The following is a 72,089-nucleotide window of genomic DNA, read 5'->3' as shown; positions in this document are numbered from 1 at the left end:
GTAGTGTGGGTTAGTTACAATTCAATTCTAATGTCTTTTTGTTGAAAATTACCTTGCCAATAGAGCAAGTAAGTTATTTCTCGCCTGTGCTTCTCCTCTGTGTCATCTCTATCCAATTCTGTGCCCAGATGAACTTGAACAACAGTACTGGTGTAAAGTACTGCTACCTGTAACTGTTCTTGCAATACAATATTACATCATCTTTCTTTAGACTAGTGAATGCTATCTACTGTGTGTATACAGTTGGGCAAACATGGAAATTACTGAACCATTCTCTAAACACAGTGATTTAAAGGGTGAACCCACTGATGTAATCAATTTTATATATCTTGATGCTCATGTCATTATACTTCCAAACACATATTTCACTACATTTTGAACACATGCAATTATGAATTAAAGAATTGATTTATTCCTATCTAAACAAAACAAGCAGTGGGATAAGGAAGGGGATGGGCTTTTAAAATGTCTATGGGCCATTCAGCTCTGAAGAACTATTAGTAACTGTTTCTCCTGAAGTCTACCCTTCCTCCAAAAAGTTCAAAGTGACAAAGCAGAAGGCTATCACATATATGTTTGTTGTTTGAACTGTTTTTAAAATGTTGGGAGACACTTTGGGTCCCATTCAGGAAGAAAAGTGGGATATAAATATTTATTACATTATTATTATTATTATTATTATTATTATTATTATTATTATTATTATTATTATTGACTCTTCTCTTCTTCATTTATTCAGTTCAGAAAATCAAGAGTTACTTCCAACCTCAAGTCAAGAAGCCACCCCCTGAATCTCCAAAGATGGAAACCCAACAAAATCTTTTTCATCTCATGAGGCATTCTCAAGTGTTAACTGACACCTGTAAATCAGTGGCTCGTAAAGCTTGTGTTCTTCAGCTTGGGACCTAGTTTAACAATAACAATAATTCCCTTACTAAAAACATCCAGCCATTTGCAGGCATTCTCTCTCTCTCTCTCTCTCTCTCTCTCTCTCTCTTCCCCTCCCTCCCCTTCTTAATTACCTACCTTAATGAAGAACTGGAAAGCTTTCACAGTACTGCACAACTATAATTGATCCAAATAAAGATATATTTGTTATTTTTTGCCATCAAGTCTGTTTTAATTTAAGATGGCCATATTAGTGAGAGACCTTAATGATACCCTGTACCATGAAGGTCTCTCTTGATCAAGATAGCTGTAGCTGTCTTGATCAAATGTATTCACCCTTAATGTGATCTTCCTCTTTTCCTACTGCTTCCTACTTTGCCCAGCAGTCCCATCTATATAGAAAAGTAGTTACATGATGGGAGTAAGCATATTTTTTCTCTTTCTCTCCCCCCTCCCCTCCCCCCCCCCCCCCAACTGCTGCCAGTCCACTTCTGAGCACAATTCAAAGTGCTGGTCTTGACCTATAAAGCCCTATAGGATTACGGCCCAACTTACCTGTCCGAATGTATCTCCCTCTACGATACGCCTCAGAGTTTGCAATCATCCGGAGAGGCCCTGCTCTTGATCCTTCCCTCCTCGCAAACATGACTGGTGGGGACGAGTGACAGGGCCTTCTCGGTAGTGGCCCCCCATCTATGGAACACACTCCCCAGGGAAATTAGGTTGGCTCCTTTCCTTTAGGAAAAAGCTCAGGTCATGGTTCTGGGGCCAGGCATTCAGGTATCAGGCTTAACAGCAATTTGCAATGTTTCATGAGAACTGATAATGGACAGGCTTTGGACTGAGACTCTGGATGCCGAATTAGACTTGGATATGGCTATATTGTTGTAAATAATGTTTTTAGATGGATAGTTTTAACCTATTGTTTTAAACCCATGTTTATGTGTGTTATACTATGTTGCTTGTATGTGTCGGCATCGAATTGTTGCCGGTTGTAAGCCACCTTGAGTCCTCCTTCAGGGGTGAGAAGGACGGGGTACAAATGTTTGAAATAAATAAATACCAGCCTGTACATTTTGTTCAGATATGAAAGATGATCCTGTCAATTTGTTGCTAAATATCACACAACAGTGGCTTTCTAAATCAACAATTGCATTTTTAATGCAAATCAACACAAAGCTTGCAGTCCATGAGCATCTCTAATGCTATCTCTTTAGTAGTTTCATTTTCCTATTGAAATGTTTCCTCAAAAAATGATGGTTATAGTTTATGTGAATCATTTTAGTATCAACCCTGAAGTTCTATTTTAAAGGTGGAAAAGATACTGTTTTAATCTCCTGAGTGTAAAGGTCACCCTTGTCGGCTAATGCATCTCACATCTCTGAATAATGAGAACAAGCACACTGTTCTGAAGAGGAACTGCACAAGTTACAGATGTCGTAATCATTATTTTCTGCTTTACCTCTCTTTATAGCAGAGGAAATGTAATTTACTTGTCAGATTGAAATGTTTGATATAAATCTTTATCCTTCCTTTCAAACAAGTTTTTCTGAAACATTATATTATAAACAACTGGCATGTTTAATTAAACAACTATTTTATTCCCAGCAGAACAAAAGGGTATGATTATATTAATTTAGCACCAGGACCTGTGACCAAATCTGAAAGAAAACACATTCAGCTTCACAAGGTATGATTAGCTTAATTCTAAAACAAGATATGTGATCAGAATTTCAACCCAATATTGCAAATCTATTCCATATCTTGGTTATCAGTAAATAGTAGGGTGTAGGGAAGTATTAAAATTTATAAAATATAACATCCTCTTGTAATTATCACTTCTAATCTTTAATTGGTTAACAAATAAAACCAGAACTTATTGTGACAAAGAGAACCTATCTAAAAGTAAACTGAGGCAGTTTCAATAAATTCTTCTATTCAGTAGATATGGCCTTCGACTTCAACACTGCTAATGCACTGGAAATCTCAAGGGGGCATGGATGGTAAAATTATACCTAATCATACATGTTTCCATATTGAACTAATATGATTTCAAAATGTTTAATTTTCATAGTAATACCATGCTTTTCATCTGTATGTACAGGGTTAGTCAAAATGCATAGGCCAATAAGCTATTCAATTGAATGGCTTATTGGCCTATGCATTTTGACTAACCCTGTATATTTGTTGGTTTTTCTACAGCAGTGAACAATTATGGGGAAGGCTGGAGCCATTTTTCACCCACATAGTTCTACTTCTAATACAATTGGAAGTGACCTTTCATTTTCAATTGTTTCACAGCTCTTTTTTGCATTTTAAAAGCCTGGGACCATTGGAGCAAACTATATTCTGTGATGATCTTGAACAATTTGGAAAAGGTATGGAGGTGTTGTAAGGGTCTCAAAGGTTGAGGTGGAACCCAGAGGGCTACAAGCAGCCCTTGGCTCATACTTTACCCAGAGTTTTTTTACCATTCGTGCCAACCGTACCATTCTGTTGAGTGACATAACTGTCTCAAGGGTCAGATGTTGTGGAGGAAGCAATGTCAGCTTTCTTTCTGTTCCTCATAAACTCTCTGTTTTTTTAAAATGTGTATGTCACACAAACTGTCTTGTAACCCTTGAACTAGCCTTCTTTCCAACCACCTCAGCATGTTGATGTACACTGTTGTATTGCCAGTGTCTAAGTAAAATTTAAAACCCATCAGTTCCTCAGACAACAACTGAGATAAAAACAGTTTGACAAACATAGGGTTTTGTCTACTCTGGCCTAAAAGCCCACAGTGGCCCAGATGTAACTCTTGCATTCCTACCTGACATCCAGGGACGTCTGGTCCTTAACACGGGGAAACTGGGTTGAATCAGTTTAACACCAGGAGATAATGTGTTATTCCAGCGTAACTGCACACTTGTGACAGAGTGTGGGCAGCATGACCAGCTCTGATGTGAACTGGTCCATTGTCCATATGATCCAATGCCACTATCTCCCTTATCTTGCAGTCATCAGAGCAAGAAAGGGGGAAGTGATCAGGTTACCCTAGTCCCCACTGCCATGTGGCCACAGAGTTCCAAGAGAGCTCCTGACCATTGCAGACACTGTGTGCTGACATCAGCAAAGGTGACCATGCAACCAAGGTTAAGGACAGGGGATTACTAGGAGGTCTCCCTGAACTTTGAGACCATCTGGCATAGAAAATGAAGGGAAGATGACAGAGCAGTGGGCTGAATCACTTTTGGCTAGCTGGACCATATAGACACTGCTGCCCCTGCCAGTCAGGCACAGAGCATGTGGCCACATCCAGGGCTAGTTTGGTGTATTGTTGCTTCAAACTGGTCACAGATTAAGTAGCCTTTTGCAATGTCCATCCAGGCTGCCATTTTGCATAATTTCATTTTCCCAGATCTCCAATAAATCAGTGACTGATCTCATTTCTTATACTTCAGCAACAGAACTGCAGCTGGCCTGGTTGTTTCTTTCCCCCTAGCCATGTTCCCTCAATTTTATCAGTTTTATACTAATTTATTTATGCAATGCTTTTGACACAAAATAAATAAATCCCCCTAGCTAATAAACAATTATTGCAGTACCTCCAGGGCTTGAAAACTGCCTTTCAAGTATAGCAGAAGCATAAACAACTGTCTTTATTTTGTTCCACTTATTTTGAAACCTACTTGCAAAGTTGATTAAAATATATGTTAACCTTTACCCCTTCTTGATAACTACTATAGAATGTAATTATTATGAGCTATAGTAACAAATCTGCAATGAATTTTCTTTTAAAATCATGTTTCTATGTTATTCTGCCCTGGAGGTACTCAAGAACAACATTTTTCATCCTGTTAAATCTATGTATGTATGTATGTGTGTATGTATGTATGTATGTATGTATGTATGTATGTATGTATTTAGGGCATTCTATCCCTCCTTTCTCTGGTTGGACTCAAGGCGGCTCACAACAAACTGCGTAACATAAACCATTCATTAAAGCAAGCCATAAAACCATAAAAAATACAAATGTTCCTAAATATATTCATAACACATAGCTTGTATGGGTTCTAATCTCTTCCTCTAGTTGGTAGCATAAACCAAAGTTTATGCTACCAACTTCATTCTCTGCAATATGTTTCAAGGTGCTGTGAGGCTATTTGCATCTTGAAACCCAAGACCAATACAACTTCTGTTGAAAAGATAAAGCCATGGCTTGTATTTGAAAATCAGAACTCATTAAACCCTACGTTATCTGGTAAACTATCCTCCTACTTATTTGAATCTTCATGTACCTATTTGCTTATTAATGAGAAGCAAGATACTGTTAAGAGAAGCCCACATTGAGTTTTCATTCCAATTAATCATCTTTGTTTACTTTTGTTTGTTTAGGTGAGCAGATTAAATATTTTTGATTCAGATGTGACAATTTTAGAACTGTCATTTACTTTGCAGTTATACAAGATAGTTGTTGTCACTGCTTTTATCACAATCCCCTGAGTATGTTTGTGTTTTCATTATAAAACTCTAGTTGAGGAAGGGAAAAGCAAAGCACTAAATCTGCCTTGTAGCAACATTTGGGAAACATTGCAACAAATATTTTAGGAGAAGGGGGTCTTTAAGTCAAAGTCCTGCTAATCTTAAATGATCTATTACTGAAAAATATTTGACTTTCAAATATCATCAAGACAAAGCCAAATAAAAATAAATTCAGAGTAATCCCTTTAACCATGGATATGCTAGCAGTGGTTTCTTATTTGCACTCCAAAAATATCTCTCCATCCAGAAGTTTTTGTGACCTTCACTAAGTCCTCCAGTGCAATTCTATTGTATACTTCCAACCCAAGTATAGTAAAAATATAGGATTGGTATTATCAGTGTTTTCAAGTAATCTCAGCAGATACAGGGATCATAGGTAAAGGTAAAGGTAACAGTTGTCCCCTGACATTAAGTCCAGTTGGGTCCAACTCTGGGGGCTAGTGCTCATCTCCATTTCTAAGCCAAAGAGCCAGCATTGTCCATAGACACCTCCAAAGTCATGTGGTTGGCATGACCGCATGGAGCGCCGTTACCTTGATTTACTTTAATTTAGTAACAAAGTGAATAACAGAAACAAAGCAATGTCTGCATATATTGGTGTCTATAGTATGTTTAGATGATATTTATATTCTAGTTCTGAATCAATTTATTTGAAAGTGGACACTTCTTATTTTTCATAAGCCACCATCTGTGCTAAAACAGAACTTCAAAGATAATGGTCCCACTGGGCTTTGGCTTTTGATGCCTGCACATGGATGGCAGCCTTTCTTGGGGACAGATATCAGATAGGAAAGATATGTTCTCATAATGGTCCATAAGCCAGGTTACATGGAAAATATCTCACTGCAACATTTCAGCATGAATCACCCTTCATCCCTCCTCAACCCACACATTGCCACCATTATGAAGTAAACCAAATAAAACCAAATAAATAAATTATTTCATTTTATCTTGTCAACATATCAGTTTATAATGATTTCTCATTTTGTAGGCCTTGACAAATTTTCCCTATCATGTTTCTCAGCTTATATTCCTTGGCTATCCAGACACATCCTAATTCCTCACACCCCATTTTTCTCTCAAAGAAGCATGAACGAATCAGTTTATTTGTCAGTATAACAATTGTGAGGGGAAATTATGAACCATTGCATGAGAAGTTTCAGATAAAATATATACTGGTTACAAATTTTAGAACATTGCTCATGATCCTAAAAAATAAGTCAAGTTTCCAATGAATTTCATGAATGTGTGGAGTTTAAATCTAAATATTTTAAATACATAGAATGGAATTTTTTTTTGTATTCTATTTGGTTTCCACAGGGTCTTGATCCCATGCTGATTTTGACAAAAAGGAGTGAATGGAACTGCTCTTAGATGTGTTGTACTCCTAAATGTATCTTGTCTTCCTTCTTTTCAAAAACCAATACAAAATATAACATATCAAATAATGACAAGGAATTAACTACACAAAGAACAGTTAAGTATGTTCCAGTGTAACAAGGAATTAAACAGCAGAATACATCTACCTGTACCTAGAAGAAGGGCATTTTGGAGATCAAGGTAACCTGTTATCATCAAGCTTTCTGAAATGTTCAAGATAGTTTTTTAAAAGGTTTGGTGAAATTATTTGCTTTGGACTCTATTAACTCAATGGGCTGGGAATGTCTGTGCCCGTTTTACCTGAAATGACAAATGTTAATTGTTCTTATGTCTACACACACACACTAAAATTACAAATATACAGGTATACATCATCATAACTAAAAACAGCAATGAGCATTTTCACAATTAAAAGGATACACACACATGAAGATGTAGCACAATATACCTTGTACGTGTGCATTCAACTACAGATCACAATGAGCATCATGTACAGTAATCTCTTTGCAATAAATAAATAAATCACAGCCATCTTTTTTACAAACTTTTCTTCATACATCTTATTTTCTCCTACATTATTACTGCTGTATCTTTTCTTCTTCCTCTCCTCTTCCGGCTTCTAAATAATATTGTGATATCTGTGGCAATCCATTATTTTTCTCTATATTAATTGCAAATAAGACTGAAATTTTGGACATTTCTGAAAAATGTTGTATGCATATAAATGTTACTTAAATGGCAAGTACTTGCTTTATATAGTATGTTGATTATATATGAATTGAAACAGCACTGTGTTTAAAAACTTAAAAAAATAATTATCACATGTTTTCCTGCATTCTGAGACTTCAGGTAATATACTCATCCATCCATCTCTTCAACTGTTGTAGGCCATACTGGAAAATATAATACATACGGCAGTAGGAAGGAAAATTCTGGGCAATTCTAAAGTGTGTGAAAATTAAAATACTTCTTTAGACTGCCTTATTTCAGAGTAACAAACTCCCAAGGAATTCAGTAAACTCTCAGACAAGTAAGTAAAAAATGAAATGTGGTAAATTAATTTTCTAGTCCCAGTAAGAGAAGACTAATTGACTCAATTGCTGAATGATGACTCAATCCCAATGACTCAATTGGTTTATTCCAACTGAGACTAGAAATTGAATTAAGACCAACAGTCAAACAGACCTAATGGTTAAAAACAAATACTGTGTAAAATGCATTTTTAAAGAAAAAAACATGTTTCATAAGATCAGAGTTGAACATCTGAATGTGTATGTGTTCAAATATAATCATTGATATTTGTTGCTTTTTTAGCTTTATTGGATGGAATGCAGTGATGGTCCTACTGTGGTGTTCACATTTTTTAACTATCAAATGTGGTGATCTCACCTGAAACACACACACACGTTGTAAAGGTATGGTGCCACCAGGATCTGTCCTGGATCTAGAATTGGAAGGGAGTCATTGAGTCTAACTCCCCTGCCATGCAGACATATAAAAAACAAGCCATCAACCCTCTCCTTTAAAAAACGTCAGAGAAGAAGCCTACACCCCACTGTGAGGCAGCATATTCCACTGTCGAACAGCTCTTACTATCAGGAAGATCTTCCTAATATTCAAATGAAGTCTCTTTTCCAGTAGTTTGAATCCGTTACTCCATGTTCTTGTTTCTAGAGGAGCAGAAAACAAGCTTGTGTTCTCTGCAATGTGGCATTCTTTTAAATATTTAAACATGACTACTGTGTACTTATTAACCTTCTCTTCAGGCTAAGCATACTCAGTTCACTAAACTATTCTTCATAGGTTTTGGCTTCCAGGCCTTTTACCATTTTGGTTGCCCTCCTCACCTTTCTCTAAGTTCTGTACAAGATTATTAATTCTGTGATGGTTCTTTTTCTATCCTTTAGCCTCTAATCCTGCTAGAATACTATGATAGTGACAAGACTGTGGATATGTTTATGATGGACAAACATAATAGATATTAAATAAATATCTAAATATGTATATGTTTATAGAACTCGTTTGTAGTTTTAGCTTTTCTTAATACACAACCCACCTTCACACAGGCTCACTATTCAACACTCAGAAACCTGTCTCTGACTTAATCCAACCTAAATCCTATCTGACCCTCATACTCATTCTCATCACATCATTCTTCCAACAGCACTCACTTTCTGCACCAGTCACTTTCCATGTCAAATTCACCCAAGATTCTACTCCTGTCACTCAGTCTTCATACACTCCCGGATTCACCCTCACCATCTAACATAATGTAGTACAATACAGAAATGCAAACTGTTTGTACATGTTATGTAATGTCACAGATGCCTGTTAAAGAAGTTGAAGAGTGATGACAAACTTCAGATGGGAAAAATCTCCTTTTGTTTTCATCTTTCATTTGTTTTGCTCTGTCAATATGCTTTCCATTTGATAAACTAAGCACTCATATACACTGACCACTGAGGTTGATGTATCATCAGACTAGCCCCACAGCAACTAAATGCCACACAGGACTGATCCAGCTTAACCCACAGTAAGGTTGCCTTAATGTGGCCTTGCCCTGGATTAAGCCAAGTCAGGAGACAGTTCAAATCCTGACTCAGGATTTAGGCTTTCCCTAAATTAGAGCCAGTAAAGACAATTGGGCCAAGTCCTAACTGGGATCAGATGCAACTATCTTCATTACCATTCCATATTCCATGGGCTCAGGAGTTCTGGAAAAAATGGAATGGCAGTTCCCTGTCATCATCCCTATGTTGATTTATTTTAATTATTTCAAACACTTCTAACCCGCCGTTCTCAACCCCCGAGGGGGGACTCAGGGCGGCTTACACCAGCAACAATTTGATGCCACAAGATAAAACACTATAACAAATAAAACATCAATTTAAAACAGTGAATAAAACATCAAGGTAAAACAAATTAAAATCCCATTGAAACATTGTCAACAAATCATATAGCCAATTCCAGTCCGATCCAAAGTGCTGTCATGCTTGCTGTCCAAAGGCCTGGTTCCAAAACCATGACTTAACCTTCTTCCTAAAAGAAAGGAGGGAAGACGCCGACCTGATCCCCCTGGGGAGCGAGTTCCATGTTGCAACTATGCCCAGCTAGAACACTCTACCTATCTTGTTACTGGGTACTGACTGATATCAGGCAGAGCACCCATGAGCCAAGATTGGTGGGAGGGGAAGAGGGGGATTTCCCCCCTCCCACTCACCTCCTTTAGCATGATGTCAGGCAGAGTGCCAAGAGGAATTAAGTGCCAGGTCAGGACAGGGGAGGAAGGACCCCTAAGATGTCTGCCAAGTAGTTCTGAGCTGTGTTTGGCATAGATGGCCATTAAGCACTCCCTGCCACGTGGCTAATGAAATCCCTGTAAGGACACCATGGAGGCCCAATCAGACATCTAGGATGCTGAATCAGGCTCTCATTATGTGTCAGTGTAGAAGGGCCCTGACTCCAATCTACATTCCTATTAGGATGAGTTTTTGAAATAGCAAATAATGCTTAGCAGGACCAAGAATTTCTACTGTTAGTACCAAGGGACAATCTATATATTCAGTTGATGCAAAACACAAGACATTGTGGTTGGATAAAGAAATGGTGAAGAAAAGTGATATTAGTAGGCTTAGACTGATTATTATATATGTTTGTACAGTAGAAGATTAGGAGTATATTTGAGTTGGTAACTTCATCGGATACATGACAGTAAGCCACTTCAATGGGTCTGAGAACAAATTCCTCCTCAGAACTCAGACTAGATTGGAACTCCCTGAGTGCTACAACATATCCAACTACTGAATTCAAAATTGAGCTACATTCAAGCCTTTTGAATACCCTCCACAAAATAAAGAGCCAAAACACAAAATGTATGTTGCAAAGGGCTTTTTATTGACTTAACTATTTAAAGCAATGGTGAGGCCTTTGGAGATGCATGGTAGAAACTTTGGAGCACCACCTCCAAGCTATATCAACATCAACTTTCATATTAAATATGTTATAATTTGGGGACAACAGCATAACAATTCAGTTTTCTGTTTAGTTTGGAAATGTCATTGGTGTCTCTATGATTACAAATATGTCAGATAAAACTGCACTTAACATGGTTTCTCCAAAACAAAAACAAAGAACTCTGCACCCAACACTGAAACTCAGCTAAACTCTGGCACTACTCAAAGTGCCAGACATGTTCATAAGTGAAGCCAATGCTGATTCCATGCAGGGAGTTGACTTATTTGTGTTTTGAATCAAACTGTAAGGGTTCCTTTCAAAGGAGATTGCAGTGCCAAACACCTTCAGAAGTCCTGGGCTGTATTTAAATGGCATGTTGAGCATTCACAAACTACAACTGTGTGAGATAATTGTGCAAAAGCTGAACAGAAACATTGATGTGTGATGTATGTAATTAGTCAGCATGGCATCTACGTGCAAGTGCCGCTGATGAACTTTGTATGAGAGAGAAAAAATCTGAGATGGGTTTGTATGAGCATTATGTGTCTATTTAGCCATACCCACATGCACACACAAACAGTATGATCAATATTCTTTGTGCAAAACCAAGCATACCATCTTTGTAACGCGCACACCAGGAAATTTTGCAAGCATCTCCTACTGTCTCTGGGAAAGAAAGAAGAGGAAACAGATCAGATATTCATTGTGAATTATTCATTCAACTCTAGTTAATGTTATATTGCAGATATTTCCTGTGAGCTTCTCAGTCCTGTAAGGCACTTAGCATGGGAATAAAAGAGGGCCATTTGCTAGCCAGGTCTCTGTATTTCTCCCCCACTTGCACACATGCAGAGCTTCAATGGATTACCCATGCTGTTTACTAGATGTCACATGTATTGCCAATCAAACATCTGTGAAGCACAATATCTGCTAAATGTTAGACAAGGATCATTTACCTTCAAAGAGCTTGTTGATCCACTATTGAAGCAGCTTATGAAATTAACTTCTTCATAGGGGAAAGAAAGCTACACAGTTTCCTTGTACTATCACTGACAATATCTTGTTCAGGAGATAAAAAAGCAAAGAGCAAGAGAGAAAGAGGAAGCAAATAATCTCCAAACACGCATAATCTTTGCTGTTTTTTAATGCATAAAATATTAGTACTGTTTGTAATTTTGGAACTGCGCATGATGGTGTCCAAAGCTGGCTTTTAAAACTGTTAATGAGCACTGGCAATGTGAAAAAAGATGGATTAGGTAGATGTAATGAGATATGATTAAAGGGTGTAAGCACTGAAGGGTGTTAGAAAATTCTTTTCAGAAAGAATATAATTAGTGTCTTGTAAAAGTACTTAGTAGATAAGATTTTTTTTTCCAAAGAAAGAAAGGTTAAAATAAACACGTACCATATGACAAACCTGCTTAATTATTTCTCCCCTCTGGTGCTTTTTTGTAACTAATAATGTGCAGATTCTCCCCCAGCGTGCTAGATAAATAATGTTTGTTGAATATTTGTTGAAACTTCAACATACAACTCAAGTGATTTTAATTGCAAACCACAAAAAGGCCAAGTGTAGAACTGTCCTATTCCATTGCCAATGTAGATTTCTTTGTTGATTTATGTAATGCAGCTAATAATATATGACTATACTGGATTTCAACAAACAACTGAGCTTCTTTAAAGCAAACCTTCTTTAAGTTGCTTAGCAACTTTTAAAGCAGTTCATTATTAAACAGACAAATATTGCTTTTTGGAGGCAATAATTTCAAAATACAGACTAGCTTACCAGCAAATGGAGAGGGCCTAGTTTCAAACAAAGGAACTAAAAAATTATCACACTGGCATTTCGAAGGATTTATATTTGACTTGACACAAACTTTTAAAAATAAATCTGAATTCTAAATGGTTGGTGATAATGATACAGACAAATCTATTCAAAGTATTTTTTAAAAAAAAGTTCAGCTTTTCAAATGGCAAAGTTCCTGGTTTTACCAGAAATGATGATTTCTAGATGTTAGGGTTCATTTGCAATACCAAGAATAATGAGACCTTCCTTCCAAATCTGGTTCATACAGCTACCTATTTGCATTCCTGGCTTTGTGTGTTAACATTTCATGTGTGTCAGTCCTCAATTCTTTGCTCGTTTTTCTGCAACAGAGTAATTCAATTGATTCTTCAGATATACATTTTGCCCTCTAAAATGTAGGCAGCTGTAATTATTCACACTGGGCTAAGCTTAAATTGGTAACACATCTGAGATGTATAAATGAAATCTACCATAGTTTTCTCTTATTTTAGTTATTAAAAATGTTTCCCCCGTGTGTTTTCACATAAGTGTTAAAAGTGCTTTCATAAGAATAGTTACAGCTACAGTCATAGACATTAATGGAAATAAGTGCAATTTAACGGTGGAGTTGCATCAATTGCACTTTAGCATCACAATCATATCCATATCCGTTTAGAAGCTTAACAGAGGCCTTATCCACACAAGCACTATAATCCAGTTGGAAGCTAGCCTGAGGCCTGGGTGTCTACAAAATGTTCACCCCTAAAACAACCTCCAACCCACATCCAGCTGGAAACTGAGAGTTAGAAAAACTCACCAGAAAGTCTAGATCATACCACAAATTGCACTGAAGCTGATCACTATATAAACAGTACAGTGCTGCAAAATGGAAGAAGCATTTGAAGTGCTTGTCAGGGCAGGATTAAAGCTGCAGGAGTCACAAAGGGAATAGCTTGGAGGGAAGGTAAACAAATGTCTCCCCTGGCAAGGAAAGGAATGTATTCCTATGGGAACATTAAATTGCTCTCTGTTTTCTGGTTCTCCAGCAGACAAGCACTTTTCTTGACCACAGATTTACTGGAGGAGCCAAGAAAAAATATATTCCTGGGTTTAGCCGCATCGAGTCCTTCGGGAGATGCTAGCGGGGTACAAATAAAGTTAATAATAATAATAATAATAATAATTTAGATAGATCTGGATCATTGGGTCTCTGTGGACATCATGGCAACTTGCAGCAGGTTCCCAGAGTATCTGTGTGGGCACTTCAGAGCTAACCGGTGGAGGCACCCTGAGTTAAATGGGATATAAGACTGCAGCCCTAAGAGACTAGTAGAATTTCCCAGAAATTCAAACTTTGCCATACTGGGTCTGTGTGCCAAGTTTGGTCAAGATTCATTTCACAGTGCTCTCCTTTAAATCCTTCCATGGCTTGGATCCAGACTGCACAAATCAGACTTTGATCCCATTAAAAGCAATGTTTTAAATATATACCACTAGCATGTTACACCCTTCCCCCTTGTATCAGTGACTCCAGCAGACAAGCCAGGCAAAATATGTACAAATCACACAGAAGAAAAATTATAGCATTAGAGTCGCAGGCTGTCATCACTGCCTGAAGGAGCCAGTGGAGTACTGAAAGTTTGCCTCAAGTATTTTGTGCGTTTTGATTGACTAAAATGCTACTGTTTTGTGGATTTTAGCATTTGCTTTATTGTACAACAGGCTATGTCATACATGCAAGTGAGACCAGCTTCTGAGTATTCACAGCTCTAAATTCTTTAACTCAGATTTGTTCTATCATTTTCTCATTGGATTGGGTGTGCTTGTGTGGACAATTCCTCAAATGTTTCATAATTGTGTGTGTGTGTGTGTGTGTGTGCACGTGTGTGCGTGTGTGTGTGTGTGCGTGTGCGTGTGCGTGTGTATTACACACACACACACACCAAGAAAAAGTTAAAGGTTAGTGTAAATTTGTAACACCACAAATAGATGGATCCACAGAATTCTCTTTGCTTATATATCAGCAAACCCACAGGCCAGTAGTTTCAATGACTCACTGAGACTGCTTCTGCATTAAATGTGTTGGAAGTTTGGTTTATTGATGATGTTGCTTTTTAGTTATCCTAACATTTCTCTGTTTAATTAATATTTCTTCTCTTTCTCTAAATGTTTTCTTCAAAGAGGTCCAAGTGAAATATTACATTCTCTCAGGCCTTAATGTTAACACTTCTATGACTTTACTGGTGAAGATGGTTTCAGGATTTTAATGTAATTTAAGTATTTCCGGACCAAAAACAGCCTGATATTACTTGAACTGACATAGCTTAACCCTTTGAAACCTTAGGAATTTTTGGCTTTGTACAACTGTTAGGTGTATTTTGTGTATTCTGATTGTCTAATACTAATATCATTTGTATGGAAATATTGGATTTTGTTTTATTTGCTGCATAACCAACACAGGTTTCCTGTTCATTGTACACTAAAATATCAACTATGTCAGTATATTTTGTTTGATTGTATACAACAGTAACAGTATGAGTAGAACTACATATTTTATTGATTTAATGTAGGCATGGGCAAACGACCCTCCAAGTGTTTTGGACTTCAGCTCCCACAATTCCTAACAGCTAGGCTGTTAGGAATTGTGGGAGTTGAAGTCCAAAACACCTGGAGAGCCAAAGTTTGCACATGCCTGATTTAATATATATCCCAATCTTTTCATTGTACAGAATGCAAAGTGGCTTCCAAAACTTATCACACCCAAAGTACAACAACAACAACAACAACATAATTTTAGTGTCTTGGTTTTTAGGCCTATTCCTGAGGTTATTTGGTGTGCTGATTCATAAAATTGCATTGGATAGACCACATCAGCTCTAGTTTCTTCAATATGGTTATCATGATTCTTCATGGGGTAGCAGATAGCCACTGATATATGGCATACCTTCTGTGTATCAAAATGTAGAGCTAATAGAGGAGAACTGGTGCGTTTTTGGAATCAGCAGGTCAAATATTTCCAGAAAGAGTTCTAAAATTTGAGGCACCAAAATCTGTGTTGGCCAGTGTTATTTTTATAAAGCAATTTGGTTATATAGGTTAGCTCAATACACAGTTAAAACACAGTTTTTAAAGATAACAAACAGATTTAAATATTAGAAGTGAATAATAGGGACTTATAGGAACTTATGTCTATGTTTTTCTTGTGCAGAAGGGAAAGGAGGTTCATAGGACAAGGTCAAACCCCTTTTCTCCTCATCCTTGGTTGCCACTTAAGCAAGAGATTTGTGCTAAGTGTGTCACAACACACACAGGCAGTTCTTTCAATGCGTAGTCCATGTATGACTTTAATATACACCTCATCCATCTAAAAACCTGCAAGCATATGTAACTTGAAGACTATCTTGAGTTCCTTACATGAGGGACAGGATTAGGACCTAAATATATTTGAAGGGGGTAGATGGTGCCACATACATTTTGTGATTCCTTCTTTTATTGGGATATGTTTGCTCTTTTTCTCCTCTGTCCTTACATGATGAAGCCTGAATCCTATATGTCAATCCCAACTAAAACATCCCTATTGGATCAACAGCTGATATGTGAGTTAATCTCGCCTGTCTCGGAATTCAGATGGCAATCATAGTACCTGAATTTTCTTTTCTTCTTCCTTGTTTGCTCTTTTCCCTCTCTACAGTGTTTGTTAAATGTTATGTCATAACTCAAAACTGTGATCTGTCTTGAATGTATTGGCAGAAAGGTAGCATATAAACACAGTCATCAACAAGAAAAACTGCACAGCTTAGAAAGAAATGAGATGCAGATCTTCCTAATCTGAGTCCACTATGGAATCTTGACTTTCCGTTGGAGGAAATGCTAAAAGGTTTTAATTCATCCTTGTCTGGGAAACCAGTCTATGAAAAACAAAATCCTGTATCCTGCTGTTTGTTCAAGCTAGAACAATTGAATTAATTTAATTTATTTTTTATGTGAAACCTACTTTGAATCATTAATAAAAACGGCTACAAGGACCATCTATTGCAACCCTATGCCATTCAGCAATACACAGTGAAAGCATTTCTGAAAAATGGCCAACTAACATGTATAGAAAACCCATCAAAGAAAGATGGTCCAGTATCCTCCAAGGCAATCTTGCCCAATGTTGAACAGCTCTAAAGCAGAACAGAGTGGCGTTGTTACTTTCCATCATGTATTTATTTATTTACTTTATTTACTTTATTTATATACCGCTTTTCTCAGCCCTTAAGCAACTCAAAGCGGTGAACAACATCAATACAAAACATCACGAGACAAGGATAGGGTAATTAAAAACAATTGCAACATAAATCATTAAACATCCGTATAACAATCATTAGCGCCTCAACAGTAAAATCAGAATCCAATCTCATCATCCATTATTCCGTATTCCTATGTTCAATTACACTGTTTAATCAAATGCTTGTTCGAACAGCCAGGTCTTCACTTTCCTCTGAAACACCAGCAGGGAGGGGGCCGATCTGATATCTGCAGGCAGGGCATTCCACAGCCAAGGGGCCACCACTGAGAAGGCCCCTCCAAGCGCGCCTGTGATGCAGGCGGGACAGAGAGCAGGGCCTCCCCAGATGATCTTAGTGTCCTAGCCAGTTCATAGGAGGAGATGCGTTCGGAGAGGTAAGTAGGGCCAGAACCGTTTAGGGCTTTATAGGCTAACACCAGCACTTTGAATTGTGCCCGGTAGCAAACTGGCAGCCAGTGGAGTTGGCGCAACAGAGGAGTAGTATGCTCCCTGAGTGCCGCTCCTGTTAGCAACCTGGCTGCTGAACGCTGGACCATTTGAAGCTTCCGAGCAGTCTTCAAAGGCAATCCCATGTAGAGAGCGTTGCAGTAGTCTATACAGGATGTAACCAGAGCATGGACAACCGTGGCCAAGTCAGGTTCCCAAGGTACGGGCGCAGCTGGTGCACAAGTTTTAACTGTGCGAATGCTCCCCTGGTCACTGCTGAAACCTGGGGTTCCAGGCTCAGCGACGAGTCCAAGATCACACCCAAGCTGCGAACCTGCATATTCGGGGGGGGGGGGGGTGTAACCCTGTCCAACACAGGCTGTAACCCTATGCCCTGTTCGGCTTTACGACAGACCAGGAGTACCTCTGTCTTGTCTGGATTCAATTTCAATTTATTCAACCTCATCTAGACCGTTACAGCGGCCAAGCACCAGTTCAGGACCTAAACAGCCTCCTTAGTAGCAGGAGGAAATGAGTGACAGAGTTGGACATCATCCGCGTACAGATGACACCATACCCCGAAACTCCGGATGATCTCCCCCAGCAGCTTCATGTAGATGTTAAACAAGATGTAGTCACTATGCTACCATTGAAACATCCTAATATTGCATTGATTTACATGATTACCACATCACATCAGTTAAGATATGATATGAAGCTGCTTTTTACAAATTAATCTAGCCCAGTGGTTCCCAATCTCTGATCTGTGGACCACCAGTGGTTCTCATAACTAAAGTATGGTCTGCAGCCTCACTCTTACTACACCATTACAATGAGAATGACTGATCTTGCAAAACCCTCTTGTAGTGCTGAGGCTTATTAAATATGATTTTCTGTGGACTAGCAGTTGGTGACTACTGGATGGCATATGCTCAGAAACTAGAGCTGATGTGGTCTATCCAATGCAATTTTCTGAATCAGCACCCTAAATAACCAAACCAAATCTAAAGTTGATAAAAAAGCTCATTTGTAACCCTTTTGGTACTAATGTTGGAGAGTGGTTCCTGGTCAAAATAGTCCCTGGTCAAGTGGCTCCTGGTCAAAAAAACAAGGTTGGGAACCACTGATCTAGCCCAGTATGATGCACACAGACTGGAAATAGCTTTCCAGCATTATCCACAAAAACCTTACCCTACCCATTCATAGAATGATTCTAGAACCATTTGAAATAGAAGGAACTCTGCTACTGAGTGGTAATGGGTCTCTCCTCAATCAGTGGAGAGATTCCCATTTATCTGCTGTATCCAGCCATAAAGAGGCTGAAGTCAATTCTTGGAGGAAAGGGGCCCAAAGATGTTTTACAGCTAGTAGGAAATAAATAAAGGGATTGTGGTGGTGGATGAGGTGGTAGTAGAGATGGTGGTACTGGTACTTTTCTTTTCATGATGCCAAGGCTTGGATAATGTCTGCATCCATGAACACCGATTAAGAGGTCCAATGAAGGATAAGGTTTTTTTTGTATGTACATATGTAATTGAGGCCTATCGGAAGACAAGCTGTAATAACCTTCTGGGAAATCATTGCCTTCTTTCCACTTCCCCACTCCCATTGGGGGGAAAAATCATGAGAGAATAAACGTTTTGGCTTGGAACAGACAGCAAATCAATCTTCCTCTCCTTCTTCGACACCCGCTCCCCAATCCCTTTTCAAGACACCTGCCTGAAGTGTTGGGAAAGAGCTTGCAAGTTTCAAGTCACAGTTTTCTTTTAGAGAATCAATTTTAAAAGAAAACAATGAGCAACCTTTTTTGGAGCTGATGTGAGGAGGTGTCTTGGCACGTCTCTTTTGGTTGGAATTGATGGAGGTACAGAAATGGAAGGTGAGGTGATGGGAAAGTCTATGGGAAAACTGAACTCTAGTGAAAAGAGCAAATAAAGAAACCCACTACTCTGGAAGCAGTTGAGGGATTTTTGCTACAACCCAAACACCCCTGAAAGATGAAGTAAGTGGTCTAAATAATCTGAAGGGTCCACATTCTGTCTGATCTTGAAAATGAGGTAGGATGCAGCCTTGCTTAATATTTGGATGAGAGAGAACCAACAAATAGCTAGTGGTATAGGTTATATTTCAGAAGATGAAACTGGCAAAACTGCTTCTGAGACCACATCTACACTGCCATATAATGCAGTCTGAAACTGCATTGTATGTTCAGTGTAGACTCATACAATGCAGTTGTAGATGGATCCTCGGTGTTCCTTGACTAAGACAATCCTATGAAATTCCAATATCCAGTCAGTTTTCAATGATGAATTTTTTTAAAAAAATCACTAGTTTGGGTACTCGGCAATGCCCAGGCTATTTGTTTGGTTTTGGATGTTAGGTAATATCAATTTGGTAATTAGTAATGTTATTTATTAGAAATAGTCAGTATTTTTTTGTTTTTTATGAATGTTCCCATTAGAAAATGCATAAGGATGTGGGTGAACTGCAATTCCCAGAAATTCAAACTTTGCCATACTGGTCAAGATTCGTTTCACAGTGCTCTCTGGATGTAGGTGAACTACAACTCCTTTAAACCCCTCCAAAGACCTCCAGTATGTTTTGTTGGTCATGGGGGATCTGTGTGCCAAGTTAGTTTCAGGTCCATCTGTGGATTGCAGGTGAACTATAAATCCCAGTATCTACAACCAGGGCCGTAGCCAGAAAAAAATTTTGGGGAGGGTTGAAAATTTCGGGGAGGATTGAAAATTTCAGAAAGGGTTGAAAATTTCAGGGAGGGTTGAAAATTTTCAGGGGGGGGGGAGTTAGGGTCACGCTGAAGCCAAGAGCACAGCAGGGGGCAGAGCAGCCTTCAATAGCCTGCAGCTCTGCCGCTGTCAACCACCTCCACCAAGTCTGGCCTCCTTAATGAGAGAATTCAACCCCCCCCCCAACTTGGTTAATTTGCTACATCAGCTATTGCTGCAAGTAATGACAGTGTAAATAAATTGTCAATATTTGCTTGAGATAGTGCTTGCAGTTCTGGAGGGACTCTTAATTTTTTGCATCTAATAGACTTAGCATGGGGATTTGGTTAACCAGTTAAAATTCATGAGTAAACCAGGTTTTTCTTTAACCTGAAAAATTTCAGGGGGGGGGGGGTTGAACCCCTAACCCCCCCCCCCCCCCCCCACCGGCTACAGGCCTGTCTACAACTTCTATACATCAAGTTCAACTCCCCCTCCCCCCCCCCAAAAAAAAAAACCTTCTACATTATTTTTGGTTGGTTGTGGGAGTTCTGTGTGCCAAATATGGTCCAGGTCCATTGTCTGTGCAACTACAACTTCCGTCACACTGACTCAGTCCCTCAAACCTCTCCAGTATGTTCAGTTGCTGAGCAATTTATCTCTCACAACCTCTGAGGATGCCTGCCATAGATGCAAGTGAACGATCAGGAGACAGTGCTTTTGGAACATAGCTATACAGCCAGAAATAAAATTACAGCAACCCAGTGATTCTGGCCATGACAGCCTTCGACATCACAATTTATCTATGTTTGCTGTGCGCCATAGAAAAGAGTAGTAAAGGGTTATGGGAGCGGTAGTGGTCATGCAAATTCCACAGCAATGGAGAGAGCAAGAAACACTGAGATGTCTATGGTGGAGGAAAAATATAAAATCTAGGAGGAAATTGTCCCTGAATGAAAGCATTCACTTGGTGGTAGGCAGTATTATGGTATTATGTTTGTGGAGAACATTGGCAGGCCTCATGTTTAAGGAGCTTGCTATAACCTGCAATGTCATTGGAGGGAGGCCCATTGATGTCGCCTGAGTGGTGGAAGTTATAGATGTTTGTGGAAGTGTAAGCTTGTCTGTGAAAATGACCACTCCTACCACATACAAACATGCATATTACACAAATATATATATTCACTTTTATTATGTGTATAGATATTAGTATTGGGCTTTCCTCTTTGATATATGTTTTAAACATATGTCTTATGTTTTATCTGACTTATCCTATGCTGTATTTATTTATTTATTTATTTAAAACATTTATATTCCACCCTTCTCACCTTGAAGGGGACTCAGGGTGGAGCACAACATATATACAGCAACCATTCCATGCCAGGACATAAAATAACTATAAATATACACAAACACTAAAATCAGTTATATATTGACTTTAAAATCAGTTTTTTAAAACTCTCTCAAAACACCATGCCGGCTCTTGTCAGCAGAGTGGATTTCCTATTATTGCCTTATTGCACTGTCCCAAAGGCTTGGTCCCACAGCCAGCTTTTTACCACCTTTCTGAAGGACAGAATGAAAGGAACTGATATAATCTCACCAGGAAGGAAGTTCCATAGCGGGTTGGGGGAGGGGGGAACCACTGAGAAGGCCCTCTCTCTTGTCCAAAACCTGTGGGGGTGGTGGGACTGAGAGCAGGGCTTCCCCAGAAGATCTTAGTCTCAGCAGTGGTTCATAAAGGGAGGTGCCTTCAGACAGGTAAACTACACCAGGGCCATTTAGGGCCTTATAGGTCAAAGCCAGCACTTTGAATTGTGTCCTGTAGCAAATAGGCAGCCAGCAGAGCTGAAGTAACATGAGAGTTGTGTGTCCCAGTTATTAACCTGGCTGCCTCTTGTTGGACTATTTGAAGCTTCCAAACAGTCTTTAAAGGCAATCCCACATAGAGCATGTTGCAGTAATCTATCCTGGATGTAACCCCCTAGCCACCACTGCAATCTGAGGTTCCAGGCTCAGCTATGAGTCCAGGAGGACTCCCAAGCTGTGAGCCTTCAAGGAGAATGTAACCCCATGCAACATAGGCTGTAATCCTATACCGTGTTCATCCTTGCAACTTCAATTTGTTCTCCCTAATCCAGACCATCACAGCGGCCAATCACCAGTTCACAACCTGGACAGCCTCCTTGGCATCTGGTGGAAAGCAGTAATAGAGTTGGGCATCATCTTGTAAAGGTAGCATTGAACTCCAAAACTCTGCATGATCTCACCCAACAGTCTCATGTAGATGTTTAACAACATGGGGGACAATACTGAGCCTTCTGGAACCCCACAGGACAATGGCTGTACCTCTCCTGGAGCCATGAGGTGAGATAGGAAGCAAATAAAACACATGAGTGTGATCATCATTAGTCATCAGGTGATCTGAAGGCAAGTATCAGAGGTCTTATTTCCAGGTGAAAGTCTTACAGGGCCCTTCCACACAGTCCTATATCCCAGAATATCAAGGCAGAAAATCCCACAATATATGCTTTGAGCTGGGTTATCTGAGTCCACACTCAGATAATGTGGGATTTTCTGCCTTGATATTCTGGGATATAGGGCTGTGTGGAAGGGCCCTCAGATACCCAGTTCAAAGCAGATGTTGTGGGATTCTGCCTTGATATTCTGTGATATAGGCCTGTGTGGAAGGGCCCTCCGATAATCCCTTCAAAGCAGATATTGTGAGATTTTCTGCCTTGATATTTTGGGATATAGGGCTGTGTGGAAGGGCCCACGTTTAGCTTTGGCCACTCAGACCTTCTCAAAGAGTTCCCCCTGATTTCTTCCTCCTAGTTTTTGAGCTAAAGAAAAGTTGTGGACATCAGGCGATGAAAAATTAAGACAGAGTAGGAAGCTGCCTTTTACATGCCCCAGGGCCCTTCCACGCAGCCCTATATCCCAGAATATCAAGGCAGAAAATCCCACATGATCTGAGTGTGGACTCAGATAACCCAGTTCAAAGCAGATATTGTAGGATTTTCTGCCTTGATATTCTGGAATATAGGGCTGTGTGGAAGGGCCCCCAAGTTAATATTATGTACACAGACTGGAAAGAGTTAGCCAGCATTTCCACGGGAGCCTAAGGGCCCTTCCACACAGCCCTTTTTCCCAGAATATCAAGGAAGAAAATCCGCAATATCTGCTTTGTACTGGGTTATCTGAATCCACACTCAGATCATGTGGGATTTTCTGCCTTGACATTCTGGGATATAGGGCTGTGTGGATGGGCCTTTAGACCACACAGCTGTATAAAATCCACATTGATGTAGATTATATGGCAGTGGGAACTCAGATAACCCAGTTCAAAGCAAAAAATGGGTGATTATCTGCCTTAATATTCTGGTTTATATGGCTGCGTGGAAGGACCCTAGGTCATCTCTTTTGCCAGGGGTGAATCCAAGGCAGCAGCCCACGATGCGGCCGGAAAAGGCAGCCCCTCCTCCCCTCCCGGCCGCAGCGGAGGCGCATCGCTTTCGCTGTTGCTGTTTCCCTTGGCTTCGCAGAAGGTCTCGACGGCCAACAGGAAGGCGTGCGCCTCTGGGGTTGCGCTTCATTTGACTCCCGTTTACACTGGCCGCCTGGGCTCAGTCGGGATTGCCGGTAAACACAGCAATCTCTCCTGGGCTCACGTCTCCGCTTCTCCTCCGTTAAGAGGTTGAGGGCTGTTTATTTAGCCTCCAGCCTAAAACAGTTGCCTCTCAACCGGCACCCACGGGGATTGGGGGGGGGGGGGGGGGGTGCCGGATATAAATGTAGCTTCTGCTTGCTTGAGAGTCACTTACACTGCTATTAAGATGCAGATTGAACTGCATTGTATGATCACAGTATACCCATGTAATCCAAATGTCGTTACACAGTGTTGTAGGAGTCTTATTTTCCCCATGGATGCTCTTGAACTGTTGCTATGATCAGTTGGATAAACTTCAGCTCCTGAGCTTTACAGTTTGAACTGTATTGAAGTGTATTATGTGGATAATACACCTCCGGGTATTTTAGACTTCAGCTCCCACAATTCCTAACAGTGGATGTTAGGAATTGTGGGAGTTGACATCCAAAACACCTGGAGGACCAAAGTTTGCCCATGGCTGGTCTATGCAGTTTGAACTGCATTAGATGGCTAGTGTTGTTGTTTATTCGTCCAGTCGCTTCTGACTCTTCCTGATTGCATGGACCAGCCCACGCCAGAGCTCCCTGTCACCCATGGCCACCCCCAGCTCCTTCAAAGTCAAGACAGTCACTTCAAGGATACCATCCATCCATCTTGCCCTTGGTCGGCCCCTATTCCTTTTTCCTTCCATTTTCCCCAGCATCATTGTCTTCTCTAAGCTTTCCTGTCTTCTCATGCTGCAGTTCAAACTACATTAAATGGTTAGTGTAGATAGGGCCCATTTACATCTATTAATGCAGTTTGACTCCACTTTAATTGTTCTGGCTCAGTGCTAGGGAATCATGGGAATTGTAGTTTTATGAAGCCTTTAGCTTTTCCGGCTAGAGTGGTGGTACCTCATCAAACTACAAATCCCAGGATTCCATAGCATTGAGCCAACTGCATTAAGTCTACAGTATTAAATGCATCTTAAAGAGAGTGAAGTTCTGAAATGGGTTTTCCCAGGACATCTCAGACTTCACTGGGTGTGAGGAAAGGAGACAAATGGGATCAGTGGGAGTAGAAGTCCAAAACACCTGAAGGGCCGAAGTTTTCCCATGCCAGGTGTAGACTCATGTAATCCAATTTAACTGCATTTAATTGGATTGCACTATGTAACAGGATTTTTGTTCCTAGGTTATAAATGTCATTTCCTAATTGGTTCTATTATAAAAACATGAACTATCCTGCAGCACATTTTGCTATAGTTTTTCAATAAATTTCTCGTCCTGTCTCAAGCAGCCACAAAATTGAAGTTTCTGGAGTATAACAGCAACTTTCAAAGTAAGTACAATTAAACAGCAAATAATATTTTCAAGACAGGAACAGATTTTTTAAAAACATTGTTACTGCATTAAGTGTACAGTGTAAATGCATCTTAAGGAGGGTGGAGTTTTGAAATGGGTTTTCCCAGAACATATCAGACCTCACTGGATGTAAATAAATGAGACAAATGGGACCAGTTAAGAAAGCAGAGGACAGCAGAACAGTTGAGGTTGAACTTGCAGCTGTTGGGGAACTTCTAGAAAAAACTTGAACTAGAGTCTCCAGGGAAATGGTTCTTGAGATTCCTGCTGTGTTGGTCATATTTTAGGTCATGTATATTGTGTCACTTGCTTAAAATGGGTGGGCCCAGCCCTGAAGGACTTTCTCCTCATTCTGGCCTTAGGTTCTTTGCCAAATTCTTACTCCTCAGTTATCTCTGAAACATAGAGACACTCCTGAAAACTCTGAAAAATTGAATGGTATAACACTGAATGGTCCACCAGTGGGTCACAGCCCACTGGTGGACCACGAGACCTAAAATAAGGTCTATGGCTGGGGGGTGCTTGCTGCTGTTTGAAGAGACCGAGAGAAAGAAAGGGAGGGAGGGACAGAAGGCAGGCAGGCAGGCAGGAAGGAAAGGCTGTTGCCCTCACCCTCTTGCCATCTCATGGCTTCCCTGGTGCCATTGGAGGAGAGAGAGAGAGAGAGAGAAGGAGAGGGAGAGAAGGGGAAAAAAAGAGGTCAGCGTTGTTCTCCTGATTCCCCAACATTGTTGAAGGAGAGAAGGAGAGTCCCTCAAAGTTGTTGTTGTTTTTGTTGTTGTTGTTGTTGTCGTCGTCATTGTTATTGTTGGTTCCCATTGCCACATCAGTTGTAATGGAAAAGCACCCCTTTGTAAGACCCTGTTTACTCCCCAAAGTAAATGTTATTATTATCTCCCATTGCCAAACACAAGAGTTGTTATGGAAAAGTAGCCCTTTGGTTTGGTTATTTGGGAAGACCCTGTTTAGTCCCGCAAGTTGTTATTGTTGTTGCTGCTGCTGCTGCTGTTGCTGTTGTTGCCATTAGGAACAGTTTATTGGGTCTTTCACTCTGCTTTTTTCCTTTTTTCAACCTCAGACCGCTCCCCTTCTTTCTTTCTTTTTTACATAAGTGTAAATAAAATCCACATATAATAACACAGCCCAACCAAAAACTTTTTTTTCTTGGTGTCTTGATTTTTAGGACTGTTCCTGGGGTTATTTGGGGTGCTGATTCAGAAAATTGCATTGGATAGATTACAGCTTTAGATTATTAAATATGGTTTTCTGTGAATGAGCAGATGGCAACTACTGGATGGCATATGTTCTGTATCAGAAATTAGAGCTGATGTGGTCTATCCAATGCAATTTTCTGAATCAGCATCCCAAATAACCAAACCAAATCTAAAGTCGACCAAAACCTGGTTCTTAACGCTTTTGGTACTAATGTTGGAGAATGGTCCCTAGCTAAAGTGGTCCCTGGTCAAGTGGTCCCTGGTCAAAAAAAAAAAGGTTGGGAATCACTGGTATAACAGAAAGATTGTCAAAACTTGACTGAGAAAACTGGTTTTACATCCCTGCCAGGACCTCAAAAATAAAGGTCATGATGGGCACTCCCATTACCAGATCCTTTCTTACTCCCAGGCTCTTATTTGTGAGAATTTTCAAAATACAACTTAAGCATGCACAAAAGCAGACACTTATACCATGAATTATGATTTGTGGCCATCCAAAATCAGAAAAACTCCTCTATCAGATGGCATTGACACCTGTCCAATCCAAAGGACAATGTGAATCCAGAACAAGAATGCCAATCCAAACCAATAGTGAGTCAAGAAAGAACAATAAGGCACATCTTTGAACTTCCACCCTAAATCTTCCAGCAAACCAAACTTTACTATTATTACAAAGTTTGTAAGTGATTTATGTTTACAGTAGGGTGGGAAAACTTTAAAATAAATAAAAAACAGTGACATGAATGGAACAGTTGATGTGTTTATGAAAAATAGCATTGTTATAATTTGCCAAGTCTGAATTGTATCAATACATTATGTTGCTTATAGAATATGTAGCTATGCTGAATTCAACAGCAGAAATAATAACCACTTTCTGGTCTGTTCAGATACCAAAATGTACATCCTAATGTGGTGCAGTTGTTTGAGTGTTGGGCTCCAAGAAACTAGGGTTCAAATTCTGTTTGGCCAGGGAACCCTACTGGCTGACTATGTTACACTTTCTCAACCTCAGAGGAAGGCAATGACAAACATGCTCTGAGCAAATCTTGCCAAGATTTGGGATTACCATAAATCAGAAACTGGAGACATGCAGCAGCAACAACATGTATTTTGGGCAATCTGGGAGTGTGAAAGAAAGATAATAAATATGGAGCAGAGAGTCTTTCATTCACTTCCTTGTCTTTTTCTGTCCAATTGGCCACCCCAACCAAGGGTGCTTCCAAAAATTAGGAATCAGTCCACTGGCCCCATTACTGTTTTCATTTTGAATGCTTAACAAAGGTAATAGAAAAGAAAAAAGAAGGGCAAAGCCACAGGAAATATGAATATGTTTGGTTCTTTTATTTTCGGCATCTTCAGCCCTAGGCCTTGAAGAAAAAGTCCAGCCATGTTGCTTGAATTTGTAGCACTGGATACAATTTTGATTCCTCTGCAAGACATTTTTCCTCTTCTTTCTTCCTCAGGGATGTTCTTTTTTTCTTCCCAGATCCTTCTCCTGGACAGTTCCTTTCCTTCATTACCAGTCTTTGCTTATCCTCAATCGCCCCTTCCTCCAAGAAACCTGTAAGGAATATATATCCAATTAACTTCACAACATTCTGTAATATTGTTGGACTTTTTCACATCACACAGTCATAGTGCTATAGTTACAAATTGGGCTCATTCACACCATACAATTATAACACTATAATTCCACCATAGCTGCATCCTGTGGGATCCTGGGGTTTGTAGTCTGTTGAGCCACTAGATCAGTGGTTCTGAACCTGTGGGTCCCCAGGAGTTTTGGCCTACAACTCCCAGAAATCCCAACCAGTTCACTAGCTATTAGGATTTCTGGGAGTTGAAGGCCAAAACATCTGGGGACAGAACCACTGCACTAGATCGATCTATCTGAGAATTCTATATGCCCCTCAATACACTGCAAATCCCAAGATTCGATGGGATGTTGCCATAGCAGTTAAGGTGGAATCCAAGTCCTATAACTTTTCAGCATGAGTGGACCTCTGAGCAGCATATGTAGTGTACAAGCTATAGAAAGCAGGATTCCATAGGTCAGTATATTGGCAGTCAAAGTGGAATCATAACATTATATTCCTGTAGTGTAAAAGGAGATCTTTTAACATTCTTTAATATCCTGCTATTGGGAGGAGAACTCATTTCTACATTTTTCTCGTTCTACAAAAATCTGGATGATGAGAATGATGATAGCAGGAAGAATAAGTTACAAAGAAAAGAAGTGCCTATGACCCTACTGGTAAATTTCTCATAGTAACACATAATATGACTTCGTTTTTTCGTATTATGGGTTGGAAACAGACAAAAATATTCTAGACTATTGAGATCTAGTTGTGGTTGGAAACGTACATAATGAACCAGCTTTTTTCCAACCGAGGAAGTGTAGTTTGAAAAGTGGAACTCCAGACATATTTCAGTCACCAGTGAATAGGAAACACTGCCTTCAGTGGAAAGTGAAAGCTAGAAAATCATGGGAGTTATAATTTTACAAATCTATGGAATCACAAGAGTTATAGTTTTACAAGGTTTTTAGCTTTCTCTGCCAAAGAGTTGATGCCTCACCAAAGTATAAACTCCATGATTCCATAGCATTGAACCTGGGCAATTAGAGTAGTGTCAAACTACACTAATTCCACAGTGTAGGTGCACCTTTGGTCACTAAACTTGTAATAATGTAGAACATAACCAAAGACTGTCACTTAAGTCGTTTTAAGCATCAGATAAGATTTTTGAGGGTTGGGTTTTAACTCTGGAGACTATGGTTAGGCCATGAAAAGCTACTGGATGACCTTGAGCAAGTCATACTCTCTCAGCCTCAGGGAGAAGTGATGGCAAAGCCTTAGGGTTGCCATAAATCAGATACTTACTCTAGAAAAATACCCCCAGCTTGTTAATTTTAAACCTATAGCAAGGGGACTCCAGAGCAAAAATCTTTAAAGACATTATATACTACACATGTCATATTGTTCGGTCCTAGGTAATGTGTGTATAGGATTCCAAGCTTAGTCTTGACCCTTGAATGTAAGGTCATAGATAGAACACTTCCCAGAAGATTTGAGATTTGGTACATTCCCAATGACAGGCTCTCTTTCTTTCTTTCTTTCTTTCTTTCTTTTTCTTTCTCTTTTGGTCTTCTTTCCATGACACAACAGAGAAAGGCAATTTGGCTAGTATACACATTCAGTTCCTCTTCCATTCTCTCTCACACACATGACAATATTTCCTGTTTCAGTGTTTTCTGAGCTCCCATGCCTTGTGGAAAAAGAGCCCTGACCTGGTTGAACATTGCTCCTTCTATTCCAGTCTTTGGGTACTATTTTCAGCCTTTCCTCAGTTGCCCTGAATTCCTCAATGGATGAGAAATTGGGAATCTACACTGTAGAAGAGGCATGGGCAAACTTGGGCCCTCCAAGTGTTTTGGACTTCAACTCCCACCATTCCTAAAAGCTTCAGGCCCTTTCCTTTTTCCCCTCAGCCACTTAAATGAAAAGGAAAAGAAAAACCTGGAGATCCAAGTTTGCCCATGTAGTTGCTTGCCTTGCAGAGGGCCTCATAGAAGATAACTGAACCTGCTTCTGGTGGCTGTCAAATATGTACGTGTCTATACATGTATTTATACTTGTACATATGTGCATTTTCAAGCATAAGTATACATACACACATTTGTATAGATATAAGTGTGTGAGAGAGATTATGTGTGGAATGGATGAATGTGTATGTATATCTCACTATACCCCTAACAGACCAACAAGTGACCATCACTCATAAAAACACTGAAAAACACAACATAAGGTACTTAAAAGGCCAAAAAAGCAAAAAGACGCTACAGCGCATGCCGAAAAACAACTCCCCCTGGCAAACAAAACACACAATACCATATCCCCACTCTCTTCTGGACTACAGCTCCCAGCATCCCCTAGGCCAGACCCTTTAGGAGAGGAGGATGATCCAAATGCCCTGCTTCCAAACTGCAAGCTTTCTTCTCCTTGGATTTCTTTGAGAGCATCCCAATACCTGCATATTTCCAATTTCCTATTCCTGGACTGCAACTCCCAGAAATCCTCCAGATAGATAAGATGACTGACAGACAGACAGACAGACAGACAGACAGACAGACAGACAGACAGATAGATATAGACGATAAGATAAGATATGATAAGATAAGATAAGATAGTGGTAGGAAGATAGGTAGGTAGGTAGATTGATCAGGAGGACTGCTGGGAGTTGCAGTACAAGAATAGGTAGAGAAGAAAGAAAGGGGAGAAAGAGGAAAGGAAAGCGAAGGAAGGGGAGAGGAAGAGAAGGAAGGAAGGAAGGAGAGAAAGAAAAGAGGCGAAAAAGAGGGGGGGAGGTTGGCCACAGTAACGAGTGGCTGGCACAGCTAGTAGTAGTAGTAGTAGTAGTAGTAGTAGGAGTAGTAGTAGTAATAATAATAATAATAAGAATAATAGGCGATCTGCAGGCATGGGCAAATTTTCTAACTTGGGGGAAGGAAAGAGAGAAGGAAGGAAGTGAGAGAAGGATGGAAAGAAAAAGGGGAAGGAGGAATGAAGGACGAAAGGGAAGGATGGAAGGAAAAAGAGGGAGAGAGGGAAGGAGGGAGGGAGAGAGGGAAGGAGGGAGGGAAGAAGGAATGAAAAAAAGGCAAAAGGGTGGAAGGGAAGGAGAAAAAGGGAGAGACGGGAAAGGGAAGGAAAGGGAGGAAGGGAAGGATTAAAGGAGAAAGAAGAAGAGAGAGAGAGAAGGAAGGAAAGACAAAAGGGAAGAGCGAAAGTGTGAAAGGGAAAGAAGGAGGGAGAAAGAGAGGAAGGGAAGGGAAGCGAGAAGAAAGGAAGAACGAAAAGGTGGAAGGGAAGGAAGGTGGAGGGGAAAGAGGGAGGGAGGGAGGAAAGGGAGAAGGAAGGGAAAAAGGAAGGATAAGATGGTGAGAGAGAAAAGAGACCAAGGGGTCGCATCAGCCCATGGGTCTGGGTTTGCCTATAGCTGTTCTACACTGTGGAATCAATGTAGTTTGACATCACTATCAATTATATGTGATTATTCTCTGGTATATCATTTACTGTATTTGTTGTTTTGTTGTAAGCCGCCTGAGTTCCTTTGGGGAGAAGAAGCGGGATATAAATTATTATTATTATTATTACTACTACTACTACTACTATTATTATTAATATGGCTGAATTCTATAGAATCATAGGAACTGTAATTTTACAAGAACGTTCGCCTTCTCTGCGAAAGAGTGTTGCTGGTGCCTCACCAAACCAATTCCCAGGATTCCATATAACAAAGAGCCATGGCAGTTACAATGTGGTAACTGCCACACTGGGTAAGTGTGGGGGTCAAACTGCCTTAATTCTGCAATGTACAAGCATCCTCGGATCTCCCATCCATCTGCAGGTACACACACAGAAAACACAGCCCCGCATGACCAAACGCAGTTGTCTTACTGACTGTTGGAGGGAGAGAGGGAAGGAGCCGGATGTTAGACCCATAAAAGAATCTACACTGCCCAAATAATGCAGTATAAACTGCATTTAATTGCATTATATGGGTCTACATAACTATACAATACAGTTCAAAGTGCATTATTGGGCAGTGTAGATCCATCCATTGCTTCAATGCCATCTCCTCACCACCACCACCACCCCATATGAAACCCAAACTCCATATTTTATCGTTTGTTTTTAAACATTTTCGAAATGCCATCAAAACGTAGGAATCGCCCTTTTTAAAATCCAGCTTTCAAAATATCAATGGGACATGTGTCTCCTCCTTGCCTCCCCCTAAAAGGATGTTCACTTGGGATTTTCAGTGCAAACACAACAAAATAATTCCGAGACGAGGAGAAATTCGTGTCCACAGCTTTAATCAGGACCGGGTCAGGAATTGGGAATCTTGTCGAAGGCTTTCATGTCCGGAATCACTGGGTGTTGTGAGTTTTCCGTGCTGTATGGCCAGAGAAGCATTCTCTCCTGACATTTCGCCTGCATCTTTGGCAGGCATCACAACCTCTGAGGATGCTTGCCATAGATACAGGAGAAACGCCAGGAGAGATTGCTTCTGGAATATGGCCACACAGCCCGGAAAATTCACAACAACCCAATTGGGTGTCTATTAATATTATCCTTGTATTTTCAAAGGGTTTCATGGCCGGAATCATTGTGTTGTTGTGAGTTTTTCGGGCTGTATGGTCATGTTTCAGAAGCATTCTCCTCTGACGTTTCGCCTGCATCTATGGCAGGCATCTTTAAGGTTGTGGGGTCAGTTGTAAGTTTTCCGGACCGTATGTCCATGTTCCAGAAGCATTCTCTCCTGTCGTTTCGCCTGCATCTATGACAGGTATCCTCAAAAGTTGTGAGGTCTGTTGAAATTTTTCCGGGCTGTATGGTCATGTTGTAGAAGCATTCTCTGCTGACGTTTCGCCTGCATCTATGGCAGACATCCTCAAAGTTTGTGAGGTCTGCCATAGATGCAGGCGAAACATCAGCAGAGAATGCTTCTGGAGCATGGCCATACAAACCGGAAAACTCACAACAACCCAGCGATTCCGGGCCTCACAACCTCTGAGGATGCCTGCCATAGATGCAGGAGAAACGTCAGGAGAGAATGCTTCTGGAACATGACCATAAAGCCCGGAAAACTCACAACAACCCAATATTATCCTTCTTCAGAAGTTCTGCTGTATTGAGTAGACACTTCAAACACGTGGGTTCTTTCCGACTTGTCTTAGAATTCCCATTTTGAAACGGACAAAAATAAATCAGACTAAACAAAACCCAGTTTTAGTTCTAAGCACTCCATCCAAATTTACTTCCCAATATGTTTGTTTCTGTCGACTCACGCTGTGTAGGATGGCGTTGCAGGTGCACCACAAACTCTCAGCACTCCCCTTTGCTTGGAAATAATAACTCCCGTGGGGGCTGAATGCATGCTTTCTCACATTGAGTCCCATTGTCTTCAATCCTTTAGTCAACCTGCATTCGAGTTTGGCGTTATTTGGAAGGGAGTCCTCTTTAAATTAAGGCTTTCACTCTACAAGATATTTAAAGTCAAGATATTAGTTTGAGGCGGGAGGTGGGGCTGGTATTTATTATTTCAGATCCCTGCTTGGCTTGGATTTGGTCCTTTTGGGGGGGGGGGGTTGCTCCCCGACATCCAAGGCGATTCCCCCTGTCCTTCCCGGACAATATTGTTATTTTTTTGTTAATGGGGCAAATTGGACTCCCGCGAGTTAGATCTGTGCTTTTTCGGCCTGGGATGGAAATTGGACTGACACCACTTTGCACTTTAACAATCAGATGTCGTCAGGGTACAAGTTGTTTGTTTAACCCGACAGCTCCGTGCACCCCGTCGCACGCTTTGCGCGACTCATTACAACGATTATTCACGACCCGTCGAGTGTTTTCTTCGCTCATTCACAGGGAAGGCTTCGCGCGGATCGGATCCCAGCGCCAAAGGGCCGTCCTGGGCGCGCGCGCGCTCGCTCGCTCTCTCGCGCGTGGGGATCGCCCCGCCGCCGCCACTTGCCAAACTTAGCCTTGGTTTGCAAAAGTAAAACCAGATCCCTCACGCGAGGGAGGCAGTGATAGATCTCTAGAGATAAGGCTCCAATGATCGGGGGTGTCTTGATTTCCAAAGAATACGATCTAAAGACGACTTGGCTTGGAGGGGAAAGTGATTTCAAACTTGTCACAAAATGGGATGGATACATTTCGCGAGGACCTCAACACACTAGAGAAAAAACCCACTTTCAATCCGGTTGCTGCCTCCTGCAGAATTCTGGGGGTTTTAGTTTAAGGAGGAGTCTTTAACAGTCTCCCAGTGGTGATCGGCACACTGGGTGCAGTGCCTAAAGACCTTGGCCTGCACTTTAAAAAAAGCAAAATTGCTATCTGTCAGCCTTTTGCATCTACTCGGATCATTCGGGGATACATCACACAGTCTTACTACTTCATCATACTAGAGAATGAATCCACTTTAAATCCAGGGTTGCTGCCTCCTGCAGAATTCTGGGGTTTGTAGTTTAGGATGAGCCTTTAACAGCCTCCCTAAACGACAAACCCCAAAATTCTGCAGGAGGCAGAAACCGGATTTAAAGTGGATTCATTCTCTAGTGTGATGCGTTCATATCGGGCCGAAAACACTTCGGTTTGCCAATCGACCCTGTGAACAGGTTTGGCTAGAAATCCGTCTACGTCCCCGTGGATTTTAAATTACCCGGTCTTAACCTTTCTTTGGACGCTTGTCCCAGCGCCTTCAAGAGCCCTGACCTAAGGCCTGCTCTATCTCTTTGGGAGATAGCTTTTGACAGCTCGGCGGGACACTAAACAAACGCCCCGGAGTGACTCCATTCCTCCAACTTTTCCAGCAAGCTGTGAAGCTTGGGTCGGAGCTGAAGGAAAAGAATGAGGAGGAGTCGGGGGCCGAGGAGGAGGAGGGAGGGAGGGAGGGAAGGAAGGATCCCCAGGCCAAACCAGGCACTCAGCCTGTGCCTCCTCCAGCGTGGCAATTCCACGGGCAACATTCCGCTAATAATAATAGTAATAATAATAATAATAATAATAATAATAATAATAATAATAATATAAAACTTTATTCTAGACCACCCAAATAATAATAATAATAAGAAGAAGAAGAAGAAGAAGAAGAATACAATAATAATAAGAATAATAATGGTAATAATATAAAACTTTATTTCTAGACCACCCAAGTAATAATAATACAATAATAATAATAATAAACTTTATTTCTAGACCACCCAAATAATAATAATAATAATAATAATAATAATAATATAAAACTTTATTTCTAGACCACCCAAATAATAATAATACAATAATAATAATAATATAAAACTTTATTTCTAGACCACCCAAATAATAATAATACAATAATAATATTAATATAAAACTTTATTTCTAGACCACCCAAATAATACAATAATGATGATGATGATATAAAATTGTATTTCTAGACTACCCAAATAATAATAATAATACAATAATGATGATAATAATAATATAAAACTTTATTTCTAGACTACCCAAATAATACAATAATAATAAAATAATAATAATGATAAAATAAAACTTTATTTCTAGACCACCCAAATAATAATAATAATAATAATATTACTAATAATAATAATTCTAGACCGTCCTCTCTCCCCAAAGGGACTCAGGGCAGTTTACACATACAAAAGGCAAGCATTCAGTACCTCAGGCGAGGACAACATATCAAAACAAAATACAATAAAGTAACAGTGAGCTTAGGACAATATAATTAAGCATTTTGATGAAAAATAAATCAAGACAAGCTAATAAGCACAGGGCCCTTCCACACAGCCCTATATCACAGAATATCAAGGAAGAAAATCCCACAGTATCTGCTTTGAACTGGAACATATGACAGTGTGGACTCTGATAACCCTGTTCAAAGCAGATATTGTGGAATTTTCTGCCTTGATATTCTGGGATATAGGGCTGTGTAGAAGGGCCCCATAGTTAACTAAAACATAAGTAAACATTATGTGGGACACTTTGTTCACTTTGGATTACAAAAGTCCTCCGACTGAAGAAAGTCAAATTAATTCCCAAATATTAGCTAAAGATGGTCCCGCGTGGACCTTCCACTGAGGGCGAACTCCGTGGGACTGACTCTTCGCAAGAGATCTGCAGGCACAGACAATCTAGGGCCCGTCCACACAGCCACATAACCCAGAATATCAAGACAGAAAATCCCACAATATCTGCTTTGAACTGGGTTATCTGAGTCCACACTGCCATATATTCCAGTTCAAAGCAGAAAATGTGAGATTTTATTCAGCTGTGGGGAAGGGGCCCTAGAAATTAATAGGAAAAGTTATTTCCCTTTCTTCCTTTTCTTTTATAACTTCAAACAGAAGTCATGGTGGAATTTTGTGAACGTTTTATTATATTATTATGAACAAAATCTGGCTACCAGTACTTTAAAAAAAACCTCTAAAATCAGAACAGTAAACAAAGAACAACAAACTGAAAACGGAAATTCCAGACAGGAAACAACCAGGGCCAGCTAACACCTCCCAACAAAGGATTCCCACAGGCAGAAGCAGCCTGGCCTTGAAGTTGCAAGGCCATTCAATGCTAATCAAGATGATTAATTACAACATTCAACACTTGAATGTTGTACCAACAGACAAGAGTTCTTTCTCCCACCCTGGACCTTCCACGGATATATAAACCTTCTTTGCATAGTTTCCAAAATACATCATAACCTCTGAGGATGCCTGCCACAGATGTGGGTGAAATGTCAGGAGAGAATGCTTCTGGGACATGGCCATACAGCCCAGAAAACCCAAAGCAGCCCAGTGATTCCAGGCCGGCCATGAAAGTTTTTGACAATACAAGGATAATATTAATAGACTCCCAATTGGGTGGTTGTGAGTATTATTATTATTATTATTATTATTACTATTATTATCATCACTAGGCTCAAAGGTTCTACTAGAACCCTTTGTGATGTTTATTTAAGACTTTCCACATTGAAACTTTAGCAATTAATTTTAAAAATATGTGTCTTGTTTTTTAGGCCTGTTCCTGCTTAGACATGATTATCATGGTTTTCTATGAACCATGTCTAGATGAAGAATGGTATATGGCTGGCATATGTTCTCTTCCTCAAAACCTAGAGCTGATAGAGGAAAACTGGTAACATATTTGGAATCAGCAGGTCGAATATACCCAGAAGCGGGTCTGACATTGGAGGCACAAAATGTGAGTTATTATTATTATTATTATTGGCACAAAAAACACAGTATGACACAGCAAACGAGATATATATGGATATATATACTGGATTTTGAATCACAAAACCACAAGTCAAACACTTCTCAAAAATTTAGGACTGTGTGATGTATTATTATTATTATTATTATTATTATTATTTTACTGACACAAAAACACAGTATGACACAGCAAACAAGATATATATGGATATATATGCTGGATTTTGTATCACAAAACCACAAGTCGAACACTTCTCAAAAATTTAGGACTGTGTGATGTATTATTATTATTATTATTTTACTGACACAAAAACACAGTATGTCACAGCAAATGAGATCTATATGCTGGATTTCGTCACTTCCCAAGTGTCTAGGACTGTGTGGTGCATTATTATTATTATTATTATTATCATTATCATTGTCATTATTATTATCATTATTCATCCAGACGGCCTTTTCGAATCCTGAGACACTTTAAATGGAAGTCAATCGATTCAAGATGAACCCAGTGCACTGTGTCTTAGGGCCCTTCTAGACAGCCATATAATCCAGAATATCAAGGCAAAAAAATCCCACAATATCTGCTTGGACCTGGTTTATCTGAGTCCACACTGCCATATATTCCAGTTCAAAGCAGATAATGCGGTATTTTGTTCAGCTGTGTGGACGGGGCCTTAGATATTTTCCAGGCATTTGCAAAAAACGATTGATGAGGAAGGCATTTTAAAAAAAGTTTGTGGGACAGAAAGAAAAGGCGGATTTCCAAGTAATGACATTTGGATTTGCAGGAAGGAACCGATTGGTTGCTGTTAAAGACACAAGGAAATCTTGATAGGAAATTTTCACCTCATTTTCCTAGTTTCCAACAGACCTCACAACTTCTGAGGATGCCTCCCATAGATGCAGGCGAAACGTCAGGAGAGAATGCTTCTGGAACATGGCCATACTGCCCGGAAAACTCACAACAACCCAGTGATTGCGGACATGAAAATCTTCGACAACAATACAATCTTCCCCTCTTTTGGAGAACACGAGTGGGATCAAAGCAATGAGGGAAATCCCAGCTCACTCTCCTCTCCTTGCATTTCTACGTGTGTGTGTGTATATATATATATAATACACGGATTATTACAGGCATAGTTTATACACCTAGGCCTCAATTCCACTGCTAGTCGCAACTAAAATGGGTTTATTATTGAAGCAATAGGGTAACCTACTGCTCCGCAATTGATTCCATGGGTTTGGGTTTGGGTTTGGGATTGAGAAAGAAGGCAGCGGTGGAGTTGTTGTTGTTGTTATTATTATTATTATTATTATTATTATTATTAGGGAGACCTTGAAATTTCAAAATATGGAGGCAGAAAACACGAGGGGATTGGCTCGAAAGACAAGGAGGCCTGTAAGTCGCTAGTGGGGATTTCCACGACTCCTCCAGCTTCAGGTGCGCTGAAAAGAATGGCTCTCCTTCGGCACTTTCCCTGGAAAGGCTTCTCCTTTCACGTCCCCGTCACGTCTCGAGACAAAAGAGGCCCAAATCCGTCGGGGAAAGGCTTCCAAGTGGACGCCAAGAAACAAACCAATCGATACAGAAGGGACCCAGCGCGTGTTCTATTGATGGCGACGCCATCGATTGGATTTTTTTTTTTTACCCCGCCAACTTACCCTCCGTGAACATGTCTCTAGGTCAGAATGGAGCGTGGAAAGTCAGGGTTTGTTTGACACAGGTAAAAAAACAAACCAAAAATAGAATAACAAAGTGCGGCTGTCTTTTGCTCCTGGTTAGAAATGAGGACGAAGAAAGAAGCACAACATATATATTATATGTTGTCGAAGGCTCTCTAAAATCATAACAGTAAATAAAGAAAAACACTCAAAAACAGGGGAACTCCAGACAAGAAACAATCAGGGGCAGCTAATCACCTCCCAACAAAGGATTCCCCCAGGCAGTAACAAGCCACACCTTGAAACTACTAGGCCGTGAAATTCTGATTAAGGTGGCCAATTGAAACATTCACACCATCCTCCAACAGACAAGAGTTTTTTTTCTCCCACCCTGGACATTCCACAGCTACATAAACCCCATTTTCCTAATTTCCAACTGACCTCACAACCTCTGAGGATGCCTGCCATAGATACAATGGGACATGGCCATACCACCCGAAAAACTTACAACAACACAACATAAAGAGTACCCTAACTAAGTGAGATGGGGAGGGGGTTTAGAGTGACTTTCCACGCGGGAGGACAGGATTGCAAAACTTCAGCGCCTTCCGGTAAACTGCGGGAAAGGCAAAAAAAAATATCCTGGGGAGATAGGGCGGCCTATAAATAAATTATCATCATCATCATCATCATCATTAGATACATAACAAGATTAGGACACAGCAAACTAGATCACTATGCTGGCTTTTGTATTTGATCACAAGTTGGACACTCCCCAAGTGTCTAGCTAAATCATCATACTAGAGAATAAATCCACTTTAAGTCAGGTTTCTTCCTCCTGCAGAATTCTGGGGTTTGTAGTTTACTGAGACTGCTAAAGGCTCCTCCCTAAACTACAAGCCCCAGAATTCTACAAGAGGCAGCAACCCCGGATTTAAAGTGGATTCATTCTCTAGCATGGTGAAGATGATGAAGTAGTAAAACTGTGTGATGCATCCCCGAATGATCCGAGTAAGGTGGCCTTTTGCAGCTGACATCAGCGCTGATTGTTTTTAAGTGCAGGCCAAGGTCTTTAGGCACTGCACCCAGTGTGCCGATCACCACTGCGACCACCTTTACTGACTTTGCAGTTCTATCTTTAAATCCTCATATCGTCCCTAAGCTTTTCCAGTTGCTTCTCGCTGATTCTGCTGACGCCTGAGATTGCAACATCTATGACCCATTCTTCTTCTTCTTCTTCTTCTTATTATTATTATTATTATTATTATTATTAGAATCATTTGACTATTCCTTCTTTCTTTCCTTCTTTACCCCCTCTTTTCTGTCGGATAACAAAACTTACAGGGGGAGAAATGATTTGTGGAAATAAAGTTGTTTATGTCACCCTTCTTTCCTTCCTTCCTCCTTCCTTTCTTCCTGAGTATCTAAAATAACAATCACGGATATCTTCTGACTGTGCTGTGCGTTTATACTTTATTTCTTTGTATTATCTTTAGACTTCCGGTTTAATAAAAAAATAAATTAAAACCTTTTATTTTCGTATTTGATTTTCCTTCCTAACAGAATATAAAGGAGCCGCCTGAAAGCAACAACAAGCAAACCAAACCCGATTGTAATCGAGGGAATAAAAACCCTAGAAAAGAACCCGAATCTTTTTTTTTTTCAAAACTAAAATTATAGGAAGACAATCCCACAAATTTAGAACGGCTCGTGAGGGAAGGAGGGTTGTTTTCCACCTTTCCCTGCTCTCTTCGATCTCACATGATCGATCAGGTGAAATGTTTGCTGCTGGAAGGCCCAGGGAAGGGATTAATGAAGAAAGGAAAAACGACGCCCTGGCTGTTCTTCTGCTTTGTGTCTAGGTATTATGAACCATTCCAAGCCTGAAGAGAACCCGAAAACCAAATACAAACAAAGCAAAAATACACCTGTTTCTTCAGAACTCCAGTAAAGCCAAGCTGCTCCCAGAACAAGCCCAAAACTAGAATGGAGCTGAAGCAAACAATATATTTGCCAAATGATTCAGTTTCCTTCTTGCTTTTGGCCGGTCAAATATAATTAATATAATATAATATAATATAATATAATATAATATAATATAATATAATAATATTATATTTGGTTTGACCGGCCAAAAGCAAGAAGGAAACTGACAATATAACATAAAACTATTATATTATATTAATTATACATTTGATATTTTTTCCTTACAATCTACAGATTAAATCAAGACTAAAAAACTCAGGAGGAGAAAACAGCAGAAAACTTTCAAGAAGCCGATATGAGCTTGGAAACATGAATTTTGATTTATGTTCGAGGAACTGGTGCCCATTGCTAAGGAGTAATTTATTTATGTGTTTATTTACTATATTACACCTCACCCCGAAGACGACTCAATAATATTAACCCAAAGTATTTCCAGTGAGAACTTGAAAACAATCATTTTCTAAATCATACCTCAAAGGCATTTAAGGACTGGGGCAGAAAAGTGCTTTCCTTTAATAAATCTAATCATTATTTTATAGATACACACACACACACACATATATATATATATAGTATTTACTCGCGCGCTCTCTCTCTCTCTACACACACACACACACACATACATATACATATATATTCATAGATCTTATTTGCTAAATATGTTTTCATAGATCTTACCGCTGATAGGTTGACTTGGAAATAGTCCAGAGTCACACAATATGTTTGCAAAGTTGCTTTGTTTTAAGGTTAGGTCGCAAAGCAGAGAGAAAAGAAACCACTTTACTTCCACTTGTGAGCCTGGCCTATTTTCAAATGAACCCATGAGCCATATGAAAACATGTACATATAGTCCGTTTATACAATCTACATATTAAGAAAATGATTGCAGATATTTAAATAACATACTTTAATACCTCAGTCCTTAAATGTTTTTTGAGATAAGCTTTGGGACCTGAGATAGATAGACAGATAGATGCATTTAAGAACTGTCTTTAAATGCCTTTGAGGTGTGACTTGGGGCTCTGTTGATTACACACACACACACATTTAAGACTGAGATTGAAAAGTGCCACAGATGTATACACAAACACATATCTATCCTCCTCTTCTCTAGGGATGTTCCCTGCTTCTCCCTCCTGTTTACCTTCTATTATTGTTATCTGTTCAGGCCGACGAAGGACCCGGACTACAGGGCTGCCTGGGTTTGTGTAACCTATCCACACGTTATTGTCGTCATGGAGACACAACGCCAACCTCCCACAAAGCTTCGGGGTTGCCTTTGTTGTGGGAGGGCAGGCAGTCTCCAACCCTCTTCCGGGCTGATCTACACTGAAGCCCAAAGGGGTAGCAATCACACTGCTACGAACAACAACAACAACAACAAATTATGGATTGATTTCCAAGCACTCCCTCCAAATCCTCTTGAATTTAGAGCAAAACGATCGAAAGTGAAATGAAAAGGGCATCCCATCGAAATGCCTCCTCCCGCCTCGATTTGAGAAGATTATAATGCGGAACACTATTCCATGGCCTAACCGAATCCGGATTTAATCATGCCAAGATTAAAACCCATTCATCATGACTAAGGGTGCATCTACACTGCAGAATTACTGCAGTCTGACACAACTTGGACTGCCGTGGCTCAATGGGTTGGAATCCTTGGAGTTTGAGGCTTCTGTTGCCAAAAGAAAACTCCCAGGATTCTACAGAATTGAGGTGGTATCAAACTGCAGTAATCTAAAGAGTAGACGCATCCTAAGGCTTGCCATGAATTTCGATCAGTTTTTTTCTATCCGTGACTAAATATTCTGTGAGATTCTGAAACAGCTTGGCTGAATTACATACATTTCCCTCTCTGAGAGAACAGAGAAATATCCCTATATTTACTCCCCAATAGCAGAAGTGAAGGCCTGAACAATCTCAACCATGCAGTGTGGAAATACCAACGATATACAAAAATGTAAACAAGAATCAAAATCTCTCTCTCTCCCTCTCTCTCTCATTATATATATATAATATCTCTCTCATTATAATGTCTCTCTCTATAATGTCTCTCTCTATATAATATCTCTCTCATTATATATATATATATATATATATATATATATAGTCTGTTAGTCAAATCTTGTAGCATATGAGAATCGCCCATGTGTACATGTAAAGGGGGAAGTGAGTAATTCTTGTTTTTTTCGGCATGGCAACAGCGCCCTCTTCCTGCAGTCTAAGAAACAGCAGAAGCGCACATTCTCCCTGCAAAAACACATGGAGGAAAAAACCCTCGGTTTAAGGTGGGATGCCTTGCTTTCCACGTGCATCCCACAAACCATTTCGGCTTCCCGTTCACCTCCTTACATTGACAAACTGCTTGTATCAGCCAGTAGTTCAGGAGATACCAGGCAGGTCACCAATGAGAGAAACTAAGTGACCCAAACAAGAATCAATATTTCTTTTCTTGCTTTACTTGCCTGCCTCTTGAAGATCTGCATCTTTTAAAAGGAGAACCCGGTGGAACAATGGGTTAAACCCTTGTGCCAGCAGGACTAGTGAAGACCGACAGGGCGGAGGTTCGAATCCTCGGAGAGTGCGGATGAGCTCCCTCTGTCAGCTCCAGCTCCCTATGCGGGGACATGAGAGAAGCCTCCCACAAGGATGGCAAAACATCAAAAACATCCGGGCATCCCCTGAGCAACGTCCTTACAGACGGCCAATTCTCTCACATCAGAAGCAACTTGTAGTTTCTCAAGTTGCTCCTTATACGCAAAAAAATAACCCCCAAAACTTTAAAAGCTAAAAGAACTAATTTGTCCTACAAACAATTCCTTTGAAAGATGCGCCCAATAGGTCCACTGTCACTCCGATGCTAATTTCATTGTGTACTATACATTGCTCAGAGAGAGAGAGGGAGAGAGGCTGGCATTCTCCGCCTTGCCACTTCCTGCGAGGGGAGATAAACCTCTCAGTACTTCATTACCGCTGCCTCTGATTGCGTTCAGCAGGTGTTTTTTTTATCTCCCTGCATTTGGGTAACTCAAATTGGTGTATTAACAATTAATTATTTTCTTGAGATTACAAATTACAGGAACAGGGGAATTAGAGAAAAAAATAATTTACAGAGCCAAGAGCAGTTGATTGTTTGCCGTCCTTTCCTCCCAGCTTGTCCATCATAAAGGTTCGACTTGAACTATTTTAAGAAGAGATATTGCAGCACTTTTAAGACTAACTCAGAGACAGGCATTTGTAAACACAAATTATGATACACCGAGGCCCCTTCCACACAGCTGAATAAAACCCCACGTTATCTGCTTTGAACTGGAATATGTGGCAGTGTGGGCTCAGATAACCCAGGGTCCTTCCACACAGCCCTGTAATCCCTGAATATCAAGGCAGAAAATCCCACAATATCTGCTTTGGTTATTGGAATCCACACTGCCATATATTCCAATTCAGATCAGATAATTGGGATTTTATTCAGCTGTGTGGAAGGGCCCTCAGCTGCATGGAGAGATGAAATAGACCCAGCGTCCTATCAAGGCAGAAAATACCACAGTATCTGCTATGAACTGGGGCCCCTTCCACACAACTGAAAAAAATCCCACATTATCTGCTTTGAACTGGAATATATGGCAGAGTGGACTCAGATAACCCAGTTCAAAGCAGATATTGTGGGATTTTTCTGCCTTGATATTCTGGGTTATGTGGCTGTGTGGAAGAGCCCTGAGTCTATTTCATCTCTCCATGCAGCTGAGGGCCCTTCCACACAGCCCTATATTCCAGAATACAAGGCAGAAAATCTCATAATATCTGCTTTCTAAATCCACACTCAGATAATGTGAGATTTTCTGCCTTGATATTTTGGGATATAGGGCTGTATGGAAGGTCCCTGAGGAGAGTGTGGATGAGCTCTCAGTCTACCAAAGCTTATGCCACAAACATCTTTCTCCCCATTAGAGAAGGTGCTCTAAAATTAACTTTATATATTGATCCCAAATAGCAAGGCTATGGCTTTGCATTTTAAGAAAAGTTTGCAAATCTAAGGAAGTGTTTGAATGTGGATGATATTCATTTTGTGGTACACAACACAAAAAAACCTTGACTTGGCCAAAGTTCAAAGTCTGTCTCCTGCACTGCACTCATAGTAGTATGAAGAATTCAGAGGTTCTGGGCTACTCAGTGGGTCTTGCTCTCAAGAGGCAACTTGTAGACTAAGGCCCCTTCCATACAGCTGGATAAAATCCCATATTTTCTGCTTTGAACTCAAATATATGGTAGTGTGGACTCAATCCAGTTCAAAGCAATTGTTGTGGGATTTTCTGCCTTGATATTCTGTGTTATCTGGTTGTGTGGAAGGGCTCTTAGGCCTAACCTCAAGTGGAGCCTGTTTGCAAGTAATTACAATAAGGAAAGCTTTGCTTTAGGTGCAGTTGTGCTCCTCCCTGTAAAAGTCTACTAAAAAAAACAAACGTACTTGTTTGTACACATCCCCTCAAAGCTAAACCCCACTGTTTCCAATAAAGGCCCATATCTGGAGAATGAACCCAGGCCTGGCATCTGTAGGTGGGGCTTTCAAGTAAATAGAAGTGTTTTGAGCTTCCAGTGGATGCACACTGCAGGACACCAACAGATTTACTCCTAATGAAAACAATAATCACAACCCAGAACTAATTGAGTGCAAGAAACCAATCGCAGACATGTCTCTTCAACAATAAATCCCATTAGGGTTTACTCAGGTTAAAGGTGTAGACCAGGTATGGGCAAACTTGAGCCCTCCAAGTGTTTTGAACTTCAGATCAAACAATTCCTAGCAGCCTAGGAAAGGAAAAGGAAAGGGCCTGAGGCTGCTAGAAATTGTGGGAGTTGAAGTCCAAAACACCTGGAGGGCCCAAGTTTGCACACAGACAATGTAGAAAATTACAGATCAAAACTTAAGTCATTTCTCTTGTGAAGAATTAAGAGGCTCCTGCCCCCCTCTTTCTTTCTCCCTCTTTCTCTCTCCTACAGGAACAAGAGTTGGATTGACACTTTCTCCTGGGCCTCTGAAACAATGTCATCATTTGTCTGACTTCTCCAAGAGTAGGAAACTCCTTCAAAAGCCTGCAGCCCCCAAATCCGAATTTATAGTCGTTGCCAAGACTTTTAATCTCCTGAAGGCTTGAAGAGAGATCTCAAATCTAGAATACCTTTCTTTTTTCTTTCTTTCTCTGGGTTTATTCTTCCGTTTAGGGAGAGACTGTCCAACATTTTGCACAACAGAAGGTGACTTTGCACAAGCTTCAGTGAAACACCAATAACAAAAACGAGAGGCGTTTGTGCACTTTGCCAAACAAAAAATATAACAATAACAATAATAATAACAATAATAATAATAATAATAATATTGTAATAGCAATATTATATTATATTATATTATATTATATTATATTATATTATATTATATTATATAGCAAAATAATAATAATAATAATAATTTACTTATATTCCGCTCTATCTCCCCAAGGGGACTCCTATCTGTATCCTCTTTGTTTCAAAAGATATGGTAAATAATAATATTTACCATATATCTTGCTAGTGAACCCTGTGAACCCACCAAATTATGAATCTTTTCTAGTATTTATTGGGGAGCCCCACATTTCTCAAAACCCTTCGATGCGATATTGCATTGAACAGTGCAGTAAAAGAAACGCTGCATTAAGTATGTACCTGAATTAAACTCTATTTTCCAGAAGGCAGAGAGAGAGAGAAAGAGAGAGAAGCCAAAGAGAAAGACTGTGCGGCCACCGAAAAAATCCGAAAGGAATGCCAAAGAGGGTTATCTATCAGGGGGGTGAAAAGGTTTGGGGGAGAAGGAGGAAATTCAAAGAAAATCTTACACTCACCAGCTCGGAAAGGGCTTGAAGGTCGGCCAAGCAGATCGGATTCCAGTGGTTCTCCTTCCCGTCCGCCGCAGGTACTTCTTTCTCTCCACCCGTTTCAAAAGACAAGGAAAAGATGTCGGCGGCGCAAAGGTTTCCTTGGCTTCCTCGTTGACCCTTTCCTTTTTTTTTTTCGGGGAATTTCGAAAGGGCTTCGTCCTTGTGTCCATTGATTACGGGGATCTGCACCAAAAGGGAGAAAGAGAAGACCTTTAACCCACAGGGGGAAAGAAACAGAAGGAGATGAAGAGGAAAATATGGATGGAAGGGTTGATGGGGACGAGGGACGTCTGCACCTTGCACTCTTAGGTTGCTGAGGTTGTGCCTGGAGGTGTGGGGGGGTCAAGGGGAGTTGGGGAGGCCCCACTGGTTGGTCATGGGGGGAGGAAGGGAAGGAGGGAGGAAGTGGGAGGTGTGTGTTGCCTGCCTAGAAGTTTACCTGAGTCGCTGGCGTGGCTCTTCCGACGGTTCGCTCTTGCTCTTTTGGATCCCGAGGGCAGGTTCTCCGGTGAGGCGGTAGGAAACGCCAGGAACTCCGCCCTCTGGGCATGGGCCTCCCAAGCCATCCCAAAGACCCACCGCCCCGGAGCCCTTTTATGTCCCTTTCAAGGGATTCTACACCCCCAGCTTTCTAAGGCGCTTCACCTTCACCTCTCGCTGGAGCCAGAGCTCTCCTCCACTTGGCCCGCTCATTTGGCCTACATACCTCTCAGCCCCACCTCCTCCTGGCCAGGGAACCCAAGCGGGCCCTTTGGCAGGAGAACCTCTCCCTCCCCTTCACCCCAAGCCACCTTCTCCACCAGCTCGAGAAGGCGCCAGACCAGATCCCCAACCCCAGCAGAAAGGCACCACCGGGAGGGTAGAAAGAGGCCTTCATTCATATGCAAATCGATCCACCAAAGAGGAGAAGTTCATCATTAATAGAAAAAAAGAAATCTTGGATTATTCCTATCCCTTTGCATCACCTGGATCCCAAAAGAATATTTTACCCTGGGTTGCTGTGAGTTTTCCAGGCTGTATGGCTATGTTCCGGAAGCATTCCCTCCTGAAGTTTCGCCCACATTTATGGCAGGCATCCCCAGAGGTTGTGAGGTCTGTTGGAAACGGGGCAAGTGGAGTTTATATATCTGTGGAATGTCCAAGGAGAAACATTGGGAAAAAGGACATGGCCACACAGCCCGGAAAATTCACAACAACCCGGCCATGAAAAACCTTTGACAACACAATATTTTCCCCCCTTCTTCATGCAATTTCCTCCAGGGTAGAGTCATCCAGGTTGGGTTCAGTTTAAGGGAAGGAATGGATGAAAAGGAGGGAAGGAGAGAAATAAATAAATAAATAAATAAATAAATAGAGGGTGACTTTGAAAGTCACCTTCTATAAGAGCAGATTGATCCGAAATGAAAAAAGGAGCCACAAGTGATGGTTTCAAACAAAAACAGGTTCTTCGACTGTGTCAAGAAGAATTTTAAAAAATAAAAATAAAAAATACTATAGATTTAGTGCACGTTAATCTATAGGTTAATCTGGAAAGTGGGATCTATGGCATCATTTATTAAGACAACTCAGACCTCTTTCCCACAGTCCCAGGCGAAACTATTTCCTTCGCCTTTTTTCAGTATTGGGTTGATGTGAGTTTTCCGGGCTGTATGGCCATGTTCCAGAAGCATTCTCTCCTGACGTTTCGCCTGCATCTATGACAGGCATCCTCAGAGGTTGTGAGGTCTCTTGAAAACTAGGCAAGAGGAGTTTAGCGATGCATGCCACAGATGCAGGCGAAACGTCAAAAAAGAATAATTCCGGAACATGGCCATACAACCCGGAAAATTCACAGCAACCCAGTGATTCCTGCCGTGAGAGTCTTCGACAACACATTTTTCAATATTGTTTGCAGTGTTACCCTTTTTACAGGTTTGATTGCACCCTTTTCTGGAATAATTGTGAACAAAATGGTATTGGAAACAAAGGAAGGACTTCTGAGTAAACATACTTTTTTTTTTTTTTTGCGTGAACTTCGAATTAGATTTTTTCATTTCCAGATTTTAGAATTGAAAGGCGCTAAATAGACCTCCTGGATTCCTTTATTAAACTGTACAATTCAACTTTTCTTTTTTTATGCACTGATGGTGTTCGTTTTCTGTAACCTATCAACTTTCAGAGTTGCAGAGAGTTCCACGCGTAAATAAAATCGAAGATTTAAAAAGAAATCCCAACTCGGTAACAATATCTAGACGTGCACTCTCCCTCCATTCCCATAAACCACTTGAAAATATTAGAAACAATTTCAATCACAAAAAAGCGACTTTGAATACAAGCGATGTGAATATGAGGCCGGCAATGGAGACGAATCTCTCAGTCCATCATAAACACAACTGTAACTGAAAAATCAGTAAAATATCGGATCATATTTGGAAAACCGAATTGATTTTCTCTAACGCGTTTTAAGACGTGAAGCAGAAGGTGGCCAATGTCTAAGAGACAGCAAGAAAGGAAGGAGAAAATGTATTATGTTGTTGTGAGTTTTCCGGGCTATATGGCCTGCTCCAGGAGCATTCTCTCCTGAAGCATTCTCTCCTGACTTTCGCCCACATCTGTGACAAGCATCCTCAGAGGTTGTGAAGTCCTCTGATGTGGGCTAAACGTCGGGAGATAATACTTCTGGAACGTGGCCATACAGCCAGGAAAACTCACAGCAATCAAGAGATTCCGGCCATGAAAGCCTTCGACAATACAGAAAATGTGTTTGTGAAGGCTTTCATGGCTGGTACCACTGGGTTGCTGTAAGTTTTCCAGGCTGTATTGCCATGTTGCAGGAGAGAATGCTTCTGGATCATGGCAATACAGCCCGAAAAACTCACAGCAACCCAACGATTCCAGCCATGAAAGCCATACAGAAAATGTGTCTCGAAGGCTTTCATGGTGGAAATCGCTGGGTTGCTGTGAGTTTTCTGGATTGTATGGTCTTGTTGCAGGACAGAATGCTTCTGAAACATGGCCATACAGCCCGGAAAACACAGGAAGCCAGAGATTCAGGCCATGAAAGCCTTTGGCAATACAGAAAATGTGTTGTCGAAGGCTTTCATGGCCGGAATCACGGGGTTGCTGTGAGTTTTCCGGTCTGTGTGGCGAAGATGCAGAAGAGAATGCTTCTGGAACATGGCCATACAATCCGGAAAACTCACAGCAACCCAAGAAAAGAGAAAGCTGGGGCTTCAAGTGGTTCGTGTTGGAGGGGGAGCTGGAAAAATCCTTTTCTTATGGGGAACCCGAACTAAGGCTCGCCTAGATTAAAGGTAAAATGTCGAGGTTGAGGAATAACAACTCTTTCTTTGCGTTTCTTTTCTCAAATGGACTACCCTGCGAAGGAAACGGGGAAGCAGCCCCACGGCGCAAACAAAAGCAATCCGAGTCGCTGACAGATCAAACAAAACTCCTGCCCTTCTCTTCTTCCTCTTTCCTCCCTCCTTTCCTTTCTTCACCCTCCCCTTTCCTCTCCTTCAAGGATGAAAAAGAGAAGGCGAGGAACACCTGAGTCGCAGAATCCGTGAGAGGGAAACCGGCGCCACGTTTGCGCCCCTTTTTGCCAGGGCGGAAAAAAACACGCCGAAAGAGACTCCTCCGCCCCACCTTTTCCTCCACAAAGTTCCCCTAATTAATGCTTATTAACCAACGGGGGGAAAACCCCTCCCTTGCCTTTGATTAGGCTTGCAATTATTAGGCTTCCAATCTGGCTCCGATACACACGACGTCGCCTCTCTCTTTCCCTCCATCCTCACCTTTCTATCCTCAAGAAAAAGAGAGAGGGAGAATTTTGGATTCTCACTCTCACACACCTCCTTTTTCTGGGGCTGTTTTGTTTTGTTTTGCCAGGGACGTTGAAATCGCAGGTTTCACCCAGGAGGCTGGATCCTCCCCCCCCCCCCCCCCCAACAATACACAACTCATGGCAAGTGTTAAATAATACATCAGCCTCTTTGTCAGCTGCAAAACAACCAAGCGCCTCTCCTCCTTGGTAGAAGCAAAGCAAAGATTTATTATTTTACTTTATTTCCCCCAGAAAGCGTTATTTTAGTTTTGGATGACTAAACAGGCCACTTTCTCAGTGACTTGTTTGTTTAAGGGCCCTTCCACACAGCCATATAACTCAGAATATCAAGGCAGAAAATCCCACAATATCTGCTTTGAATTGGGTTTTCTGAGTCCACACTGCCATAGCAGATAATGTGGGATTTTCTGCCTTGATATTCTGGGATATAGGGAAAATGTGGGATTTTATTCAGCTGTGTGGAAGAGGCCTAAGCTATATTTCTTTTCTTTTTTTTGGGGGGGGGGGGGGGGCTTTTCACGACCTTCGCGCCTCCCTTTCCTCTATCTTTCTTTCAAAATATATCCTTAAGTATAATTTTGACCAACCCTTCCCTGGATTGTAAAGGTGCTTAGGAATCCGACCAGAGCCTGGTCACTTTCTTGGGAGACTTAGTCCGGTAGGATGAATACAAGGTTGTTGTGGGTTTTTCGGGCTTTATGGTCATGTTCTAGAAGCATTCTCTCCTGACGTTTCTCCTGCATCTATAGCAGGCATCCTCTGAGGTTGTGAGGTTGTGAACTTTTCAACAGACCTCACGACCTCTGAGGATGTCTGGCGTAGATGCAGGTGAAACGTCAGGAGAGAATGCTTCTAGGACATGGCCATATAGCCCGAAAACCCTAGAACAACCCAGTGATTCCAGCCATGGAAGCCTTCGACAATTCAGGATGAATACAGCTTGAGGCCACTTTAAAGGCCGTGATGTGGCTCAAGGAGATAAAATCCTGGGAGCTGTCGTTTCACAAGGTCTTTGGCCTTCTCTGACCAAGTTCCCTGGTGCTTCGCCAAACTACAATTCTCAGGATCCCTTCATATTGAGCCATGGTGATCAAAGAACTTTAGAGAGAGAGAAAAAACCTCTCTCACAGTTCACCTCAAGTTTCCTATAATTTCTCTTACTCGGGGTTGTTGTGAGTTTTCCGGGAGCATTCTCTCCTGACGTTTCGCCTCGATCTATGGCAGGCATCCTCAGAGGTCGTGAGGTCTGTTGGAAACTTTTTCCCACCCTGGACTTTCCACAGATATATAAATCCAATTTTCCTAGTTTCTAACAGACCTCACAAACTCTGAAGATGCCTGCCATAGATACAGGCAAAACGTCAAGAGAGAATGCTTCTGGAACATGGCCATACAGCCCGGGAAAACTCACAACAACCCAGTGATTCCGGCCATGAAAGCCTTCGACAATACACCCTCCTACTCTCTTTAGTTCCAGTTCATTTTGAGAATATACACTTTGGGGGAAACCCAGCCACTTTGGCCTTGCCCTACGGATTGAATGGCGCCTCTTTCGCCCTCACCTGTCCCCCAATCCCTAGTTTCATCTCGACCCTCTTCTCCCTCCCCTTTCCTTTCCTTTCCTTTCTTTCTCTCTCTTCTGGAGAGATCTCGTCTTTAAAGCGCCGAGGCGATAGCATCTCCGAGCGAGAGATACTTTTTCATCCCCTCTTTGTGAGGCGAGAGCCAGCTTCGTTGCCTGGCCGCCAAACCCTTCGCCGGCGACACAATTGCGACAAATGAACAACTTGTCCTCCGCGGACTCTCGGCAGGATCCAATTAGCTGGGCCAAAGCCTTCTCCAGCCGGCCGAGGCAAAGTCCCCTTTGCTGGCCTTCCCCCTCCGCCAGAGATTGGCAAGAATCGCTTCCCTTCTTGGCCTGGGATTGCCTTTCAAACCGGACGCTTTCCCCCCTCCCTAGGCCAAGTGGGGGATCCCAAAGCCCTCTCCTCAAAGAAAGGAAACAAAACGGGACCAGCACCGGAGACCAATTCAGACCAATCCCCGAAGAAGTTGCCGGGCTTCAACTCAAGCGCGCAGAAGGACGGGAGGCCTGCCTGTCTGTCTGCCTTTCTCGCCTCTATCTGTACCTACAAAGAGATGCATTTCAGGGGAGAGCAGGTTGTTATTAAAGGTGGAAATCGGCACAGAGACCACGACATCACGGCAATATTATCCTCCCGCCTCATATATATATATATATATTCAAAAGGAAAAAAAAGTGGAGGGAAAGAAGGAAGGAAGGTGGGTGGAGTGGGAAGGAGCCATTATTATTATTATTATTATTTAATAGTAATAGTAATAATTATTAATAATATTAATTACTATGACTATTATTACATTTGTAACATTAGAATCTGCTTTTTCCCCCTCCAATTCAGAGGCAAAGGAAACCAAGCTGCATTTGTGTACACGCGCACACCACGATCACGCGTCTCCACGCATCCGGACATATAGAGAGACACGGGTTTTTCAACTTCCCTGTTGTCTAAAGACTGCCTCCACAATCCGGACTAATTTCCCTTTAAGGGGAAGGTAAATTCGCTCTGGGTTGTTGTGTGTTTTCCGGGCTGTATGGCCGTGTTCCAGACGCATCCTCTCATCTGAGGATGCCTGCCATAGATGCAGGCAAAACGTCAGGAGAGAATGCTTCTGGAACATGGCCATACAGCCCGGAAAACATACAACAACCCAGTGATTCCGGCCCTGAAAGCCTTCGACAATTGCTTCTCTCTCTTTTGTGGCCTTTGTCATATTGGTTTTTCACCTACCGATTAAAAGAAAAGCAAACACACTAACGTCAACGCAAGCAAGCCTTTCCAAAAATAACCACGGCACACATTAGATGCTAAATCTACCTCGTCTACACTGGGCCAAACTGCATTATCTGATCAATGTAGATCCCTGTAATGTAGTTTGGACTTTATATGGGTCTACACTGTAGCTCAAACTCCATTATATGGCAGTATAAATCCAGTATCTTTTGTTGGGAATTATAAACACTGGGTAAAAACTGTAAATATTGAGTTGACATCTTTCAAAGTCTCATCGGCTCTGATTGTGACTCTGGGCCCTTCCACACAGCCCTATATCCCAGATTATCAAGGCAGAAAATCCTACAATATCTGCTTTGAACTGGGTTATCTGAGTCCACACTCAGATCATGTGGGATTATCTGCCTTGATATTCTGGGATATAGGGCTGTGTGGAAGGACTCTCAGACCCTTCTAAGCGCTTACATCCGGTTCTTCTTTTCTAATTCTCCTCCATGTATTATCAAGGCAAAACAGACTAGCAACGGAAAGAGAAGTGGGCCTTAAAACTACACACTCGCTTCGCTTTAGTAGGGGTTTAAAAATACTTTGGAGGTCCCAACGTCCTGACAAAAGAGACAAAAGAACTAGCGAGTATGTATGAATTTAGCCTATTTTTTTATTTCTGTGTGTTCATAGTAAACATTTTTTTGTAAGTGACAAACACGGGCATATGACCACAGTATCACAATCAAGGTATTTTTTTTAAAAGACGACATTAACAATCACTCAAATTTAATGCGGCATTTGCGCAACACAGGTTACATATTTGCAAGGTTGACCTATAAGTACAATAGGTATAAACATTTCACTACATTTAAAAATTAAAAAATAAAAGTGACCTGTTAGTGACCACATACATCAAAATATACACAACACAAACTGAAGGCAATTCATGATTATTATTATTATTATTAATTATTATTATTATTATTTTAGTCCCCTTGGATTCATTTGAATGGGCAGTGTTGCCAAACTGAAAGGCTTTGTTTTGGACTGTTTTAAAAGGATGGGGGGACCATTGAGTACAAGGAATGCATTTGCTAAAAACCCAATCTTTGGTCTAAAAGGAAACAAAAAGGAAATAAGGAGAAAATAAAAGGCGGGGAAGGGAAGCGAGAAAGAAAAAAAGAAAAGAAAACTACTTCTTTCCAAAAGTGGAGGACAAAAGAATGAATCCACGGCCAAAAAATGGGCTTCTCTGTCTAATTGTTTTGCTTCCACACAAATGACAATTTGAATCGTGCCATTCATCAAGTCATATTTTTTATTTTTATTATTATTCTTTTTCATTGTCTGCACCCACCAACAGATCCATGATAACTTAATAATACTGAAAACATGGCAAATCTGGCGGCGTGGCAAGTCAGTAGCGGAGACAAAAAACGGCAAAGAAAGAAGAAAAAAAGAGCAGTCACTCTTTTCGATACACCTTCGACTAGACCTGTATTCTTTTGGTTTTCCTCCCTTTCTCAACTGCACCGTTTACAATATATCTTCTCCCCATCTTCCCACACTGATGACTCGCCTCACTGGCTGGATCAACAATGTCAAATAATGCTGTTGGGACTGCATTATGGTCAGTGGAGTCTCATATCATGCAGTTTGAACTGTGTAGGCCTATATAATGCAACTCAGCGCAGTTCAACTGCATTATATGGGTCCAAACTGCATTCTGTGGTCAAGGCAAAGCCATGTAATACAGTCCGAACTGTATGGAAATGTGTAGACTCACAGAATGCAATTCACTGCATGATAGTTGTACAGACTGAATTACATGGTCCATGTAGACTCATATCATGCACCAGAAGTGACTTGAAGATTCTCAAGTCGCTCTTGCACGAAAATAAAATGCAGCTTGAAACTTGCTGAACTGTGTAGACTGATACAAACAGTTCAACCGTATTATATGGGTCCAAACTTTATTATGTGGCCAATGTAAAGCCATGTAATACAGTTCAAACAGTATGGAATTGTGTAGACCCACAGAATGCAGTTCACTGCATGATATGGGTATAGACTGAATTATATACTCAGTGTAGACCCATATTATGCAGCTTGAACCTTGCTGAACTCTGTAGACTGATATAACTGCATTATGTGGGCCCAAGCTGCATTGTGTGGCCAAAATAAAGCCATGTCATGCAGTTTGAACTGTATGGAATTGTATAGACCCACAGAATGCAGTTAATATAATATTGGGTACAGACTGAATTACATGGACCCATATAATGCAGCTTGCACCTTGCTAAACTATGTAGACTGATATAACTGCATAATATGGGCCCAAACTGCATTATCTGGTCAATGTAGATCCGTACAATGCAGTTAGGACTGTATATGAGTCTACACTGATGCCACAATACAGTTCAAACTCAGGGTCCTTCCAAACAGCTTAATAAAATCCCATATTTTCTGCTTTGAACTGGAATATATGGCAGTGTGGACTCAGATAAACCAGGTCCAAGCAGACATTGTGGGATGTTTTGCCTTGATATTCTGGATTATATGGCTGTGTGGAAGGGCCCTCCATTGTATGGCAGAATAAATCCAGCATCTCTTTTGTTGGGAATCATAAACCACCTTGAAAGAGACTGAACAAACGTACAGAAAAAAAATAAAAAAGAGGAGAAAGGAGGAAGGCAAGGAGGGAAACTGAAGAAACAATACCTGGACTCTTATTGTTTTTTCCCCAATTTTTTTGTTTTCCTGGGAGAGTTTCTTTTTTTTTTTTTTTGTCTTTTCTTTCGGTTTTGTTCTTTTTTGTTGTCGGTTTTTGTTTTCTAGATAGATATAGATATGGCCTCGCGCTCTCTCGCTCGCTCTCTCGCTCAGTCGCTCGCTCGCTCTCGTCCCAATTCGCATGTTTTTTAATTATTATTATTATTATTTGTTTGTTTACTTACAAGGCGGGAAATGAAGAGGTGTGTAAAACGTTCCAAACTTACAAGTCCCGGGCCTGGGCCCCGCTGGAAGGAAGGGAGGGAGGGGGAGGGAAGGGTGGATGGTCGGGGGGGGGGGGAGGGTTAATGGATGAGCGGGTTGGAGGAAGCGCCCTGGTTCTGGTGCGTGAAGTAGTCGGAGAGTCCGCCCGAGAGTCCCGTGGAGAAGGCCGGCGGCAAGGCGGGCCGGAGCGCCTCGCAGGAGAGTGGGCCCGAGGCCGAGGAGGGCGCCTGGGGCGAGCTGGAGGCCGAGGCGGCCCGGCCCACGGCCGCCAAGGAGGCGCTGCTGCTGCTCTGCGAGGAGGAGGAGGAGCTCATGGAAGGGTGCGGGACGTGGGGGAAAAAGTAACTGGTCTGTCCGGCGGCCAGCAGGTTGACCGAGCAGGGGTTGAGGGAGTACGTGGCGCCCGAGCAGGGCACCGACAGGCCGCAGGGCACCGAGGCGGCCAGGGCGGCGGCGGCCGTGAGGTGGTGCGTGGCGTAGGGCAGCTCGCCGTTGACCAGCCGGTCCACGCTCAGCCCGTTGGAAGGCGCGAAGGAGTGCTGGTTGCTCAAGGAGTTCTGCGCCAGGACCGAGCTGTAGGGCATGGGGTGGCTCGGGTAGGCCGAGGCGGCGCCGTTGTAGCCCAGCGCGCCCCCGGCCCGCGGGTGGTGCAGCGAGAGGAAGGGCGACATGGGCCAGTACAAGGAGCCCGCCCGGTCCATGAAGGTCAGGCCCGTGGAGGTGAGCCGGGCGCCCCGCTTGAAGGCAAGCTTGGCCCGCGAGGTGGTGGAGCGCCTCCGCAGCTTCCCCGTGGTGCCCCCGATGAAGACGTCGTCGCTGGAAGGGTCCAGCATCCAGTAGTTGCCCTTGCCCGGGTCGTCGTAGTGCCGGGGCACCTTCACGAAGCACTTGTTGAGCGAGAGGTTGTGGCGGATGGAGTTCTGCCAGCCCTGCTTGTTCTCCCGGTAGTAAGGGAAGTTCTTCATGATGAACTCGTAGATGCCGTTGAGGGTGAGGCGCTTCTCGGGGCTCTGCCGGATGGCCATCATGATCAGCGCGTTGTAGCTGAAGGGCGGCTTCTCGTACTTGCCGTTCTTCTTCTCGCCCTCCTTGCCGCCCCCTCCGCCCCCGCCTCCGTCGCCCTCCTTGGCCCCGTCCGGAGAGCCCTTCTTCTCCTCCGGGGAGCCCTTCTCCTTCTCCCCTTCGAGGTCGGAGGCCGGGTCGCCTTTGCCCACCACGGCCGGCGCTTCTGCGGAACTGGCCACGCCGACCCCGGGCGGCTGGAGCAAGAGCTGGCCCTTGTCCTCCTCCTCGTCCTCCTCCGCCGGGGCACCTCGCTGGGAGGCTTGCTGCTGCTGCTGGTGGTGTATGTGGTGGTGATGGTGATGGTGGTGGTGGTGGTGCGGGTGGTGGTTGTTGTTGTGGTGGTGCTGGTGCCCGTGGTTGCTGCCGCCGCTGCTGCTGCTCCCGTTGTCGTTCTGCACGGCTTCGGGCACCAGGCTGTTGATGCTGAAGGAGGACTTGGGCAGCATCTTGACTTCCTTCCTATCGCCCATGTCCAACATCCCCCAGGCGAGGCGGCGGGGGGAAGGGGCCCGGCTGGGAGGAAGAGCAAGAAGAGCTGCTGGTGGTGGTGGAGGAAGAGGAGGAGGAGAGGCTGGTGCTGGTGCTGGTTGGGGAGGCTGCTGAGTCCAGGGAAAAGCAGCAGCAGCAGCCGTAGCCAGGCGCTTGGACCAGCAGCTCCAGAGCTTGGCGAGGAGGCATGTAGCAAAAGACCGGAGCTGACGAAGGGAGGACGGGAAAGACAAGAGGGAGCCGGCAAAGCAAAAGGGAGAGAGAGGGAGAGCCAAAAGGCAAAACAGGAGGAAGGGGAGGGGAGGATGGGGAGAAGGAGAAAGGGAGGGAGGGAAGTAGGGGGAGAAGGGGTAACCACGTTAAAAAATGCCCCCCTTCCAAAAGAAAGAGGGGGGGGGAAGCTAAAAGGGGGAGATGTTTCCAAAGGACAAGAAAATGTGGCTCCTTAAAAAAATAAATAATAAATTAGGAACTCCCTCTCTCTCTCTCTACTTCATGGTGGGGTTTTTTTTTTCAAAAGGGGGGCAAATCAGCAGCCCCAGCAGCGGCTCCGAGCAGCGGAGACGGCTTTTCGCGACAATTAATTTCCCAGCTCTAGACACACACACTAGGGCTGTAAAAAATATTTCTCTCTCTCTCTTTTTTTTTTTGGTTTAACCTTTTCCCACCGGTTGTCCAATCAGAGAGAGCGGCGTCCGGGGACGTCTCCTTTCCGGGCGCCCAATCAGCGCGGCGCTTGGTCTCCTCCTCTTCCTCCTCTTTGGCGCGCTCTCCCTGCCTCTCTCTCTCTCTCTCCTTCCTTTCACCCTTCGCGGGAGGGCGCAGGGATACCGAAGGGGGAAGGCGCATCACCGCGCGGCGGGGGACTACTTGCACTCACTTCCCTCCAATCCACACCCCCTTCCCATATTATACATACATACATACATACATACATACATATATATGTATATGAATCTACACTTTGGCAAACAGCGTAAAAGAGCCCCCTCCTCTATAATCAACGATGTGGAATACCTCTCCGTCTCTCCTCCTCTTCTCCCCTCTCTCTTTCTGTCCTTTCTTTCCCTCTCTCTCGCCTTCTCTTCCTCTCCCTTCCGCCCCCTCGCCCCTTCCCTCTCTCCCTTCCTCTCCCTCCTCCTCTCTCTTCTTCCCTCTCTCCCTTCCCCTCTCTCCCTCTTTCTCTCTCTCCCCCCTCTCTCCCCCTCTCTCCTTCTCTCTCTCCCCCTCTCCCCCTCTCTCTTTTCCTCCCTCCCTCGCTCTCCCTCTCTCCCTCCCTCCCTTTCTCTCTCTCCCCCTTCTTTCCCTCTCTCTCTCTACCCCTCTCTCTCGCTGTGTATATATTTATAGAATAATAAACTTTCCCTGTGTGTTTATTTGAAGAGAGAAAGAGGAGAGGAGGAAGAAGAGGAGGAAGAAGAGGAGGAAAGGAAATGGTGGCTGAGGGAAAGCGAGGACTATTTTGCAGCACTACAAGCTTGTCAGGCCTTCCTCACACCGGCTCTTTCGACTGCTTGGGATCTTCTTTTTTTCTAAAAGGAAAGTCGAAAGGAGGGAAGGGAGGGAGGGAGGAAGGAAGGAAGGAGGGGCAAGTGCATAGCAGAGAAGGAGGAGGAGGGATAAAAGAAACCACCCCACCCCCCTTTTTCGGCAATGGTGGGGTCCTGTTGGCCTCTGAAATAGCGGAAGGAGGAGGCGGTGGAATGATCCACAGGGGTGAGAGGCGGGGGAGGGAGAGAGAAGCATGGGCTGAGTGAGGGCGGTGGTGGCAACCCCTCGGCGCCCCCTTGACTTGGAAGCGGAACTATGGATGGGCAGCCAGCGCCGAAGCCGAACCGCCTCCGAAGAAGGCATTGGCGGAGGAACGGGGCGTTCCTATTTGGCCTGGAAGGGAGGGGGTTGCGGAGGAGGGGGTGAGGTTTTTAATAATAATAATAATGATAATAACAATAATAATAATCCAGAATAAACACGAGGTAATAATTCCCTTCCTCTCTGTTTTGTAACCCTTTCTATTCTTCCCGGGTTTTTTGTCCCTCTTGGGATTGTTGTTGCTTCCCCCGCCCCCTCCCCCCTTTCCCCAACATCTGACCTCTGCTTGACATTTTTTCTGAACCCGGGGATCTCTTTCGAGGTCGGGAATGGATCTATTCTCAGGCTGCTTTACAGGTTTGGCCTGGCCTCGGCGACCGAGAGGACCCACTAACGCTAGGCTTCTTTTCGTGGCGGGAAATAGTTTGAATGGAAGAGAGGATCCTGCCCAGGGTTTGCTTGGGAGCAAGGCGTGCTTGGAACAGCGAGGGAAGTACTTTTGCAAACTTCATGTGCATGCGTTTGTATATATGTGTTGATAAATATATGTTATCATAAATATAGTTAGCTAATATATGTGAAAATATAGGTATTGCTCGCGGGAAATGCATGCCACGGGCCAGAGAGAAAGATGGAATCTTGTTGTCATCAGCCACACAATATTGATGATGGGTACCTCTCTTTCAAAGAGGAAATAAAGAGAAATAAAGAGATAGTTAGATAAGATATGTATGCATGTGTATGTATGTATGTGTGCGTGTATTTATATATATATACACACACAAACTCGGCGAGAAAGACATACAAGCATTTACTCACAAATATAGATGTAGAGATGTGTGTGCGTGTGTATCGAGAGAGAGAGAGAGAAAGATGATGGGATTGGAGGTGTCTCTTCCATATATAGATAGGGAGATAAGGGGTGTGTGTGTGTGTGTATATATACATACACACACACATACATACAGAGAGTGAAGATCCTGCTTCTTGGCAGTAGGTTGGATTAGATGGCTCACGAGGTCTCTATGGTTCTATGATTCTATTATGATGATGGTGCTGATGATGATCGGAATGAGATACTTCTCTTAGATATGATATGTGTGTATACATATATACATATACATATACACACACACATAGACATAATACATACACACACAAGTCTATATAAATAAAAATGTAATGTTCGTTTGTGGGATTAACATAACTCAAAAACCACTGGACGAATTGACACCAAATTTGGACACAAGACACCTATCAGGCCAACGAGTGACCATCACTCTGAAAAACACTGAAGAACGCAGCGGAAAAGACTTAAAAAGCAAAAACAAAAACAAACCATCAACAACAACATTACAACGCATGCGCAAAACCACATATATACGCAAACACACATATATACAAATATATACACATATAAACACAAAACACATATACTCAGACTGGGCCACAGAACCGCGTCGCAGGGAACAGATATATCTATCTATATATACACACACACAATACATACACATACACACATATATATACATATACATAGTGAGTTTCTCTCCCTTTGTGGGCCAGAGCACGCATTTCCAGTCTTTTGATATATAGTTGATTATATCTCACACTTTAAAAAATAAAAAAGAGGAAAAATAAATCTATTTTAGTTTCTAAAACATTGTTTGTGGTGCAAATTGCGTGGAGAGGATTCTTGGTGGGGGTGGGTGGGTGGGGGGGTAGCAGGCTAAAGTGGATCAGCGATCTGCTTTTGTCACCCAGGCGATCCCCCTCCCCCCTAATGTGGTTTAAGCTCCTCGGAATGGAAAGAGGCGAGCTTACGGGGAGGATTTCCTTGAGCAGGGAGTTCAGTGTTAATCATCCGGATCAAATCCTGCCCTTCCCACCTGCACGAGACAGGCAGAAAGGAGGGGGGGGGGGAAAGGGGGGGGGAGAGAGAGAAATAAGCCTTTCTAAAACCAGAGCGCAAGATGTCACCCGGGGTGGGCGTGTAGAGGCGAGGAGAAGAAGATCCGGATCAAAGTTAAAGGAAAGCTGTCAGCGCTTTTCTCTCCCCAGCGCGGCATCCTCGCTGCTTTGGAAAGGCAACGGAGGGGGGGATCAAACCAAGTGGGGTCGTGAAATGATGGACGGTGGAAAAAACGGAGGAAGAGAAATACGGGGAGAATACTGAGATCCCTGTTCTGAAGACAAGAAAAGAAAACAGCAAATCAGCGTGAACTTTCTGTGTGATGGAAGGGAGAGGAAGACCACGCGCGATTGGGGGAAGCCGTGAACTCCGTGGATTGGGTAACCTCAAATGACCTTGTCTGAGCGCATTATATATTTGTGTGTGTGTGATATGGCACACAGTCTCGCAAAAGGGTGGTTGGGTTGGGAAGAGAGGGAAGGGTGAGAGGCATAAAAGGACATCAGGAGCAGCAGCTATCTTCTCTTGGACCTGAAATATGCAGGAATTGTTTACAAAATATTTTAAAGGACTGGGGGGGGGGGATTAGAGCCATAAAGGGGATCATAAGCAATAAACATCTCCCCTCGGACTCCAAATAGACAAAAACTTGCATATTTGGGATTTATGTAAGAAATATGCTCATTGCTTCTGATCCTATTTATGCTCCCCTTTCAGTATTTTACAAATATTTTTGAGGAAAACCTATATATTTGGGGTTCAGGGGGAAATTGTTGTTGCTTCTGATCTTTTTTTGACTTTCATCCTTCCCCTTGAATCTCAAATATACAGGTTTCCCTCCAAAATAATTGTAAAAATACTGAAAGGGGAGCATAAATTGGATTAGAAGCAATGAGCATATTTCCTTATACAAGTCCCAAATATGCAAGTTTTTGTCTAAAGTATTTTAAAAATAGTTTTTATCCTTCGAGTATTATTGATGACTTTTCTTGCCAAATTCGAACGTGTTTTGAGACTAAGGGCCCTTCCAGACAGCCCCATATCCCAGAATATCAAGGCAGAAAATCACACAATATCTGCTTTGAACTGGGTTATCTGAGTCCACACTCAGATAATGTGGGATTTTCTGCATTGAAATTCTGGGATATGGGGCTGTGTGGAAGAGTCCTAAGTGTGGAGCGTGGAGTAGTTGTGGCTGCTGCTGCTGTTGCTACAATTGTTATTATTATTATTATTAGGGTGGCCTGGAAATAAAGTTTTATATTATCATCATCATCACCATCATCATCATTATTGTATGATTATTATTACTATTACTATTATTATTACTATTAATAATTTCTTTTTTACTACTTGACCCTTTCGGTTCTCTCTGGGCGGGCCTTTTCCTTCCCCAATTGGGAAATCTGGGGAGGGAAAAGGATCGCTGAGGTAAACATTTCCTGATGCGGGAGCCACGATCCTATAGGCTCTGCAGGAAGGAAAGTGTTGATTAACACAGAAGGAGGAAAAAAAAGCGAAATTAAGCTGATTGCATGCTCATAAGTGCAAGCTGTCATTGAACTGCTTTTAAAATAGACACAGCTGGGTGTTTGTGTTGCAAAAATTCTTGTGTTTTTGCTAATACTGAAATAAGCATGATTTTGTATACCAAACATTTTCGGTTCATTAAAATGTGTAATCTGCTCTGGTTGCGAAACACAAAGAAGGAGCCACCGATGCCTTTGGCGGTCGGATTCACTGCTATGATATTAACTCAATCAGGTCTTGACAATCGAGGCCATTGTGGCTCATCCAAGCTGTGGAGACGCAACATGCCCAACGTTGGACGTGGTCGGTCAACGCGGGATATCTTATACAAAGCGGGCTGAGGCTCTCTCACACACAAACACACCCCAAAGTCCTAGACACGGAGGGAGGAGACACACGAAGCTCTGACACAGACCAAGGGGAGGACATTAGAGGTCTGTCTGTGGCACTAACATGGCTGGCTGGAATGTTAATCTCTTTAAGGTCAGAGTTGCGTTTACACTGTCCTGGGATCCGGCGTGAAAATGAAGGAGAAAAAGCCGACATAAACAAAGTAAACAAACAAACCATTCGAATTAGAACCTGCCCTTCCCCAGAGCCTAGACTTTTTACTTTCTCCATCAAAGCCCTGAAATATCTATTATTTACTTCCCTACTTCAACCCCTGAAAATGGAAAGAGGCCAACTCGAGCCCAACTTAATTCAAACAATAGTTGAAATGGTTGTTGCTGTTTCCTGGTTGCCTTGCTCGACTTGCCCTGAGGTTGGATCGAAGCTCAGCTTGCCTAAAGATGGAGCCATGGGGTTATGAGCCCAACAAGGCAGCCTTTTCGATGCTTCTCCTCCAGAAGGTGTGCGTATTGCGTAATGGAGGAAAGACTATAGGAGGTGAGGTTCCTAAATCAAGAAATCCCTCCCTCGGCCCCACCTCCGCCAATGGCTGAGGTTGAGACGTTGTTGCTGTCGACTTTCCACGGATCTTTCCAGGCAGCCAGAGACAAAGAATGCATCTAGACTACCAATAATGCTATTTGGTACCACTTTAGCTGTCAAAGCTCAATGCTATGGAATCCTGGGAATTGTAGTTTGGTGAGGCAGCAGTGCTCTTTGGTAGAGAAGGAGAAAGACCCTGCAAAACAACTCTGATGAGGCTCTTTCTTTCGAAGCTTTTAAGCAGAAGCTGGATGGCCATCTGTCGGGGGTGGTTTGAATGCGATTTTCCTGCTCCTTGGCAGGGGGTTGGACTGGATGGCCCATGAGGTCTCTTCCAACTCTATGATTCTATAATTCCATAGCATTGAGCCATGAGAGGCACTGGATATAATACATTGTCATATAATCCAGATTATCAAATCAGATAATCCACATAATCTGCTTTGACTTGGATTGTATGAATCTGTGCTGCCATATAATCCAGTTCAAAGTAGATACATCTGGATTTTATATGGCCACAGTTAAAGAGGTCGCAAACTGCATTTATCCTACAGTGTGGATGCAACCACTTTGTGGTGCCCAACTTTCCTGGGAAAAAAGAATTAAACACACTGTGTGCAAACTAATGGAAAACTCTAGCATCCTAGGCGCTACTTTAATAAATCTTGACTAAAGGCTGATCATGACCAGATCAGGCCCAGTTCAATGTTGGAATCGAAATATTTGACCCCCTCTTTTTAAAAACTATGTGTACATCTACACTGTAGAATTAATGCAGTTTGAGGGCACTTGAACTGCGGTGCTTCGACGCAATGGAATCCTGGGGTCTGTCGTTTGCCCACGATACTATAGCAGTGAGCCCTGGCAGATAAAGTTGTGGCAAAGTGCATTCAGTGTAGAATTGTGTAGAATATGCAAAAGGTACTCGGAGCAATTAATTCACATGCATTTCTGCGACAGAGGATCTCAATCAAACCTAAGCCCTTGAACGAGGTCATCTAAACCGTATGAAGGAGCCCAACATCACTTTGACTGATGTTCAATATTGTGGAATCCCGGGAATCTGTGGTTTGGTGGGGCACCAGCACTCTTTGACTTTGTAAAACTACATAATTCCATAACATTGAACCATTGCAGTTGAAGTGGTGTTATCAACTCGAGTTACGTTCATTCTACAGTGTAAATGCGAGTGCCATTCTCTAATATACTGTCTAGGACTAGAGAAAAGGGACATTGATTCTGGGATGGTCTACACGGGTTTCCCTCCAATTGGAGCAAGAGTTTCCGGAGATGACGTTTGGGCCTAAAGGAGAACAAGCCAAAAGACATCAAGGCATAGCAGTGTGGTTCCTTCAACAATCCTCCTTGGCTTCAGAAATGGATCAATGGCACAACGGTTTACTCCTCTTTAAGGATGGCGAGGGAGAAAACTTCAAGTCAGAGTTTCCCGCCCCACACATCTCTCCTATCTCCTCTCTCTATGGCCTCCCTGTCACTTCAGGGTTCCTCTTGGTTCTCTTTAGAAAATTCCCCAGGCTGTAGAAAATTCCACCTGTCCATCAAGCGAATGTCCAAGATCTTGCACTGAAGAGTTTTGGAGCTTCCGGTTGGTTGTTGTTTTGGTTTGGAAAAGGACGGTGGGGCCTCTCTTGGGTCCACCAGAACAAGGACCCCAATGGGCGACTGGAACACTAAGGTACTTACCACCACCACCACCACCCCTCAAAGGAACAACTTCTGGAAGTAGAGCAGGCAAGTAAATCTAGGAACAGGAAGTGGCAATTCAAACCCTGGTCCTGATCCCCTTGCTTGGTGCACCTCCTCTCTGTCCCACTGAAGCCACGTGGAAGGTGGGGAAGTGACGAAGGCATCAAGGTGGCAAAAGACAGGAGGACAAGGAGGGGAAGAGAGGCCACCCGGCTGGCAGGGAACGAAAAGGAAAGGACAGCTTAGATGCATACGTCTCCATATTGGTACAACAGAACAGGGAGGCACGAGTTAGGTCTGACATAAGCAAACTTCGGCCCTTCTAGGTGTTTTGGATTTCAACTCCCACAATTTCTAACAGCCTCGGGCCCTTCCTTTTTCCCTGAGGCCTGAGGTTGTTAGGAATCTGGGAGCTGAAGTCCAAAACACCTGGAGGGCCCAAGATGAGCCATACCTTAGCTAGATAATTTATAGTTAGACGTATGAGGCGGGAGGGAAGAGAGAAGAAAGGAAAGAGAGAGAGAGAAAAAAAGGGTGAGTGAACACATAGATGGGTTAAGAAGGAAGGAAGGATTCTAAACACATACAATGAAAGAAGGAAGGAAGAAGAGAGAAGAAGAAAATAGGATGGATGCAAGCGCGGGTGGAGGCTAAAATAGATACAATAATAGAAGGAGAGTGAGAGGAAGAAGAAGGATAGATAAGGATAGATGGATAGAAGGAAGAAAAGAAGGGGAGAAATAAAAATAGGACACAGAAGATTGGAGAAACTTTTGGGTTGTTTCATCCCTGGACTGCACAAGTCTCTTGTGTCATCAAATTCCCAGGCCTCAATGAGTAGATAGGCTAGAGATAGGATTAAAGTGAGGTATCTGCCCCCCCCCCCCCCCACACACACACACATTCCTATGCATGCTTTTCCAGAAAGGGTTTTGACTTTACTCTTCCTCCTTGCCACTATCTCCTCCCCTTTGAAGATGTAGCAATGGAATGTCTGTGAGGTAACTTTTTAACAAGTTTTTTAAATTGCCCTGGCCTTGGTCATGTTGCCATTCGCCACGATTTTTCTCTTCTGCCTGTTCTTCCTTCTACTAAGGATGCACATTTTACCTCTCTCTTTAGGCAAAATGTAGCTATATGTAATTTTTGTTTTGATTTTTTACCCTTTTACCTTTCTTAGAAGATGAGACTTAGTAAGCTAGTTATCTCCAAGACCTTTTCTATCTAGAATGTATTTCCTTTACTTCAATAAATATATTTGAACCTAAAGTTCTGACTCTGCAATCCTGTGCCATTCTAAGAATAGAAGCTTATCCCAGCTTCACCACACCTAAGTTTCTGCTGGTTATGAAGTTTGCTTCTGATATTGCTGCGGGTTTTCTGAACTGTATGGCCATGTTCCAGAAGCACTCTCTCCTGACGTTTCTCCCACATCTATGGCAGGCATCCTCAGAGTTTGAGGTGTCTGTTGGAAACTAAGGAAGTGGGGTTTATATATCAGCGGAATGTCCACAGAGCCTACAACAACACTTTGCTTCTGGTACTCTGCTATATTTATGGTGGCATCACCCCAATTGAGGGTTATTCTTGAGCCTAACAGCTCAGGTTCTCCAATATAAGCATTGGTAGATGCTAAACAGATAGATATCAGAAAAAAGGAAGAAAGGAAGGAAAGACAAATAAGAAGCACAAGATTGAAGAAACCAATGGAAGGAAGGAAAGAGTGGGAGAGAAGAAAATGGGACAGATGGCTGGTTGGCTGGAAGGAAGGAAGACTGGGTGGATGCTAAACAGATAGAAAGAAGAAAGAAGAAAGGGGGAGGGAGAGGGGAAGGGAGGAAGAAAGGCGTCAGAAAGGCGACAAAGAACAAAAAACGGACAAACCGGTTGAAAGAGAAAAGGAAAACAAAATAGGTACAAAAAAAGGAAATGAAGAAAGGACGGGAATATATAAATGAATTGAATCCGGAGAATGTAGGCAGAAAGAAAAACTAGACACGTTCATGGACGGAAAAAATGAAAGAAGCAAGCAGGAAGGAAAGAAGCAAGGAAGGAAGGAAGCAAAAAAGCATGGAAGTAAGGAAGGACAGAAAGAAGAAAGGAAGGAAGGAAAGAAGCAAAGAAGGGAGGGAGGGAGGAAAGAAGGAAGGAAAGAAGGAAGGAAGGAAGGAAAGAAAGAGGGAAGGGAGGGAGGGAGGGGAGTGGACCGATAAATGGATACAATCCAGGCAGGAAACCGTTCAGAATAAAATGGGCCTAAGGGGCCGAAGGAGGAAAACCAAGTGGGCACGGCAATACATGTGGAGGGGTCCCTTCTCCTTCTCCTGGCCCCAATTCTTCCCGTCTCTGTCAGCGTGGCATGGTCCGAAGCTGCCGGAAGCGGCGCGACCCTTTCGCGCGTCTCGGGAGCTCCTTGCCTTCCGTGGGTTTTGCTTACAGGTTCTGCGATTAGGTTTGCGAGCACAGTAGTGAACTAAACTTCCCAGCGAGAGGTCTTCACACCAGGGAAGTGTGACTTCGCCGCCCGGCCTCGTCACTCATTAGGAAGCCGCAGGTTGTCAGCGGCTTCTCCCTTCGGAGCGCGCGCACACAGCAACACCCCCCCTTCACGAGCGCGCGCGTGCACACATACACACACGCGCGCGCCCATACACACACACACACACATCCACCGGCAGCTCCGGCGCTGAAACTAAATTAAGAAGCACATGATTAAGAGACAAGCGTCTACGGGGCCTGTCATTTCAGCATCCTTCCATCATAACATTGTGGCACGGGGGAAATTTGCTTGAAAACCCTTGGAAGGAAAGGGGGAAAGAAATCGAGAGAGCTTAGGCACAAAGAGAACGAGAGAGAAGGCGAGAGAGAGAGAGAGAGAGTCTTGCCTTGGGAGAGGAGGGAGAAGAGAGGCTGGCAAGAGCCCAGAGGTCTCTCTCTCTCTCTCTCTCTCTCTCTCTCTCTCTCTCTCCAAGAACTTCTGGGGAAAGCGTGCACGGATCTCTCTCTCTCGGCGAGCGAGCAGGTACGTGGGCAAGGACAACTCGCGTGTGCGCGTATTCATGCGCATCTCTGTTTGTCTGTCTGTCTGTGGACAAGACATCCGCGGTGGTGCTTTCAGGGGGGAGGACGGGGAGGGGGGAAACAACCCAACCCACCCAACAGCCTTTCTCTCCAGCAGGATCCGGGGGAAGTCCTCGTCATGCGCGAGCTGTCTGGAACACGAAGTTCCCACCGGATGACTCATGTTTCTTGGCGGGAGGGGGGAGGAGGAAGAGGAAGAGGAGGAGGAGACGGAGGCGGCCCATGCCGTTTGTCCCAGACCTTGCCACCGACCCTTTCTTCCCCTATCAAGGTCCTCGGGAGAGTTCACCCGAGGCGATCGCCTTCCCTTGTGCTCAACCTGAGCTGCCCTTCCTCTCCCCCTTCGTCTCCTTTCCAGGGTCTCCCCGCCTTTGCCCACTCGCTCCCACTCTCACAGCAAAGGCAGGCATGGGGACCCCAAGAAGGTCTATCTATCTGCCCGAAATAAACATGTTGGCCTGGAAGTCGAGCCTCCCTTGGGCTTCCTTTCAATGGAAGAGGCAATAATTGTGTTGTCGAAGGCTTTCATGGAAGGAATCACTGGGTTGCTGTAAGTTTTTCGGGCTGTATAGCCTTGTTCCAGAAGCATTCTCTCTTGACGTTTCGTCTGCATCTATGGCAGGCATCCTCACAAGCTCTGAGGGTGCCTGCCATAGATGCAGGCGAAACGTTAGGAGAGAATGCTTCTGGAACATGTCCCTACAGCCCGAAAAACTTACAGCAGCCCAGAGGCAATAATTCTCAGACCTCACAACCTCTGAGGATGCTTGCCATAGATGCAGGAGAAACGTCAGGAGAGAATGCTTCTAGAACATGGACCTATAGCCCGAAAAACCTACAACAACTCAGTGATTTCCAGCCAAGAAAGCCTTCAACAATACAATTCCCAGAGTAAATCTTTTCAATTCATAGGCCTCCAAACGAAGCAAGAGCCGGAATCAGTGGGTTGTTGTGTGTTTCCCAGGCTGAACGGCCAAGTTCCAGAAGCATTCTCTCCTGACGTTTCGCCTGCATCTACGTCAGGCATCCTCAGAGGCTGTGAGACTTCACAAGCTCTAAGGATGCCTGCCATAGATTCAGGCGAAACATCGGGAGAGAATGCTTCTGGAACATGGCCCTACAGCCCGAAAAACTTACAGCAACCCAGAGGCAATAATTCCCAGAGTAATTCCTTTCAATTCATAGGCCTCCAAACGAAACAAGAGCAAAGATGTTGTGAGTTTTCCAGGCTGTACGGACATGTTCCACCAGAAGCATTCTCTCCTGACGTTTCGCCTGCATCTTTGGCAGGCACCCTCAGAGGTTAAGAGACGTCACTAGCTTTGAGGATACCTGCCATAGATGTAGGCGAAACATCAGGAGAGGATATTTCTGGAAGATGGCCATACAGCCCGGAAAACTCACAACAACTCAGTGATTCCGGCCATGAAAGCCTTTGACAATACAAAGAGCAAAGTTTTTGAAGCGAGCCATATAACCCAGAATATCAAGGCAGAAAATCCCACAATATCTGCTTTGAACTGAGTTATCTGAGTCCACACTGCCATCTATTCCAGTTCAAAGAAGAAAATGTGGGATTTTATTCAACTGTGCGGAAGTGCCCTAAGTCTTTATTTGCCTCGCCTCAGGGTTGGCACCCTTTACACCCTTTTAGCACATCTCTCTCCTCCGTTGTTGCGAAGGATTTCGTTACTTCTCTGACAAGTAACGCTTTACAGGCTAACGCGCGCCCGCCTTGCGCTTGTTTGGAATTGGAAAGCGATCTTCTGCAATCGAGATAAACAAACCTCCGCGGTAGAAAAGTTTAACCTTATTTATACATGCGTACGATGAAGTATTTAGAGTTATTTGCATTATTGATGCCTCGGTGTGTGTTTCCGCCTGCATTTGGTCTTACTCCAACTGGGAGGAAAACAGAAAGATGGGAGCCTCGGGTTGCCAAAGTGTGTCTCCCACTCAAAGGGCGAAAGAAGAGTAAACAACCACGTCTCTGCCGAAGGGGAGATACAATCTCGCCCTCTCGTCTAAGGAGAGGTAAATGATGCCTGGAGAGGCAAAGCAGGGGAAAGAAAACTTTTGGAAACACTCTCCAGCTCGTCAGTGAGAAGCACTGCTCCCAAGGCGATGCCTTCAAAAGAAATGAGGAATTTCCTGACTGGGAAATAAGGAAAGAGTGGAGCCTGTAATGTCATGGGCACAGCCATGTGAGAATAAGCGGCACTAGTTTAGGATTTACTTACTTACTTCCAAGCAAATATAGCCATGCTTATATTGCAGATGCAGAAACAACCCTTTAGATTAAAACAGAGAAATATTAGACTGTTGCTCCTCCTCCTCCTCCTCCTCCTCATTATTATTATTATTATTATTAGAGATAATATATGTACACATGACATTGAATCTGGTTCTTTGACAGCGTCCTTAAAGCAGTTGGATTTAGAGAAGGAGAAAGGGAGAATTGAAGGGTCGAAAAATCAAAACCCGCTTCCCATTAAGATAGCAAACTAAATCCAAGCCCGGAAAATCTGGAACCGAGGCAGGTTTAATTCAATTCAGGCGACGCCTTCTTTCCTCTTTAGGGAGTCAATGCCATGGGCTGCAAGGGCTGGAGTCAGGCGGCCTTTGTCTGTCCCGGTGGCCGAGAAAAGTTCAAGAAAGGAGGTCCGGAGATTTATCTCTCCCCTTAAACGCAGCCCGGTTGGGATACTCCGAATTAGGGACCCTTGGGTTGCGTGTCTCGTTACCCACGCGTGTGTATTTTCACATGGAGCACGGGAAATGCCCTCAAGCGACCAACTCTGCAAACCCTCCAAACCAAGGACTCAACCAAAGGACTGCTAATAATAATAATAATAATAATAATAATAATAATAATAATAATAATAAGGGTTTAAAGATCGAACTGCAAAGATTCTGGCACAAGCCAGTAAAGGTGGTCCCAGTGGTGATCGGCACACTGGGTGCAGTGCCTAAAGACCTTGGCCTGCACTTAAACACAATCGGCGCTGCAGAAGGCCACCTTACTGGGATCTATTCGCAGATACATCACACAGCCCTAGACACTCCAACTGGGAAGTGTCTAGGATTGATTCAGTACAATAGCCAGCAGAGTGATCTTGTTTTCTGTGGACTCATCTTATTGTGTTTCTAATAATAATAATAATAAATCATCCTACAACCTTTCAAGAAGAGAGGGTGGCTTGTAAATAAAGTTATTATTATTATTATTATTATTATTATTATTAGGTTAGTAGCCTTAAATAATAATAATAGTAATAACAATAATAGTAGTAATAATAATAAATCCTACAACCTTTCAGGGAGAGAGGGTGGGTTATAAATAAAGTTATTATTATTATTATTATTATTATTATTATTATTATTATTTAAGGTTACTAACCCGGGAAAACTTGTGAGT

At 42.5% G+C, this 72,089-nt stretch overlaps 1 protein-coding gene across 2 annotated transcripts; it reads right to left on the bottom strand.

Annotated features, from left to right (window-relative positions):
* Positions 1-27,504: 27,504 nt before the first annotated feature.
* FOXG1 (forkhead box G1) lies at positions 27,505-58,816 on the bottom strand. 2 transcript variants are annotated; one of them, XM_067462863.1, is made up of 3 exons: positions 56,103-58,816; positions 46,483-46,701; positions 27,505-27,745 (listed from the first exon to the last, which is right to left on the bottom strand). In XM_067462863.1, exon 1 carries the CDS (start codon positions 57,684-57,686, stop codon positions 56,223-56,225), a length of 1,464 nt encoding a protein of 487 aa, XP_067318964.1. In that variant the 5' UTR covers positions 57,687-58,816; the 3' UTR covers positions 27,505-27,745; positions 46,483-46,701; positions 56,103-56,222. The 2 variants fall into 2 exon arrangements, with proteins under 2 accessions (XP_067318964.1, XP_060615730.2); XM_060759747.2 differs by lacking the exon at positions 46,483-46,701.
* Positions 58,817-72,089: the final 13,273 nt, after the last annotated feature.

The sequence above is a fragment of the Anolis sagrei genome, chromosome 1 (assembly GCF_037176765.1).
Source record: "Anolis sagrei isolate rAnoSag1 chromosome 1, rAnoSag1.mat, whole genome shotgun sequence".
Lineage (NCBI taxonomy): Eukaryota > Metazoa > Chordata > Lepidosauria > Squamata > Dactyloidae > Anolis > Anolis sagrei.
The sequence above is the reverse complement of the archived record's forward strand: the minus strand, read 5'-3'. Positions and strand labels throughout refer to the sequence as shown.

Coding starts and splice junctions, on each gene's coding strand:
- FOXG1 (XM_067462863.1), bottom strand. CDS start 57,686: ATGTTGGACATGGGCGATAGGAAGGAAGTCAAGATGCTGCCCAAGTCC.